We start from the raw sequence: 71,422 nt of genomic DNA, 5'->3' as shown, positions 1-71,422 counted from the left end.
AGCTTCTGAAAAGAGTTCTTTGTTTCTATTTTTATTTTAATTGGCTCTTTATTTTGAATAAGTGACAACGTGTACCTGGCCCGCTTGTAAAGGTGCAAAGGGTAAGAAGTTAAGTCTTCCTCCCACCTGTTACCCAGCCGCTCCCCTCCCTGGAGGTAACCACTCATGGGTGTGTCTAGATATTCAGCGCATAGATAAACATGTTTGTACACACATCGTCTCATGTTCTACAAAAACTAGCAGCTGGACTAGGCACATTGCTCTCACCTAGTTTCACTTAGCAACACATCTTGGCTTGTTCAGGACCGATAATATTCCTTAAGTCCTTTTTTTTTTAAAGCAAATTAATTTTTTAACAAATCAATTTTATTGGTACATATTAATAAAAGCATACAATCCATCCAAAGTGCACAATCAGTGGTATGTGGTATAATCACATAGTTGTGCATTCCTCACTTCAATCATTATTAGAGCATTTAAAGTATTTCAGTAATAATAATAACAAAAAACAAAAGTTCATCACCTCTCAATTTCTCTATGCTTCCCCTGCTGTACATAGCTTCTATTTCTGGCTCTTCCTGCTTATTTATTTATACATATTTATTTTAAAGCAGTTTTATTGAGATATATTCACATACCCATATGATCTATTCGAAGGGTATAATCAGTGGCTTTTATTATAATCACAATGCTGTGCATTCATCACACAAAAAGTTTTAGATCAATTTCATCACTCCAAAAAGAAAAACTTCACAGCCCTTATCTAATTTCATCTTTATAAATTGATTTATATTTACATTTTATATAAATGGAATCATATGTAGTACTTTGTGTCTGGTTTCTTTCACTTAGCATAATGGTTTTTATTTTGTCTTATGTTAACATCTTTTAACATTAACATATATTTGTTCAGTTTCAAAGAAAAAGTCTTGTTTTTACAGTTATTACCCTTATTCATATTTCACATAAGATTTTACTATGCTATATCCCATGATAATATTCCATTATATGGATATAACATGATTTCTTTAGCTCTGTATAGACGGATATTTAGGTCGCCTTGGAATATCTTTGTGTACTTGGAACATACATGAAAGAATATCCATAGCAGCACTGTCCAATACAGTTGTCACCAATACGGTTGTCACCAGCCATTAATAGCTATTTAATTCAAATTAAATAACATTCAGACTTCAGTTCTCAGTCACACTAGCCACACTTCAAGTGCTCCACAGCCACGCGGGGCTGGTGGCCACAGTGTTAGCAGCGTAGCTGGATACCTGCCATCTGGAAGGTACTGACCTAGATGAAAATCCCTAGAGGTGAAGTCATGAAGCCAAAGGGTCTGCGCATCTTAACGTTGACAGATAGTGGCTAGTGCCAGATGTCCCTCTGAAGAGGCTGTTCCGATGTGTATCTTCCCCAGTAAGAGCTAAGGGAGAGCTCGTTTCTTTCAGAACAATTGTACGGAATGTTGGGTAAAAAAGAAACGTTCCCTGCGTACTGATTCCAAGGACATTCTGTCTCTGTTGTCGGTGCCCACCTGTTCGTCAGACGCTGCTGCTCCCAGCTGACAGCGGCCCTGCCTGTCACAGGGCGTCCGCACCGCGGGCGGCCTCCCCCTGAGGCTGGCTTCCTGCCGCAGCCCTGTCTCTCCCCCTGTCTCCTCTCTGGTGGCTGGGCCCCTCCACACCCTGTCTCCTGGCCCACCACATCTCAAGGGAAAGTGCCTTTACCAGAAGACTCAGCATTCTTGGCCGAAGTGTCCATTTCCTTACCACTTTCTCTCCCTCAGGGGAATCCTGACTTCTAGGTTGCCTGGTCTAATGGGCGTTTTCTTTTTTTTTTTTTTTTGTACACTTTCATAAATTTTTTTATTGATTTGTAATAATATTACATTAAATATATATATTAATGGGCGTTTTCAGTCCTCGTCTTGCAGGGCTCTCAGCAGGGCTCCACGCTTCAACTGCTCCTTCTCTTTTGTTTTGTTTTCAGCAGGTACTAGGGATTGAACCCAGGACCTCAGGCATGGGAAGCAGGCACTCAACCACTTGAGCTACATCGGCTCCCTTGCTGCTTCTTTCTTTCTTTTTATTTTTAATAAATAAATATTTATTGAATGTGTCTATGCAAGTACAGAAAATAAGGATGCAACTTTATGTCAGACGTAACTCAGGATTCAACTGACTATATTACTACCTTTATTGAACTTTGATACACACAAAAATTACCTTGCAAATAATCTGCCAGGTCTCTACCATTGCAATACTGACATATGTAAGAGAAAAGGTAGTTAAAATAAGGGTACTGATTCAAGATTAATTCAATCCATTATTAATTTTAATTAAAAATCATTTTTATATAACAGACATATCATCTGAAATAAAAATATTTTAAGAATTATAGAATCAAAATTTAAAATTTAATATTCCATAGAGTAGAATCTAAATCACTAAACTGACTTTATTAATTGAAAATTTCAAATAACAACCTACCATCAATCTTGAAGTACATATTAATCCAAAAAAATGTGAAATAAATTAAACAGAAGCTTATATACTACCTACCTCCATCATCAGAAAAATAGAATTGGGTAGTTCCTGAAAAGCAAACATATTAAATATCATTTATTTACATTAGAGAAAAAAACCCCACAAAATTTGAAAAATAATGATAGTTAAAATATTATACTTGCTCATTATGAAACTAGCAAAATAAAACCACACAATTCATTAAAAAGTGAAATAAAATAGTTCCCAATACAATGATTTAAGCATCTCAGCTTCAAAGCAAAATAAAGGTTTTTTTCTTTTTTAAGGATATACTGGGGACTGAACCTGGAACCTCAACCTCAAACAGGGAAGCAAGAGCTCAACCACTGAGCTAGCTATACCTGCTTCCCCCAAATCAAGCTTTTTTTTTTTTTTTAAGGTACCAGGGGCTGGGAATTGAATCCTGGTCCTCATATGTGGGAAGCTGGAACTCAACCACTGAGCCACACTGGCTCCCCTGAGTTGGTTTTATTGTTTGTTTTGCTTGCTTGTTTGTTTTTAGGAGGCATAGAATGAACCTGGGACCCTCTATGTGGGAAGCAGGAAGCACGCACTCAACTGCTTGAGCCACATCTGCTCTCCCAAATCAAGTTTTGATAACACTAATGTCATCATCAAGAAGTTCAATTCTGTTTATGGAAGGAACTAGAATATTTATCTTTTTGTTAGACTGACCTAAAACAACTAAGAAAAAAACATGATAAATTTATCACTTGTGAAAAAAACCAAATACTTCTTTGGTCCTCAGGGAAGGCTTGTGATTTAGAGTAGCAAACTGAATTGACAATCCACGCAGCAATGCTAAATGAACCATCCAATTACTAGAACACATGACCCAAAATATGCTTAGTATTTTTTTTAACTTTATTTTGTACGTTTAATAATTGAAAATATAAAAATTAAAAACTAAAAACACAGTTGAATAAAAACATACATTTCTCAATTAAATGCACTGGATACCTACACATTTTTTTTTTTAATCATACAATATGTTACACAATAAATTTGGTTCAAAGTAATGCAATCATACAGTATTTGTCCTTTTGTGTCTGGCTTGCTTCACTCAACATAATGTCCTCCAGGTTCATCCATGTTGTCATATGCTTCACAACTTCATTTCTTCTTTTTTAAAGATTTATTTATTTATTTTTATTTTTCTCCCCTTCTCCTCCCCCCACCCAGTTGTCTGCTCTCTGTGTCCATTCGCTGTGTTCTTCTGTGACCACTTCTATCCTTATCAGCGGCACCAGGAGTCTGTGTTTCTTTTTGTTGCATCATCTTGTTGTGTCAGCTCTCTGTGTGTGTGGCACCATTCTTGGGCAGGCTGCACTTTCTTTCCCACTGGGCAGTTCTCCTTACGGGGCACACTCCTTGTGCATGGGGCTCCCCTACGTGGGGGACAGCTCTGCGTGGCACAGCATTCCTTGTTCGCATCAGCACTGAGCATGGGCCAGCTCCACACGGGTCAAGGAGGCCTGGGGTTTGAACTGCGGGCCTCCCATATGGTAGGCGCATGCCCTATCTATTGGGCCAAGTCCGCTTCCCAACTTCATTTCTTCTTACAGCCACATAATGCAATGTTTGAATAGACCACAGTTTGTGTATCCATTCATCTGTTGATGGACACCTGGGTTGTTTCCAACTTTTGGCAATCGTGAATAATGCCACTGTGAACATGAGTGTGTAGGTGTCTGTTTGTGTCACTGCTCTCAGTTCTTCTGGGTATATACCCAGTAATGGTATTGCAGGGTCAAGTGGCAAGTCTATTTTCAACTTTTTTAGGAACTGCCAAACAGTTCTATTCTGCATTCTCACCAACAGTGAGTAAGTGTTCCTGTCTCTCCACATTCTCTCCAACCCTTGTAGTTCTCTATCTTTCTAATAGTGGCCATTCTGATAGGTGTGAAATGATATTGTAGTTTTGATTTGCATTTCCCTGATTATTAGTGATGTTGAGCATTTCTTCATGTATTTTTTTTTTTTGCCATTTATATTTCTTCTTTGGACAAATGTCTATTCAAGCCTTTTGCATTTTTTAATTGGGTCGTTTGTGTTTTTATTGTTGAGTTGTAACATCTCTTTATATATCCTGGATATTAAGCCTTTATTGGACATGTGATTTCCAAATATTTTCTCTCATTGAGTTGGCTGCCATTTTACTCTTTTGACAAAGTCCTATGAAGTGCAAAAGTGTTTAGTTTTGAGGAGTTCCCATTTATCTATTTTTTCTGTTGTTGTACATGCTTTGGGTGTAAGATCCAAGAAACCACCATCTACTACAAGGTCTTGAAGATGTTTCCCAACATTTTCTTCTAGTAGTTTTATGGTCCTGGCTTTTATATTTAGGTCTTTGATCCATTTTGATTCTTATATAGTGAGTGAGATAGGGGTCCTCTTTCATTCTTTTGGTTATAGATACTCAGTTGTCCCAGCACCATTTGTTGAAGAGACTGTTTTGTTCCTTTAACATTAACTTGGTAGGTTTGTCAAAACCAGTTTACTGTATAAGTGAGGATTTATTTCTGGGTTCTCAATTCTATTCCACTGATTGATGTGTCTATCTTTTTTTTTTAATTAATTAATTATTTATTTATTTTAATTACATTATGAAAAATATGAGGTCCCATTCAACCCCACCGCCCCCGCCCCCCACTCCCCCCACAGCAACACTCTCTCCCATCATCATGACACATCCATTGCACCTGGTAAGTTCATCTCTGAGCATCACTGCACCCCATAGTCAATGGTCCACATCATAGCCCAGACTCTCTCACGTTCCATCCAGTGGGCCCTGGGGGGATCTATAATGTCCCGTAATTGTCCGTGAAGCACTATCCAGGACAACTCCACGTCCCGAAAACGCCTCCACATCTCATCTCTTCCTCCCATTCCCCACACCCAGCAGCCACCATGGCTACCGTTCCCACACCCATTCCACATTTTCTCTGTGGACATTGGATTGGTTGTGTCCATTGCACATCTATGTCAAGTGAGGGCTTAGATTCCATATGGGTACTGGATGCACTCCTCCCGCTTCCAGTTGTAGACACTCTAGGCTCCATGTTGTGGTGGTTGACCTTCTTCAACTCCATGTTAGCTGAGTGGAGTAAGTCCAATAAATCAAAGTGTAGGAGCTGAAGTCTGTTGAGGCTCTGGGCCTGGGTGTCATATTATCAGTCCAGAGATTCGAATCCCCTACATATATCTTAAACCCAGCACCGACTACAATTCCAATAAAGTAGCATGCAAGTCTTGTGAAAAGAGATCCCCTCTGAGTCCAATTCCATCACGCAGAAACACCAGCTCCAAGCAGTGAACCCCTTCTGCCATGACCATAGAACCCGTGGGTCTCTTTATCCCTCAAAAGAACCAATACCTGGGGTTGTATCTACCTTATCTGTCTCTTAGACTCTGTTCAGTTGTACATAGGGGTATTCCTTCTGACAACCTCCAGACTCTTTTTTAGAGACTCACAGCCTTATAATCTCATTTCTCCTTTCCATTTCCCCCTTACATTAGGTCAAACAGCTTCCCGAAGTCATGTCCTTATATGTAGACAGGTATATTCTGCTGTTCCGTATTGAATCTTTAATTCAAGGTCATTTTATAGTTGCTTCTTCAGCTGGTATGTGGTAGTGATCCCTCGGTGCCAGGGAGGCTCATCCCCGGGTGTCATGTCCCACGCTGGGGGGAATGCATCGCATCTACATGCTGAGTTTGGCTGTGAGAGTGGCCACATTTGAGTAACATGCAGGCTGTCAGGAGGAAACCCCCAGGCACAATGCTACTCTAGGCCTTGTTCTTATTGCAGGTGTATAGGCTCAAAAGTGTGATGTGTCTATCTTTATGTCAGTACCAGGCTGTTTTGATCACTGTAGCTTTGTTATATGTTTCAAGGTCAGGCAGTGAAATTCTTCCCATATTGCTCTTCTTTTTTAGAATGCTTTGGCTATTCAAGTGCACTTTCCTTTCCAAATGAATTCCATAATTGCCTCTTCTGATTCTGTAAAGTAAGTTTTTAGGATTTTTATTGATATTGCATTGAAACTATAAATCAGTTTGGATAAGACTGACATCTTCATAATATTTATTCTTCCAATCCATGATCACAGGATGTCTTTCCATTTGTTTAGGTCTTTTAAAATTTCTTTTAGCATTGTTTTGTAGTTTTCTGCATATAGGTCCTGTATGTCTTTGGTTAAATTAATTCCTAGATGTTTGAGTCTTTTTGTTGCTCTTTTTTTTTTAAAGATTTATTTTTATTTATTTAATTCCCCTCCTCTCCCCCGGTTGTCTGTTCTCTGTGTCTCTTTTGCTGCGTCTTGTTTCTTTGTCCGCTTCCGCCGTCGTCAGCAGCACGGGAAGTGTGGGCGGCGCCATTCCTCGGCAGGCTGCTCCCTCCTTCGCGCTGGGTGGCTCTCCCTATGGGTGCACTCCTTGCGCTTGGGTTCCCCCACGTGGGGGACACCCCTGTGTGGCAGGGCACTCCCCGCGTGCATCAGCACCGTGCATGGGCCAGCTCCACACGGGTCAAGGAGGCCCGGGGCCCGAACCGCGGGCCTCCCATGTGGCAGACGGATGCCCCAACCACTGGGCCAAAGTCCGTTTCCCTTTTTGTTGCTCTTGAAAATGGAATTTTCCCCCTTATTTCCTTCTCAGATTGTTTAGTACTAGTGTATGAAAACACTGCTGCTTTTTGCATGTTGATCATGTATCCTGTCACTTTGCTCAACTCATAGCTCAAGTAGCTTTGTTGTGGATACTTCAGGACTTTCCAAGTACAGGATCATGTCATCCACAAACAGGAGAGTTTTACTTCCTCTTTTCCTGTTTGGATAACTTTAATTGTTTTTTCTTGTCTAATCGCCCTAGCAAGAACTTCCAATACAATATTGAATAACAATGGTGACAGTAGGCATCCTTGTCTGTCCTGGATCTTAGAGGGAAAGCTTTCAACCTTTCCCTATTTATTGTGATGTTGGCTGTGTTTTTTTCATATATGCCTTTTATCATACTGAGGAATTTTCCTTCAATTCCTATATTTTGAAGTGTTTTTATCAAAAAAGGATTTTGTTGAGTGCCTTTTCTGCGTTGATTGAGATCATCATGTGTTTTTTTCCCCTTCAATTCATTAATGTAGTGTATTATGCTGATTGGTTTTCTTATGTTGAACCATCCTTGCATATCAGAAATAAATCCCACTTGGTCATGATGTATAAGTCTTGTGATATGCTGCTGGATTCGATTTGCAAGTATTTTGTTGAGAATTTTTGCATCTATGTTCATTAGAAAGATTGGTCCATAATTTTCTTTCTTGTAGAATCTTTATCTGGCTTTGTTATTAGGGGATGTTGGCTTCATAGAACGTGTTGGGTAATTTTCCCTCCTCTTCAGTTTTTTGGAAGAGTTTAAACAGGATTGGTGTTAGTTCTTTTCAAATACTTGGTAGAATTCACCTGTAAAGCCATCTGGTCCTGGCTTTTCTTTCTTGGGAGTTTTTTGATGATGGATTCAATCTCCTTAAATGTGATTGGTTTGTTAAGTTCTTGTATTTCTTGAAGTACCAGTGTAGCTCAGTTGTACATTTCTAGGAATTTGTCCATTTCATCTAGGTTGTCTAGTTTGTTGGCATACAGTTTCTCATAATATCCTCTTCTGGTTCTTTTTATTTCTGTGGGGTCCATTGTAACTTTCCCCGTTTCATTTCTGATTGTATTTATTTGCATCTTCTATTTTTTTTGTTAGTCTAGGTAGGGGTTTGTCAATTTTATTGATCGTCTCAAAAAACCAGCTTTTGGTTTTGTTGATTTTCTCTATTGTTTTTTGTTGTTGTTGTTCTCAAATTCACTTATTTCTGCTCTAATCTTTATTATGCCTTTCCATCTGCTTGCTTTGGGATTGGTTTGCTGTTCTTTTTCTAGTTTCTCTATTTATTCAGTTAAATCTTTGAGTTTAGCTCTTTCTTCTTCTTCTTCTTCTTTTTTTTAAAGGTTTAGTTTTTAAAATTTATTTATCCCCGCCCCCCTCCACCGTCTGCTCTCTGTGTCAACTTGCTGTGTGTTTTCTGTGCCTGCTTGCACCCTTAGTGGCACCAGGAAACTGCATCTCTTTTTTGTTAGGTCATCTTGCTTTGTCAGTTCTCTGTGTGTGTTGCACCACTCCTGGGTGGACTGCACTTTTTCCACGTGGGGTGGCTCTCCTTGCAGGGCACACTCCTTGTGTGTGTGACACTTCCATGCAGGGGCGCCCCTGCATGGCACGGCACTCCTTGTGCAGCAGCTCTGTGCATGGGCCAGCTCACCACATGGGTCAGGAGGGCCTGGGGATTGAACTCTGGACCCTCCTGTATGGTAGGAGGACGCTCTATCAGCTGAGCTGCTTCCCTCTTTTTTTTTTAAATATAGGCTTTTAGGGCTATAAATTTCCCTTTCAAGACCTCCTTCCCTGTATCCCATAAGTTTTGATACATTGTGTTCTTGTTTTCATTTGTCTCAATATATTTACTGATTTCATTTGCAATTACTACTTTGACCTGCTGATTATTTAGGAGTGTGTTGTTCAGCTTCCACACATCTGAGAATTTATTTTTTTTCTATCTGTTATTGATTTCCAGTTTCATTCCTTTATGATCTGAGAAGGTGCTTTGTATAATCAGTCTTTTTATATTTATTAAGAGCTTCATTGTGCCCTAACATGTGGTCTATCCTGGAGAAAGATCCATGGGCACTTGAGAAGAAAGTATAACCTGATGAGTGTGGATGCAGTGTTCTGTATATCTCTGTTAGGTCTAACTTGTTTATTGTATTGTTCAAGTTCTTTGTTTCCTTGTTGATCTTCTGCCTAGTTGTTCTATTTAATTATATGAGTAGGGTGTTGAAGTCTCCAATGATTATTGTAGAGATGTCTTTTTCTCTCTTTAGTTTTACCAGAGTTCGTTTCATGTATTTTGGGGCACCCTGGTTAGGTACATAGATATTTATGACAGTTATATCTTCCTGGTGGATTGTCCCTTTTATTAATATATAATGGTCTTCTGTATCTCTTATAACTTTTTTGCAATAAGTCTGTTTTGTCTGATATTAGTATAGCTATTCCTGTTCTTTTCTGTTTATTATTTATGTGGAGTATCTTTTTCCAACCTTTCACTTTTAGCTGGTTTTTATCCCTGGATCTGAGATGAGTTTTTGTAAGCAGCATATGGAGGGCTCATTTTTTTATCCATTCTGTTAGCCTGTATCTTTTGTTTGAGGAGTTTAATCCATTTACATTCAATGATATTACTGTAAATGCATTATTTACTTCTATCATTTTATTCTTTGGTTTTCATATGTCATATCATATTTTTGTCCATCTTTTAATTTTTTTTGGTTATCTTTTCTACTATTCTTTCTTCTATACTCTCCTCCAAGCCTTTCCCTCCTGTCTTTTTCTTTCTGGTTCTAAGGCTTCCTTTAACATTTCCTGAAAAGGTGGATTTTCTTTGCAAACTCTCTTAGTTTCTGTTTGTTTGTGAATATTTTATACTTACCCTCATATTTGAAGGACGATTTTGCTGGATAAAGAATTCTTGGCTGTCAGTTTTTCTCTTTCAGTATCCTAATTGTATCATACCACTGTCTTCTCGCCTCCATGGTTTCTGCATTAAGTCTTACTAGCCATCCCTTGTATGTGATAGTTTGCTTTTCCTTTGCTGCTCTGAGAGTTTTTTCTTTATCTTTGATATTTGACATTCTGAGTTCTATGTGTCTCGGAGTAGGTCTATTTGGATCATTCTGATTGGGTACAGTGTGCTTCTTGGACATGTAAGTTCATTTCTTTGGTGAGAGTGGGGAAATTTTCAGCTATGATTTCCTCAAATACTCTTTCTGTCCCTTTTCCCTTCTCTTTTCCTTCTGGAACTCCCATGACATGTATGTTGTTGCATTTTGTGTTGTTATTCAACTCTCTGAGCCCATGCTTATTTTTTCCATTCTTTTCTTTCATTTCTTCAATTTTAGCTCTTCTGTCTTCAGTGTCACTTATTCTTTCTTCTATCATTTTGAGTCTGCAGTTGCATGCCTCTGACTCTGATGTGTTTTTTTAAAGAATTCACAGATTATTTTTCTTTTTATTTATTTCCCCCCCTCCCCCCCTTACACCCCCCCCCATTGTCTGCTCTCTGTGTCCATTCGCTGTGTGTTCTTCTGTGACCACTTCTATCCTTATCAGTGTGACCAGGAATCTGTGTCTCTTTTTGTTGCATCATCTTGTTGTGTCAGCTCTCCGTGTGTGCAGCGCCATTCTTGGGCAGGCTGGACTTTCTTTTGCGCTGGATGGCTTTCCTCATGGGACACACTCCTTGCGCATGGGGCTCCCCTATGTGGGGACACCCCTATGTGGCACGGCACTCCTTGCACACATCAGCACTGCACATGGACCAGGCTCCACACGGGTCAAGGAGGCCTGGGGTTTGAACCATGGACCTCCCATGTGGTAGGCAGATGCCCTATCCATTGGGCCAAGTCCTCTTCCCTCTAATGTATTTTTTATCTCACCTGTTTTGTCTTTCAATCCCATCAGCTTTGTTACTTTTTCTATTCAGGATTTCAAATTCTTCTTTGCGCTCACTCAGTGTCTCCTTGATGTCATTTATCTCTTTGAACATACTGTCTTTCAGCTCATTAATTTGATTTTGGAAGTTTGTGCACATCTTGCTAAGTTTTCTCAAATTCTGCATCTCTTCTGGGACTTCGATAAATTCCTTTTCTTAGCCCTTGTCCTCTATTTTCTTAGTAAGGCTTGTAATTTTTTGCTGATATCTAGGCATCTGATTAGGATGTAGTTTACTCAGATGCTCAATTTCTTTCTCTTTTGTAGGGATTTCGTGTCAGGAGGCTGCGTATTACCACTGCTCTTTGGTTCTTGGCTCAACCTGGATTGTTAGGATTGTCCCAGCTAATTGCTCAAAACTGGGCACTGGACCCAGTAATTGGTTGTAAAGTCACTTCCTAAGGCCTTGGGGAGGGAGGCTATAGAGGCTGGAAAAAGCCTCTCCTACTTATTTTTAATTTTCTTGCATGCACTTCCTTGGTCTGCCAGCAGATGATGCTCTTTGGCAGCTCTCAGTTCAATGCCTAGTTGGAGTGTATTGTTGTAATACAGACAGGATCAATGTGATAGAACTTCCTGTCTGGAGGCTATGAGCCTTGTAATTCAAACTTTCTCTGAGACAGTTCTCCAGCATTCTCTGGCAACCCCCTCTCTTTTCCCGGGTTGAGGATATTTCCACTCCCCTCAGACTCCTCAATAATCAGTCAGTCCATTAGTAGAGGAGGAGATTGGGAGCCTTGCAGGCTCCAAGGCAAATAATGGCGCAGCCCCATCTGGCCTCAAAGGGCTCCTGGGACACAGACGACCAAATTTGTGGGTCAGAAGCGGAGTCAGCTTTAGGCTGTGTCCCTCTCTCTCCTCTTTCCTGAGGTAGTAGGTCCCTGGAACCCCCTTTGTCTGTAGCCACAGGCCCAGAGACCTGAGAATTCTAAAGTTTCTAGTGTGGGGGATGGTGCTGGCAGCAACTGCTGCAGGTTTCAACTCACAGTTCTGTTGTTACGATTTCCCTTCTTTGTCCCTCTTTCCTCTGGGCGGTGTCCAGCCTTCACCTGGTGTCCTAAACCCTAGCAGATCTTTTTCTAGGCAGTTTCAGTCTGTCCTCTAGCTATTTTTCTGGAGGAGAAGAGAGTTCTGTGTTGTTCTAGTCCACCATAATCCTGGAAGTACCTGCTGCTTCTCTCTTGACATACCAGATCTCTTTGGCTTCCAAGATGTCACGCTGTCTTGGTTTTCCTCCGGTCCCTCTGTCTGCTCCATCTTGTTCTCCTCGCAGCATTTAAAGTCTTCATCTGCTTTTCCTCACTCTGTACTTACTTCCCGAGCAATCTTATCCCCACTTGTGGTTTTGATCAGCATCTCTATATTTAGGGAATGATGGCGATGCATTTTAATTTTCATTTCCTTGATTGCTATTAAGGTACAGCATCTTTTCTTTTTTTTTTGACTTTTGGTATTCTTTCTTTTATAAATGCAGGTTATAAGCAGAGTGACAAGATATTAAACACAGGTTCCAATCAAGATTCTGGTTATGACGTGGCTCTGTCCTCAGCCCGTGCCAGGTACTTCTAGGTCTCTTGTTTCTATACCCTCTTAGCATCTTCATCCTCTTGGTGCCTTCATCCACATTCATGACTCTGGGTATCCCCAGCACACAGCCTGCATTCTTTTCCCGGACTCCTGTCACCCTACCTTTCCTCTAAAGTCCCTAGAACTGCATTCTACTGAGGAGACAGTTTCTTACCACCATCGTTTTCCCAACACTCTTCCCTTTTCCTTGCCTAGCTCTGCACATCTCCTGTCCAGCATGCCCCCAACTTCCCATTCCACTTCTAGGTCATTCTTCTACCACCTCCATTCTACAGTCCTTTTCAAGTTCCTCTTCCTTCATTCCTATACTTCTCTCTGTACTCAGGGCCACTTTGCTTGGTTTAGAGACTTTCAATTTTCCACAGGCTTCGTTTCTAACCCTTTCCCTGATGTCTACTTTGAGTCTTCCACATCAAGCTTTATGAGTTTCTTTATCCACATCTCATAGTTAACTGACTTCAAACTCAGTGGCTTTTATTTCCACTCATTTTCTGCTTCATCTCCTGTAAATGAGCTACCTCAAAAATCTCTAATACCAAACACATTCTTCTGACATAGTCGTCTATATTCCCACCCTCCTGGTTTCCACCACTTCTGCTAAAGCCATCTCCATTCTTGGTGTAACCTTAAGTTTTGTGACCCCTTCCTTTTTCTCTCAATTCTATGGTAAGCCTTTACTTCTATTTGTCAACTAAGCCACAACCAGTAACCTGAGGAACATTGGACCATGCTGTTTTGCCAATTTTCAATCCTGGGGACACCCATTCACCTATTTTGCTGTCTCACATACCACCATGAAACCTTCCTTTCCACCCCTGAAGCAGAGGAGATCCCTGCTTCACTCATACTCATAACATCTATGCCTCTTATTTAGAAAGTGCATTGGAATGGTACAGCCATGCTACCTATCTAGGCTCCTTAGACTTGCACGCTCCAGGAGAGCACTGACAGTGCTGTAGTTCTGTCTAGCCTCTGGGTTTGTAAATAACCCATTGGTTCAATTTAGTTGAAGGAATAATTTCTGCTTTGGTAGTGACTGCTGCATCACTTTGGGCTGATAATATCCAGATTTAAAAAGCGATGTGCTTTTCTAAAGTAGAAAAAGATGAATAAAGAAAAAGAATAAAGGAGGCTTGGGTATACATGTATTTTTGTTTGTGTTGTTATTACCGGGATAATGAAACTACTCTCATAATGACTGACACGATGAATGTACATCTATGAGATTATATGCATTTTTAAAAAATGGACATGTCAGAGCCAGGTTGCAGCAGACACAGATTGGAAAATGGTTTCTCCTAATATGCTGGGTAACATTCTGCCAGTAGCCAGGTATTCTAGTGTTCAGCAGGCTTATCTTGGCAATGACTTTACATCTGTGTCAGGTGATGGCCTTGGCTGAAAGAAGAGAAAACATTGCATCCAGGCTGTGGCAGTTTCAGATTATTTCTGAATTCCAAAAAGAGATATAGATCATGTTTGTAAACTGATCTGTTTCTCGGGGCTTGAAACCCTTTGATTGCATTAGATTTAACTGAGATGCCATTGATTAAATTAGGTTAAGATTAGGGTTTTGATTCAACTACATCATTACGGTGTGCAGGGTTGGTCCCTCACTCCCTTGGTGGGCTATATAAATGGATAATCAATCAAGAAGGCAAGAGAAGTAGATACACAGAATATATACAAAGGATCCTGTGGCCCCAGGAAGAGAGATGAGCCTGAAAGTTTACAGCTGACCTTGTGAAGAGAATAGAGCAGCTAAGCCTGGAAAGAAACAAGCACCAGCGGAAGAGAGACAAGCCCTATGCCAGCCTATAGCTGAGATTGGAAGAAGCTGGAACCATGGAGCCTTAAGAGGAAAGAGGAAGGCTGAACCCTTGCAGACATCGCCTGTCATCTTGCTTCAACACGTGGAAACAGACTTTTGTATGGTTTAGGGCCTTGCAACTGTAAGTTTCTATCCCAATAGATACCCTTTATAAAAGTGAACAGATTTCTGGTACTTTGCATCAGCACCCCTTTTGGCTGACTATTACACAGGCTGAAGGGAAAGAAATTGTATTTGTAGGAAAAGGGTGGGTTTCCTTTATGTAGCCAGGCCTGTGCCACCAGCTTTGAGCTGGTAGAAGTCAAGCTGCAGATACACTCTTAGAAATAATCTGAGGGCCTACTTCTAGGAAACAAGGAAACATGTCACCCTAGCTGATGGCAACACACTGCTCGTGCAAACACTTGGGACTCAAATACTATGTTCTGCCTTGTCTCTCTGCCTTGGGGAAAGTGCATCACTCATCCCACTCATCCCACCAGAGAGATCTGTTTCTGAGAAGGGCCTGTGGCAACAGAGGACAGGACATCCAGCATTTTAGGTAAATAACTGCTGTATTAGTCCACCAAACAGGTGCTGATGCAAAGTACCAGCAATCTTTTGGCTTTCATAAAGGGTATTTATTTGGGGTAAAAGCTTACTGTTACAAGGCCCACCTCTAGGTTCATAGTCTTCTTCCACCTTTTCTAATTGTGTCTAACAGTCTGTTGCCTGGTTGAGGGCATTTGTGGATTAATGATATTGAGTTCAAGCAAATCAGACTGCTTAGCTGGCATGGCACAGAAGTGAAGCCCACAGCCCCTTGCCCATTTTGGTTGCAGGCCCTTCCTGGAGATGCCAGCCTGGAAGGAGTGGTGCTTTGTGGCTGTGCCCAGTCTTCCCACCTTGTGCTGATGCTCCCACCCTGGCTTTCCTTGGTCTGTGGGGACTGTGCCAGGCCTCCATTTCTGGGCCCATGACCCTGGCTCCTCGAGGGCCCTTGGTGTCCTGTCTATGCTTGTAAACTCTCCTCGGCTGCTGTCAGGAGCTTCCTTTTCAAAGCCCTATCGGGAGTAAAAGAACACTTTCTAAAACTAGTTTATGGAGGTCTCTTAGAGGAAACACAGAAACCCTCATTTTATTCTTCTCCATGAACTCCTCTAGAGCCATTCTCTGTCCACTCTGCAGCCTGGGCAGTTGGCCCTTGAGGACCAGAGCACCCAGCTCCCTTGCCTTCTTGCTTCTTGTTGGGTTTGGCCAGTGGGAGAACCAGCAAGCGACCAGAGGGCTGGAGCACTCAGGACACCTATTCCCTCCCCTTCTCTGCCAGGCCTTGGCTGTGGCAGAGGCTGCAGGCCCCTGTGGCTACGGCTCCTGTCAGGCACCCTGTCTCCTTAGTGGCGGTCTTGCCAGGTTAACTGCTCCTTCCCTTACCCCTTCAGGCCCAGAGTGGTGCTGGCATCCTGCTCTTGCTAGTCCTTGACTGCTTCACCATCTTTGCTTAGTCCCTTAACCCTGACCACGTCGGTGAAGAACTGTCATTAAACTCCTCTTAAACCCCTGTGACGTCTGTTACTTGCTCACACCCTGGCTGGTACTCTGTCCAATTGCCCCAGGTCCTCTGCCCGCCCAAATAATGACCAACCCATATCAAGTCACAAAGAGCAATTCTCAAGAGCCTGTGTTTTTGTTTTTTTTTTTTTTCTGAGGTTCCAGGATGGGGATTAAACCACTGAGCCACATTGGCTCCTGAGTTTGCCTTAGTTTGTTTTGCCTGTTTTTTGTTTTTAGGAAGTACCACTGGGAACTGAACCTGGGCCCTCCCATGTGGGAAGAAGGTGCTCAACCATTTAAGCCACATCCGCTCCCCCCAATGTTTTTTTAATCCATTGTGCTTGAATGTAGTTTTATGTGAAATAACAGAACTCCTGCCAGCACTGGCTTCAGTACTCCAGTTGGGTTTCTTTAGTCTCTGGTCTCAAGTTCACTTTCACAGGCTCTTCTAAAGATGAGAGAAAAAGCAATAGGGAGATTTTTCCTTCTAAACTCCCATCTCTAGGTTCAGAGTCTTCCTCCACCTTTTCTAACTGCATCTAACAGTCTGTTGCCTGGTTGAGGGCATTTGTGGATTAACGATATTGAGTTCAAGCAAATCAGACTGCTTAGCTGGCGTGGCACAGAAGTGAAGCCCACAGCCCCTTGCCCATTTTGGTTGCAGGCCCTTCCTGGAGATGCCAGCCTGGAAGGAGTGGTGCTTTGTGGCTGTGCACTGTCTTCCCACCTTGTGCTGATGCTCCCACCCTGGCTTTCCTTGGTCTGTGGAAAAGGGAGTCTTTCCTGTTGGGTCTCTAAAGCCCACACCATTGGCTTCTGCTCCAAAAAGTTGCTGTGAGGTATCCGAGGGCCCTGGAGGCCCCACCAATGAACCGCCAGGTCCTGGGCTGAGCCCAGCTGTGTCAGCACCACCTGGGTTCCACACCAATTCTCTTCTGCTCCTCTTGTAGGTGACTTCCTAAGGCCACCCAGAATGAAGCAGCTATTTGGTATTTGGGCTCTATGCCAGCCCATCCCTCCATCCACTCTACTGTCTAGAAAACCCTTGGTTTTATACCACCCACCCCCTCCCCGCTTTAGGTCACCCAATTTTGGGAACTGGGTCTGTTGAAACCCACTGAGTGTGTTAAAAGACAAATGCCATTTCACCATGGGGACTCTCTTGTGGTCTACTCTTAGAACAGGTGAAGTACAGGCAATTCTGCAATGTCTGAAGTAACTTCAAATACGCTCGCTAACAATACACAATGACATCTTCTAAGCCTAAAAGGCACCAGTAGTAGGAGGTAAAATGCTCTCAATTTGGGCCAAATTATAAGTTGTTAATAAGAAAAGTTGCTATGATAAGCTCTGGTGAAACCTTGGTTTCACAATAACTGAAATCAGAGGAAAGTGTCTGGTAAAGCAACTCCCATTTATATTTTAACCCTTCCACCTAGGGTCTCACTTCAATTCACAATCTGTGTAGCGGGAGGAAGTGGGAATTACTGTATGCAACTCTGAAAGCATAAAACACACATACACTGCAACAGATAAGAGAGATATCCTTTATTGTTTTCTGAGCAGAGGTAGCATTTACTTGCTGTGAGTCCAGGACACAGAGGCCGCTGCAGCCCCAACTCCTGTCCAAGAGCGGCCCAGCCTCACTCCTGGAACATGCCAATCTCGAGTCAAAGGATAAGCAAAGGCTACCCTCTGCTCTCTCCTTGCTGCCTGAGCTGATCTCCAACAAGCCCTCTTCTGGGTGACAGTTCACAGAGTGAGAGGCTTGAGCTGAGGTTCATGTGCAGGCTTCTTTTCCATCACAGTCTCCGAGCCTTCCTGGGCCGGCAGCCATTGTGTGGGATGGGTGTGTTGTCTGTGATTGAGATCACTTCCAGGCCCCCCATGGTCAATCCCTTGATGGCAGACTGGAAGGAGCAGAGAACAGAATGGCCTGATCCCAGGTGTGGAGAGGGGTGGGGGTGGGTTGGGGGACAGGGGGATGAGGGAGTCAAGGAGGCTCGCTGGCTCCAGCACCTACAATCCCAATCCTATTCTCCTCTCACCAAGGTCTTCTACAATGCTGCTTTCCAATCCAGGAACCAAAGCTACCTGTAAACCCTGGCACAGAGTAAGCATCGCCATCTTCCTAGCTTTACCTATGCTGTCTCCTCAGTCTGGAATGTGCTCTCCTCCTCTCGTCCCTGGCTAATACCTTGCTTCTGTGGGGAAGGTCTCTTGACCTCCCTGCTGGCTCAAGACTTCTTGTGTGAGCTCTCATGCACTCTGGGCACATGCTTTAGTGCTGCAACCACTGGTCTACACTGCAGGACCCATCTGTGATGTCTCCAAAGACCATCTTTCCCATCCCAATGCCTGGCACAGAGCAGGTACTCAGTGGGGGTCTGATGAATTGGACTAAGCAGCAATCTGCGTATATAGATTACAGGAACAACACAAAAAGGAAGTTCAAGCCATCACGGAAATACACTACAGGGGCCTTTTCCATTCTCTCCCTTCTCTGTGCTCAAAGCCCATTTCTCTCACTAACTCAAGAAGAAGCACACACACTGAGGAGGATCACGGTCACTTACCAAGCGCCCTGGCCCCAGACCTTTCACCACAACACGGACGTGGGTCACACCCTTCCCTGTAGCTCTCTGGAGAGAAGCAGCAGGTGGTTAGTACCCAGAGAGAGAACCCCTACATCCACATCTCTTGCTGCTGCCACCTGGAGCAGCAGGAAATGGCACCTATATGGACATACATTAACAGGGAGGAGGCAAAGGCAGATGGTCACAGAACTTGAGAAGTCAGAGCATTAAAGCAGACTGGGATCCCTGAGAGTTCACGACAGCACTGCCACCTAATGGAGATTTCTAAATATTGCTCAGATGTTTTCCAGGCGGATAAATGCAGAATTCCAGACCATGAGGGGGATGCCCTGGACGTCAAGGATGAGCCCAAATACCTACTTAAAATGATAAGAGAACGGTGTTCTCTTGCCATTTTTCATCTTCAGTTACAGTTAAAGTTTCCTTTCTTAATTATAAAGGCAATTCCTTATGAGAAGTCTGAAAATACACAGGCCACTCGTAACCCACCATGCAGAAGGCACAGTTAACACTGATACATTTCTTTTTAATTGTAATCTGCCCGCTGTTGTACATTTAGTACATTTCAATTTTTGATCATTGTGAATACATAGTAATGAATGTTTTTGGGCTCTGAGCTTTGTGTGACAGTCAAGGTTTCCCTCAAAAAATACTTTGACATAGTATGAACATTTTTAAGATCTGTACTACAAGACAAAGTGCAGAGGTTTTGGTCCCTGACTGAGCTGGGTTCAGCTGGGCATGGACAGGCTGTGAGGCTCTGAGCAAGTCACAAACTCTCCATTTCAAGCAGCTCCTGGAAACATAGTACCTGAGCTCTTACCGCTCTTAGAATGAACCAAACAAGTGTTTCACATCTAATGCAGTGGCAAGGAAGAGAAAAGAGGAAACTTTTCACGCACACCTCTTCGAACCGCCCCCAATGTCTGGGAATCTAAGCAGGGCCGGCATATACCCCATTGCCTCTGAACGGCTAATTAAAGAGAATCCTTTACAGTGATGACCATGTAGAAAGCGGGACATGCCAGAGTGACCTGGACCGTACACACACTCACCGCAGCTGCAGCTATGCCTGCTGTTTGCGCGGCAACGCCCGTGCCCTTCTTAGCATTCCGGAACCCCTCCGTGCCACAGGAAGCGTGGGAAAGTGGCTGGTTGGTGGCAGAGACAACCTGGATATGTGTGCTGGGAAAGGAAGGGGAGAGAAGTGGGATTTAACAACTGTTCAAGGAAAGAAAAGACAGCGAAACTGTCTTTACCAGCCTGAGTGGGAAAGCAAAAGAAATTCAGTTGCTTTCATATTGAGCTTATCAGGTAAATGTTCTTTGAATTCCTGTGGCATTTCATCCTTGCCATACATTCTAACCTGAGACCACAGTCCTGTGCTGTTCCCTAAACTGCTTCACGGACAGGCTGTGACCAAACCCTGATCCCATCTCCAAGTGGGGGCTGATCTGCAAAGTGGTCACTGTCAGCTTGGCTCCCACTGCCAACACACAGTTGGGAATGCTCTCAGTGCCTGTTTTGAGCCATGCAAGGACACTCATCTCATCAGTGTAAACACATCACTCACTTTTGGCCTTACAAGGCAGAGACCAGAGCAAGTGGCCCAAGTTGAGTCCTTCAAAGGGACAGCATTTGTTTGAAGGTTTACATTCTGGTGAGTTAATAAATCATATATTTTAAAGTCAGCTCTCATCTTACCTACAGATCACCCATCCCCTGTCCCCAGTGCTTAGTACATGGCAATACTGAATAATACTTCCATGATGGGATCATTTGGCCCTAAAATGCACTCTCCAGTTCTTGAGCAGGACCAGGAAAACAAAGGAATCTTATAACTATGATACTTCCAAACTATTTCATATTTGCTTTAAATTGGAATAAACTTTATAAAGGCAGAAGGTGGTTTTCTGAAGCCAGAGTAAGCCTGAGGGATTTCTGCATTAAAACCATCACACAGAACACAGCAGCTGACATCCACCCGACTAGGTATCCAGGGCCAACCTTGACCTCCCTCGTAAAGGGGAAAGACGCCCACCCTAGACCTGCACAGGTGCTTCCCGCTTACTTGTTGTAGGTTGCTTTAATGTGTGCAATTGGGATCTCCTCAAATTTCTTTCCTGCCCACCTCAGAGAGCCCTCCTCTCCTGGAAGTGGAGGGTAAATGCTGCAATTAGAACAAATGTTTTATTTCAAATTGTCCTTGAGAAGAGAATTTAATTCACACTCTCCACCTTTCCTTGTCCCTTCAAGTAAAATCATATCACAATTTTCATGCACTTTATAGGTTACTCTTTTTGTACATTTAAAAATATAGTCATACAGCTATTTCTTGTTTCACCAATTACAGACATTATCTTGACTCCCTACTTTATAGGGAACAAAACAAAATAATTTTAATACTCATAATGTCATTACTATAAAAAAATCCAGTATCCCCTAGAATAAGGATAAGCAGACTTTTTCTTTTTTCTGGAATGGGCCAGAAAGTAAATATTTTAGACTTTGCCAGCCTTATGGATTCTGTTACAACTACTCAACTCCACTACTGAAGTATAAAAATAGCTGTACACAGTTCATGCTTGTACCCCACACAGCCACCTGCAATACAACAAATTCTGTTTTAGAAAACACACCCCTATCTGCCTCCCAGCCCTGCCTGCTTCCCTAAAGGTATTAAAAAACCACAACAATAACACAGAGGCATACAAAACAGAGGCAACAATAACACAGAGTATACAAAATATGCTCTCCTGCCAGGCCTGATCTTTGAGATGATTTAGAACCTCAGCAGGTTGCTGGCTTACCAACCTATAAGCCCAGGTGGAAAGTGGATGAGTCGAGTCTCAGATGACATTCAGATTTAAAATTATCATTCCCCCATTGACAATTTCCCCTATTGGCCTGGGGTCAAAAAACTTAAACCCACTAAAATCTGCACCTAACCAGTATAATGCCTTTTATTTAATATAACAAAGCATTTCAACTAGGAAGGATTTGGGGTTTGAACCATTTAAATGAAGGCACAGAAGAGAACAAGCCTTTAAACCTCCCAGGTCCAATGTATGAAGGAACAAGTAGTTCACCCAAGAAAGCGGAGGGAAAGGAACGACCAAGCTTTCTGCACTGGCCTGCCGCCTCTCCATCCCCATCCTCACACCAGGAAATGGAGACAGAGGCCAGGAAACACTGCACCTCTTCCAGACAGCTGAGGAGGACTGGAAATAGTTGCTCTCTTCTACTGCTGAGGGTCTAAAAAGGAGGGCTGACTGCTGTTCATGCACTTTAAGCATCAGAATTTTCTGAGCTTGGACAAACTGACTGAAACTTGATCCTGACATAAATGTGGCAGATGTCAGAATCTGGAATGGCTAAGCTGTAGTTCTACTTCCAAGTAAAGAAGATTTTGCCTCATGGGGTCTTCAACCCATTTTCTAATTGCTGCTAGAGAAAACTTTTTAAAATGCAACGAATGCAGGAAAATGCAAAGATCATAGCTCCTGGCTCGCTGTCACTTAGCACTACTCCTGCCATAACTGTTGGTGTTACCAGTAAGAGTCGAACCCCTTGGCTGCTGTTTCTTGCCCTCCTTTCCTCTAATGATCCTATGCCCTCTATCCTACCTTACCTACTGACTCTGTGGTCACACCTATCCCTGGTCATTGCCATCACCTGAAAGCCCCTCATAATCTTGCTTTCAAGTAACATACTCTGTGGCCATCACCTTCTGGCACATCCACCCACTCCCTCTACTTCCCTCACTCCAGGTCTCTTCAACCCCATGATTCTACCACCTATTTACTCCCCATCACACCCCTCATAGCCACTTCTCACCTAGAGGAAACTGCAGTCAGTATTAGCATCATGCTCTCGATTCTCTGCCCCTCTTCCTTCACTGTACTCTACTAGGAAACCCTGAACCTGATTAAGGCCAACTCCCCAGCCACTCTGTGCTTGTGCCTGCACAGCTGGCTAGAGAACACAGTCATGCCGACTGGTCTCTAGTGCAGTGTTTCTCAATTCCAGCACCACTGACATTTTGGGCTGGATAATTCTTGGTTGTAGGGGGCTGTCTGTACATTGTGGGGTGTTTAGCAGCACCCCTGGCTTCCACTGATTAGATGCAAGTAGCATCCCCACCCCACTGTGACAACCAAAAAATGTCTGGTCCAGACGTTGCTAAAAGTACTCTGGGGGACAAAACCACCCCTGGTTGAGAACCTCTGCTCTATTTTAATGGCTTTTTTTCCCTATCTGGTTGTGACATTGTCCATGCGGGGGTCTGTGCCTCACCGCAAGCTGTAGGTCTGGGGCACCTTTTTTTTCTTCTTTCTTTTTTATCAGGAGGTCTGGGGGATTGAACCCAGATCCTCCATATGGTAAACAGGAGCTCAATTGCTTGAGCCACAGCTGCTTCTTTAATGACTTCTAATATCAAGTAGGTTCACAGTACTGTCTGGTAATCACACTGCATCTCCCTCATTCATTTATCCTCCCATTCTCCTAGAGAACTATTTTATGCTTTCTTTCTGTCTTCTCAAACCTCTACCTCCTTCCTGCTTTCTCAATGCCAGCTGATGACCTTCACAGAGAAAATAGAAGGAATCAGAATTTCTTCCACTACCAAACATCTGTGCCCACCATTTTTTTGCCTTCTCTCCTCTTACAACTGGTGCTGCCTGTGCTCTGTCGCTCTCAAGGCCATCACTCCAGCAGTTCCCACCCTGACCATCATCATTCTTTCCCCTCTCTACTGCATCGTTCCCACTGGCAAACAGACATGCTTTTATTTCCCATCCTCCAAACAAAACCTCCTCTTGTTAAGCTTCTTCCCTATTTCTTTATTCTCCCTTACAACAAAACCCCTTTAAGGACCTGCCTGTACTTCCGTTCCTCCCTTTCTCTAGTCTTTCTCAGCTCTAATCAGACTTATAGACCCCATCATTCCACCAAAATTGTTTTTGTCAGGGTCACCAACCAATTCTACATTGTTAAATATAATGAGCAATTCTCAGCCAACCTACCAGGCTCATTCGATATAGCTGATCTCTCTCCTCCTTAAAACTATTAAAAATTTCACCTGGCTTTCTTTCTGCTTCTCTGGAGGTTTCTTCCTTGTCTCTTTTGCTAGTTCTCACTCATCTCCTGGATCTCTAAATGTTGGAAATCTTCAGAGTTCAGTCCGTGGACCTCTTCTCTTGATTTACACGTACTGTCTTGATAATCTCATCCAGCCTCATGATATTAAATATCATCTATTTAATGAGGTTTCCCAAATGTATATCTCTAGCCTTGAACTCCATTTCTAATAGCCTACCTTGTATCTCCACTTGGATGTTAATGTTAATTAAGCATCCTGAATTTAACCCAACCAAATCCAAATTCAGAGTCTTCCTTCTCCTCTTTTCTCACATAATCCTTAAATCCCATTGGCTCTAAGTTCACAATGTATTAGTCTGATCGTTTGTACAACATCCACAGCTACCACCCTGGTCTAAGCCACTGTCGTTTCTTGTCTGGATTATTTCAATAATCTTCTGACTGCTTAAGACTTCTCCCAGTTTCTGTCCTTGCTCCTTTAAAGTTTAACACAGCAGCCAAAGGGGCTGTTTTAAGCAACCTATCAACCCTCTACTCCAGGGGTTCTTAACCAGGGGTCACAGATCCATCTTTATTTTCTTTGACCTTTAAATGAAATCTAGCATTTCCTTCACTTAAGAAGGTATGCTGTAAATAAATTACAGTAGTATTCATTTCACCTGACTGGCAAAGGGGTCTGTGGAACAAAAAACGTTAAGAACCACTGCTCTACACAAAACTCCCCAGTGGCTTCCCACCTCACTCAGAGTAGAAGCTGAAGTCCTTACAATTGTGTATGAGGCCCTATGGAATGTGCTGCCTGCTGTGCTCTCTCCGACACCCCCTCCATCTCCTACAGTTTTTGTTTTCCCCTCCCCTTCTACCCCCTCCCCCCAATTGTCTGCTCTCTCTGTCCATTCACTCTGTGTTCTTCTGTGACTGCTTCTATCCTATCCTTATCAGTGGCACGGGGAATCTGTGTTTGTTTCTTTTCTTTTTTTTTTTCTTTGCATCATCTTGCTGCGTCAGCTCTCCATGTGTGCAGCGCCATTCTTGGGCAGGCTGAACTTTCTTTTGCGCTGGGCGGCTCTCCTTACGGAGTGCACTCCTTGCATGTGGGGTTCCCCTACGTGGGTGACACCCGAGTGGCAAGGCACTCCTTGCGCGCATCAGCACTGCGCGTGGGCCAGCTCCACACGGGTCAAGGAGGTCTGGGATTTGAACCGAGGACTTCCCATGTGGTAGGCGGGTGCCTTATCCATTGGGCCAAGTCCGCTTCCCCTCCTACTGTTTTTACCCCTCACTCCACACTGGACTTCTTTCTGTTCCTTATAAACACTAGACAAATGCATATCATCTGCTCTTTTCTGTGTTTTACTTGTTTTCTACCCCTGCTAGATCCTACCCCTGCTAGAATCTAAGTTCTACAAAGGCAGGGCTTTTTGTTTGGTCACTGATGTATTCCCAGTACCTTGAAGAGTGCCTGGTACTGGTGAGTGAATGACTGCAACAGAATCTTGGTTTAAATTCCTTCAGCAGTTCACCACTGTAGGGAACTGTGTGAAAGACAAGGATTCTGATTCCTTCCTGTTTTGCTGGCCTCATCTGCACCAGTGCCCCACTGCTTACTCTGAGAATTACACATAGTTACCAGAAAACATGTTCTTTCAGACCACACACCTTGACCCAGTCTATTAGCTTTGCCTGAAATGACCCCTTTCATCTTGTTCAGGCAAACACCCATTCAATTTCACTCTTAGCTCCTTGCCGTCTTCCCTACAGTTCTGCCTGATTTCCTCAGAAATGAGATACTCATTCTTTCATGTTCCAAATCTCACTTCTTATGTCCACAATACTATTAATCAGATTATGGAATAATCGTTTGCACGTTTGTCTTCCCTGGTAGACTGTGAACTACTTATAGCCAGGAATGATCTTTCCTATTTGTAATCCTAGTGCCTGGCACATAGTAGGTTCTCAGTGTTTGTTAAATAAATGTAAAATACGGCTAGCACATAGAGGTGGTGGTAGTGGTGGGCGGTAAAGTGCTAGTCCCAAGGGTTGAGCACAAAAAGCCACCCTAGACTTTGCATCAACTCTAAGAATTCCACAATAATCTGTTCCAAAGTCTAGCCAAGCTCCACCCCAATCCACCCCAACTCTGTGTCCGAGGTAGGGAAGGCTGTTAGTCTGCCATAATTTTCAACCTAGAAGGAAGGAAAGCTGATACTTATTACAATACACATCCGACATACACTCATTTATTCAACAAATGTTCATTGTGAACCTATTTTATCCCAGGGCGCATCTCATTTAATTCTCACAATAACCTCGTTCGCTATTATCCCCACTTTCAACTGCGGCTCAGATGTTAAGCATATAAGGTCAAATGATGGCAGGTGGCCGGGTTGGGAATTCACCTGTTCTCCTGTCTCAGGAGGGAGGCGGGTCAGAGTCACAGGGTGCTGGTCTCCCAAGTGTTAGCTAAGCGGTCATTACCTGAAGCTACTGCGATTCGGAGCCACCGGCTCCTTTTCAACTTCCTGCTTCGCCGCCGCGTCCTGCAGCTGCTGTGTACCGGTGTGGACAGTCTGGGCCGGAACCCTGCGAAGAAACAGCGCTCGGGGAGGTGGCCTAAGGCCGCCGGTGTCCAGGTGGCTCACGACAAGGGCAGGAGCATAGTCTTGGGAGTGGTTGCAGGCTCGGAAGGGCAATCATTCTTACCTGATAGTTCGTGGGCAAACCCATGATCTTAAAAGACAAGAGCCTGCCTTCCTCACGGCCTGCATGTCAGGAACTGACCCCAGCCGGCTCCCGTCTGGGGGCCAGCATAGATGTAGGGTAGCCAGCACCATAGTGCCTGTGGAGGAGGGGACAGAGTAAAAAATTATCTGACCTCTCCATAAAAAACCACTTAGAGATACTTATTCCCACTTAATTGATATAAAAACTTTCTTTTGAGTTTCGTCTTAGAATTTTTGCCTTTTAAAAAATGTCGTTAACATGATAAAATCTTCGTCCGCCCCTCCATGTTATAATGGTTTGTTCTAATAGCTATGGAGACTGACCGCCCCTCCCTTTCATCCCGCTCCCGCGCTGCCTTGTGGGAACGTGGGGTTGGCCGAGAATCCGGCTGGGAGCCGCGGTATGTTGTGGGAAGGATAGGAAAATGGCGGTGCCCACAAGGAGGGCTCTTTTAAGGGTGGTGCGGGGCTGTCGGCTGTTCAAGGAGTACTCGGCTGATTCCCTGGGTTCACGCAGCCTGGCCTTCGCGGCCGCACCATCGAGCAGCGGGTCCCCTTGGCGTCTGTGGGGCGCGCTGTGCCTGCAGCGGACACCGCTAGTCTCGAAGCCGCTGACCCCGTTGCAGGAGGATGTGGCGGCACTGCTGCAGCAGGTAGGATTCAGGTGCAGGCGGGGGCTTCAGGGGACAGGGGGAAACAGTAAAACGCGCGGGCCAGGGTTCGAGTCTACCTTCAGCACCGACTAGTCTCTGTGCTCTCGGGCAAGTTTTTTCCTTTCTCCGGAGTCAGTAATTTTATCTGTAGAATAGGGGTAATGGTACCTGTTAGAGGAAAAATGGCACTCGCTGGCACGCGGAGACTGAGGATTGCAGGCAGGCAGAAGTTTATTGGGAAGCTCTTCCAGCGAAGAGGGTCTGAAGATTAGACTTCAGCCCCCCACTAGCATGGTGGAGGTCTGAAGAGAGACTTCAGTCAGCTTGTGGAAGGTGCAGATGTGAATTTATACAGTACATCAATAGACGGGAAAACGTTAGTTGGAGGGGAGGGGGTTAGAGTCTGAGTATAGCCTCTGGTTAACAAGGGGCTGTAAAAGTGAGTTCTTCTTGTGCATGGCTTGGGGGTGGTGGGTTTGGAGGTAGGGTATTCTTGGAATGCAGGGGTCTGGAAGGAATGGAGTCACAGCCTTATGTCCTGTTAATCATTGCAACCCTTGTAAGAGGGAAACTGTAACACTAACATTGCTAACGTTTTGGTAAATGTAACTCAAGTTCCTGAATGAATTGGTGTGGTAAATAATAGTCGTTCAACACAATGTAGTTTCCTTATTGTTTTTCTCTGTTGTCACCTTGGGCAACTCCTTGAAGATGATCTTTTCCTTTTTCATTCAACATACTAGGGGATGCAATGGTTAACAAACGGACCCTTTTCTTATAGGGATCTGGAGAGGAGAAAGTCTTTGTGATGGGATGAGTGATAGGAAAAAGGGAGTACACAATGTAGTGGGCACATTATATAAGACGTCTTTGATAAAGCTTACCTTACTTCGCCTCACCAGACTATTTGTGTGAGGAGCAAGTGAGGAATCCTGGGGAAAAAACTGGCTGCAGTGGCTGTGAGGGTCTTCAGTTCTCATAGACAGTGTTTGAAGGGTGTTATGTTTCCCCAAGATCTGAGATGCTTTTGTTTTGGTTACTGAGCAGTAGATTTCTCTTCTATGCTTTTTACTTGGTCTATTCATTCACTTATTCACTTACTCTACAAATATTCATTGAGTACCTACCACATATCAGACGCTAAGTGCTAGGAATGCAGTGGTGAATAAGACAGACATAATTCTGGTTCTCAGGAAACTTCAGTCTACTGAAAGTGGCTACTCAATAACCAGGTTACATAATTGCAGACTCTTGTAAGTGTTGTAAAGGAAAATACACTGGAAGAGTATTTTTTTTTTTTTTTGGTAGAAAAATATTTATAGAATTATAGGGCATGGTTTGAATGATTTTTTTTTTTATTGACTTTGTAATAATATTACATCAAAAATATATATGTGAGGTCCCATTCAACCCCGCTCCCCCACCCCCCCTCTCCCCCCCCAACAACACTCGTTCCCATCATCATGACACATCCATTGGATTTGGTAAGTACATCTTTGGGCACCTCTGCACCTCATAGTCAATGGTCCACATCATGGCCCATACTCTCCCCCATTCCATCCAGTGGGCCCTGTGAGGATTTACAATGTCCGGTAATTGCCTCTGAAGCACCATCCAGGGCAGCTCCATGTCCCAAAGACACCTCCACCTCTCATCTCTTCCTGCCTTTCCCCATACCCATCGTCAACCATGTCCACTTTTCTCAATCCAATACCACCTTTTCTATGTGGACATTGGATTGGTTGTGTCCATTGCACCTCTATGTCAAGAGGAGGCTCAAATTCCACATGGATGCTGGATGCAATCCTCCCATTTTCAGTTGTAATCACTCTAGGCTCCATGGTGTGGTGATTGTCCTTCTTCAACTCCATCTTAGCTGAGTGTGGTAAGTCCAATAAATCAGATTGTAGGTGCTGGAGTCTGTTGAGCTTCAGGACCTGGCTATCACATTGTCAGTCCAGAGATTCAAATCCCCTAAATATATCTTAAATCCCAACGTTAACTGCACCTCCAGCACATTAGCATGAAAGTCTTATGAAGGGAGATCCCATCTGAGTCCAGATTCATCACACATAAACACCATTTCCAAAGAGGGGCCATCTGCCCTGGTAGTTAACCCCATCGGCCATGGCCATAACTCTCATGGGTCTCTTTAGCCTTCAAAGGAACCAATATCTGGGGGTTGTATCTGCTTTATCTGTCTCTCTGACTCTGCTCAGTTGTGCATGAGGGCAATCCTTCTGCCAGCCTCCAGACTCTTTTTTAGAAACTCGTAGCCATATAAACTCATTTCACTGGAAGAGTATTTAACTGGGAAACCTAATTTTGATTTTGTGGGAGGTGTCAAGGAATATCTCTCCAAGAAATTGATATTTAAATTGAGATCTGAAGGATGTGTAGAAATCTAGAAGAATGTGAGGAAAAACATTCTAAGAAGGAACAGCATCTGTAAAGTCCATGAGGGAGGAAAGTCCTTGGCAAGTGAGATTCTGATTAAAGACTGACGTGGCTGGAGCCTGGCAAAGGCAATGACTGGCTCTATTCTTTGTAGCAGGCTTGATCCGCAATCTCGTTCTGCCATTTTGACAAATGTAACTCAAGCCCGAAGAGCAGGTGACCATTTTTTCTTTGCTGTTTTCTCTCTGTGGTGTTTTGATTATATGTCTGGTTATGTTGGGTGGGAAACTTCTAAGCCTTTTGAGTGTGCTATAACTTTTATTTTTTCTGATTTTTTTGTTGTTGTTGTTGTTGTCCTTTTAATTTTTCCAGATTGAGGTAGAGAAAAGTCTATATTCAGACCATGAGCTTCGTGCTTTGGATGAAGCCCAACGACTGGCAAGGAAGAAAGCTGACCTCTATGATGACAGTGATGAACAGGAAGTATTGTTGGTGCAGGATTTGGAAGATATGTGGGAGCAGAAATATCTACAGTTTGAACCTGGAGCTCGCATAACAGGTTTGTGAACCTTTTCAGGCTGGTAAGAGGGAAGGGAAAGACAGGTGTTCTGGTTCCCAAATGAAGGACAGTTGGTCCCTTCTTTGTGTTTTAAATAACAAATATTTTCAAATGATAGAACTTCTTTCACTTGGAGGGAAAGAAGTTCCTTACATCTACCTAATATATTCTTTTAAAGGCCCATGTTATTTATTTTTTTAGTTTTAAAGAGTTTTATTCATCCACTGATCCAGTATTTACAGGGCCAGAAAGGTTAGGTTATGCTCAACCCAGAGAGAAGCAGCTGCCATACCTGCTGACCTCGCTCCCTAATCACTAGATGCAGGTCAGGTGCTTGCTTGGATTACCTTCAAAACCATCTGGCAGAGGCCATGGAGCTGTTTGGGGCCTGTGCTCCAGAGGGAGTGCTGGACCTCAGCACTCAGCATCAGACCTTCTGGAGATATAGGGGCATCAGACCCTCTATGGGTATAGGGGCTCCAAATGGTTGTCTCAATTCTCATCTGTCCCCCACCCTGAGTGCCCTGCAGAGACTAAGGACGCTGGTGTGGTAGGGAGAACTGAGTTGTGCCAGCTTCCTGCCAGCAGCCCTGTCTCTGCTATCTCTAATAAGAGGAAGACATGATAATCCTGAGGGCTTGGACAGAGGCTCTTCTGAGCCCCCAGGTAGGGCTCCCAGATATCAGAAGCCCACAGCAGTCCCATAACCACAGCCACAACAGTGAAAACAAAGCAACCTTAGCCCTGCTGCAACAATTCTCTCTGTTCAAGGCAGGGGACTCCAGCAGGCTGCTTATCTCATCCCCTCTGGGATACCCCAATACCAATCCAGCTCAACAACTGGGTCCCTGAGTTTGGAGCTCTCCCAGGAGGAATGAAGAGAGTAGGCTGGTGGTTGGGGCTAGAGTAGTGGTGCTCAATACCCACCCAGGGCCCTAGCTGGAAATGGGAGGTGAAAGTGTTAGGATAACCTTTCCTCTCTCAAAGTTTATGAATGTTCTCTGAGTTTAACTCCTAATTTGGAACTGAGGTGGGGAGGGGAATTAAGCCATTTCCCACTCATTTCCTGTGTTTTACTGAAGTCTGTCCTAAAGCAGAGCTTGAGTTCTCTTACCTGTGTTTCACAGATGAAGACTGGAGAACAGAGAAAATGGGGGCTGGTCAAGTCAGCAACAGTGTCAAAATCAACACGGTAGTAGTGCTCTATTAGCAAGGACATTGCCTCTTTTCCAAAGGCACAAAGTATGTTTTTTGCTCTTTTAAGGAAAAGTTCAGCTCTTGGTTTCCAATTCCTTTAATTTCTTCAAGATTGTGAAGTGAAACCCCCGAAGAGGTCAGGATTAGAGAGATGGGCCAGGGTTGTAATTTGATTATAATCTCTTTGAGGGTAAGGGCTGTGCCTCTACCATGAAGGAAGACTGTCAAACGCTAAGCTCCTTGATTCTGACAGACCACAGTCTTTTTGCCTCCCCTTACCCTGCTTTCTTCGTAGAAGCCGATGCGAAGAATGACCGAACCTCATTGCATCGGAAGCTAGACAGGAATCTTGTCCTGTTGGTTAAAGAGAAGCTTGGAGACCAGGATGTCTGGGTGCTGCCTCAGGCAGAGTGGCAGCCCGGGGAGACACTCCGAGGAACAGCTGAGCGAACTCTGGCCACACTCTCAGGTGAGTTCTCTGCCTCCTTCTGTACCTACAAGACTCACTTCTGACCACAGTCAGAGAATGGATTTAAGGGGTGGGGGTGGGGGGTCGGGTGGGGGCAGGGGAGGAATTTAATGTGAATTTTGATGGTTATAAAAATTTCAACTATGAAAATCCAAGAAAGGCTTTTCCTTAGGCCAGATGAGAGTCTGTCCCACTCAGATTTTTAAATTTAATACATTCAAAATTGATGTTTTTACCATTTTCTTAGCCTCCTCCTCTTTTTATCTTTCCAACTGTGCTTATTAGTTCCACTATTTATCCGTTCACCCGACTGGAAGCATCAGAGTTACATTTGATCTCATCCTGACAACCCTAGTCCTTGTGTCCTATCTTGTTAAATGCTCTCCACTTTATTCCCACAGCTTTAGCAGTAGTCCCCTCTACTACTCGCTAAGCCAGGGTTTCTCTACCTCAGCAATATTGACATTTGGGGCTGAATTGGGGGGCTGTCCTGAGCATGTCAATATCCTTAGCCTCTTGCCACACTGGATGCGAGTAGCCCTCTGTCCAACCCCCCAAATTGTGACAACCAAAAATATTTCCACCTGGGTGGCAAGATTGCAGTAGTTAAGAACCACTGCACTGGACTGTTGAAGTAGATGCCTGATGAGTTCTCCTTGTCATTGTGTCATATCCTTCAGTGCTGACAGAATGAGCTTCCTAAAACACAATCCCTTGTTACTTCTCTGCATAAAATTTTTGAAAGGCTTCCCACAAGAATTTTTCAAGTATGACCTCCGAATCCTTTTTGCTATGGCCTGATCTCATCAGTCCTGTCTTGCTGCTAATGAATGTATATCCTAAGTTCTGTCCTAGCAAATCTTTTTCATTCCTTGAGAGTTCTTTTTTGCATCTCTGCTCTAGGGCACTCTGGTCCCTGACTGGAACGCTTTACTCCTCAGTGGTCCTACTACTCAGTTTTTTTTTAAACAAATCAATTTTACTGATATGTATTAATAAAGCATACAGTTCATTTAAAGTGTATAATCAGTGGTATTTGTTACAATCACATAGTTGTGCAGTCATTACTTCAGTCATTATTAGTGTATTTTCATTATTTTGGCAGTAATAAAAACAGACAACAGACATAAAATTCTTCATCTCTCTATGCATCTCCTACTGTACATAGCCGCTATTTCTGACTCTTCTTGCACAATTATTTTTTTATTAAGCATTTTTGTTGTGATATATTCACATACCATATGATCTACCCAAAGTGTGTTATCAGTGGCTTTTAGTATACTCACAATATTGTGCGTTCATCACCACAAAAAATTTTAGAACAACTTCATTACTCCAAAAAGAAAAACTCTGCACCCCTTAGCAGTCCTTCCTCACCCCTACGTAACCTAACCATTAATCTAATTTCATCTTTATAAATTGACTTATATTTACATTTTATATAAATGAAATCATACAATATGTAGTACTTTATATCTAGTTTTTTTCACTTATGTGTTTTTTGGTTTGATACTAACATTTGTAGTATTAACATTTGTTCAGTTTCAAAGAAAGATGGTCATATATATGCAATTCTACCCATATTCATATTTCACATGTGGTTTTACTGTGTTATACAGTCCCATGTTACATTTTTTAGTTTTCCTTTTAGTAATATACATGACCTTAGACTTTCCCTTTAAACCACTTTCTTTTTTTTTTTTTTGTGAATAACAGTATTTATTTATTTATTTTTAATTGACTTTGTAATAATATTACATTAAAAATATATATGTGAGGTCCCATTCAACCCCACCCCCCCACCCCCCCTCTCCCCCCCCAACAACATAAACCACTTTCATACCCACAAAATAGTACTGCCAGTTACAGAGGTTATGTTGGGCTTTCACCTTTTCTATTCATTTCCAAAGGTTAACACACATCCTTTTTACCAATTCTGTACTAGTTAACCCTTAGTTTTCCATTTTCTAACCTCGTTCTATTTTATGGTGACCCATATTCAAGTTATTAGCACCATGAGATGACACAATATGCTTAGTTCATAGCTGACTGCTCAGTTTTTAAGACACGCTTATATGTTACCCTTATGTGGGTCCTTCCCTGAACCCCCGTGTAGTGAGAATTGTTCCTCCCACTAGGCTCCCCTAGCACTTTATGTGTGCCCTTATTCACTTTGTTCCACAAATGTTTATACTCTGTTTTGCCATTTGCTGGGTGCTTTCCAGGCATTACAGCTACAGTGATGCCTAGGACATTGCTCCTGTTTTCTAGGGGAGAGCACCCCTTACACTTACTCCATTTCACTGTAAATCTCCCAGCCAGAATGTTCAGTCCCTTGAAGGTATGGACAATTTTTATTCTATTTGTGATCCTCGCTCCTGGCAAAGTACTTAAAAAGGTGCTTGCTGCGTGTTGAGTAATGGATTGGGTGGTATAGGTGTGGTCACTTTACTGTGCCTGCCACGGTCATAAGTACCTGCTAACAAAACCTCATGAGTCAGCATGTGCTCCTTTGGTCCTTTCACTTGAGGGGCCTCTGGATTGCAGTAGAGGTAGCGAGACAGAATGGAGTGTGTGGAGGCTAGCAGCCAGGTTTCTTGCCAGGATCATATGTTGTTCATAAGCTCATCTCCCCTCACGTCAAACAGTTGTGACTGATGCTTGCTCAGCTGCCCCTCCTCTGTGCCATGTGAACCCTTTCACCTCGGCACTACACATCCACCCTTTTAGCGCTCCCATTAAAATAAATAAATGTAAGAGAAAATATATAAAAGATGTTAAAACGATTTGCTTACATATAATAAATGCAAATGAAATACATTGACTTATTGGCTTGTTTTATTAAAATGGCAAGTAATATAGCCTTGTTGCAAAAAATAACCTCAAAAAATGTAAAAGTATGTGAAAGGGCACTCCTTTCCTCACCTCTGCCACCACACTTGCCAAGTGTTTCTGCGGAGTGGAATTCCTAGAGGTGGAATTAATGGTCAAAGGTGTATACACATTGAGGTTTTTGATAGGTACTACCCAGTTGTCCTCCAGAATATATAGAACAATTTACATTTCAGGAGCAGCGTATGGGAATGCCTGTTTGCCTACACCTCGCCAACACATGAAATGATGGTCTCTTTTTAATTTTTGCACTGTCTGGTCAGTTAAAAAAAATGATCTCTTTTGGATTAGCATTTTCCTGATTGCTCATACATCTTTCATATGTTTATTAGCTATTTGTATTTCTTTCATGAACTGCCTCTTTAGATTCTTTGTTCATATTTTAGTTGGGCTATTTTTTTGTTTTATTTTTGAGGGAGTTCTTAGTATTTTTGAACCTATTTCTTTTCAGATTATGGAAAAGTCGTACATATATATTGAATTAAGCTTGGAAATCCAGATAAGTATTAAGAAACATACCAGTGTAATTTTACCACCCACAGATGCCCACCTCCCATAGTTTGTATTGTAGGTGAGCCATATCATATATAAATTCTTCTAATGTTAATAATTTTTTTTCTGTATTGAAAGAAACAGTTCTGATATATGGTGCAAAAATATCAAGTATTTAATAAATGTAATATGGAATAAGAACTAGTTTTCCCTCCTCAGATGGAATCACCGTAACAATTGTTTGCGTATCCTTTCAGAAATCTTCTATGCATATGCAGACATACATATCTCTCTTACACTATTTTTTTTAACACCAGCATACTACTTCGTAACATATATGCACTGTGATTTGTTATCCAGTCTGTTGCTTCTACAAATAAAGCTTCAGTGAACACTCTTGGACACTTACCTTTACTCACATGGGCACATAAATAAATCTGGAAGAAGTTCTAGAAGTGGAGTTGCTAAGTCAAAGGGCGTATCCAGTTCGCATTGATAGCTCTTAGCATACACCTTCACAATGTATACAGGAGCACCAGTTCTTCCTTTATTCCTCACAAGCAGGGTACAGCTAAAACTTTTTGAACTGTATTATTCTGATAGAAGAAAAATGGCCTGTTTTTGTTGTTTAATTTGTATTTCTATAATTATTAACAAGGCAGTATTTTTTAGTGTGTTTATAAGCCATTACTTTTCATATGACTTTAATGTTCATATGCTTGGTTCATTCTTTTTGGTTTGTTAGTTTTTCCTCTTAGATTTCTGAGGGCTTCTTAAACCTTAAGATAGCCCTTTGCTACATGTACTAAAATATTTTTCCTGGTTTGTCATTTTGTCTTTGACTTATTTCATGCTTCATTTTACCTTGCAGAAAGATTGAATTTTTTGAATTTGTTGCCTCAGAAAGGCCTTCTCTCAAAAATGATGCAGAGTGTGCCCTTTCTTTTTCTATTATTCTTAAGTTTCTTTTATTTAATAAAAATTTTTTTAAAATGCAGAAAATATCTAATACCCATGAAATCACCATCCAGAATGAACAAACCTTTTATAGAAATCTTAAATTTCTGTTCTTAAATCTTTGATCCACATAGTATCAGTTTTGATGAGAAGAATGAGATGGAGATCCAGCTTTACTTTTCGCATGTAGCTAGCCAGTTCTCCAAATGCCATTTGTTAATTAATTCATCCTTTTTCCATTCCTTTGTTAGAGGTTGCAAATATTGTCTCCCAATCTCTGTGTTTTAACTTTGTTTATGATGTTTTTACCCTACAGAAGTTTAACGTAGACAAATCTAGGGTCCTTCTTATGCTTTCCATGTGACACCCCTTTAAAATGATTGATGACCTTTGCTTTGTAGATACCAGTGTCCCAGTTCTTTGTCAACATATGGTGAGACAGCTGCATCTAGAATCTAGGTGCTTTGGCTCCCGGATTGGTGTTATTTTACCTGCATAGCTAAATTCCAGTCTAAAATCAGTGAATCTGGGCTCCATGTTTCAGGAAGCATTGGATTGAGAGGGGAGGAGGCTCTTTTCTGAAATGATGCTTTTCCTCCCTCAGCAATTTCTTTTGCCTCACGGGGCAGGAAGCGGCTCTTACATAGAACTTACATGACTTAGGGTCCCATAGTAAGAAAGTGGATTCTCTCCTTCTGTTTTTTTTCTTTTCCTTAGAAAACAACATGGAAGCCAAGTTCCTAGGAAATGCACCTTGTGGCCACTACAAATTCAAGTTCCCCCAGTCAATGCGGAAGGATAATAGCCTCGGGGCAAAAATATTCTTCTTCAAAGCACTGCTGCTAACTGGGGACTTTGCCCAGGCCAGGAAGAAGGGCCATCATGTGTGGGTCAGTAAGGAGGAGCTGGGTGACTATTTGAAACCAGATTACCTGGCCCAGGTTAGGAGATTTCTCTTGAACCTCTGATGGACTGAGTTGCCTTTGGACAATGCAAGACAAGTCTAGGATTGGGGCCTCAAGGACATTGGTGTGGTTGTCCCATCTTTGCAGTGAGTATCAAGCAGCAAACTGAACTCTGAGAAATAAATGAGTTAATCATCATGTTGGCTTCAGTGATTTGCCCTTGGAGGACTACGGGGCTTCTTCCAGTGATGAGAGAGCATCTCTTGGGGTGCCTTTCTGTTTTCCCAGCTGATAATTGAGTACTGTATTACTTTACAGGGACTCACTGGCTTACTGGGCCCAGGGAAGAGAACAGAAGGAAATGATTCAAACTTCTAAAAGCCTTGAGTTCTGCAGAAGATTCTAGGCCCATAAGTTAAAAAACCAGTTCTATATAGCTTCTTAGTCATTTGCCATTTTGTTTTTCCTTCCTTTTCCACTTGATATGAAGGTGTTTTAATCCCACCTAGGATATAATACTCCTTCCATCCTTACTCCTTCCTTTCCTTCCTCTTCTAGCTGTTTTGAGATAATCATGTGAAATAAGCAAGTCTGTTTTACAATTGGAGGAATGATGGCCTGGTTGTGATTTGGCTCAGAGTAATATGGCAAGTCTCTGGTGGTGCTAGAGGAGAATCCCAGTCCCTTGTCCCTGGTTGGGGCTCCTGGCCCTGCAGTGTGTTGCTTGAGTGGCCACTAGTCCCTGGTGCCTGGCACGTGGAAGGCACTCAACAAACATTTTCTGAATGAATGGAAGAGAATGAGGATCTCAGGTGTAACTCTCTGCCCAGAATAGAGGTTCTGGTAGTAAGGTTGCAGTCCTGGATCCGATCAAACTTTTCCTGGTTTCCTCTGAGACAGTATTCTTGGTTAAACAGATTGGCCTGCGTGATGTTAGCTTGTGCAGTGGACTTTCTGTCTCTGAATCCGATGTAGCCTCATATTTTTACCTGTGGCCAGGGAAATTGTTTTCTGCAACCAAAATTGAGGTGCCGTGCTCAATTATTCCCTTCCTTGCCCTGGACTTCTTCATGTGCTCTCCTTCTTCCTTCCTGAGGACAACTCTCCCCTAGCTGAGGCTCACAGTTTGCATGGGCTGTAGAAGAGCGTAAGGGCAGTATAGGCCCAGGAATGTTCTCTCTCTCTCTGGGTTTTTGAGTGAGTTTTGTATGTGAACTGTAGTACATATTCTTAGGGCCTCAGGGACCTCTAACAAAGAAGGGAAGAAATCACCAGGGTGCTTTCATGATCATTCAAGATGGTCCATTTTGGTCCAGCATTTCGTGTATAGTGGGAAATAGGCAATGGCTAAATATGCATTTCCTAAGTAGAGAAATGGTGGCAGGAAGACCCAAACTTAGGTTGATTCCTGTGAAATTTTTCCTAGCATGTTTATGTTGGAAATGATCAGGAACAAGCTTGAATGTCCAAAAAAATTCCATAGGTTTTGAGTGGTCTGCCCCAACTGCTCCCTTTTCCTTGAAACCCTGTTATTTTTGGAGTGTGAATTTGCAAGTTGTTGTTTTTTTCCCCCACCTTATCGTAGCAAGGGCTGTGTTTTTGCTGAGTGTCAACCTGAAACTTCCACTGGCTGCCAGAACTGACCAAAAAATTGTTTCTGGTATATTCTTTGCATGCAGATTGCTAGAAAACAAAGTAGGAGAGGTGATTGTCTCTGTATTTGAGAGGATGGGGGCCTTCAAAGAAAATAGCATGGGAGCGGGTGAGGGTAATTGGAGTAGTAAGAGATTGGGAGTCACAGTTTGAGGTGTTGGTGCACCCTCAAAAGACCAGTGCCCCTCTGCATGTGTGTGTGTGTGTGTGTGTGTGTGTGTGTGACACATGAGACATGCCATCCAGCTCTCTGAAAGGATCCTCCAGAGACTCAGCTCTCCCGTTTGCCTTCTTAATTGATTTCCATTCCTGATTTCCACCTCTGCTTGGTATCACGAGAAAATACTAGTCTTATAAACTCTTCCTGGTAACATCCTCTTCATCAGGGTTCACCTTCTGCTGGACCATTTCTGCCCCTTGTCTGCTTCTACATTTAGCACTTTGTAAGATAGTTGTTGGTTATCTGGCTCCTCTACCTAAGTGAACTTATAAACCCTAGTGCAGAGACTGTCTCAAGGCTGTTCTCTCAAATTATTTGTTAAGTGAATCAACTTTTATCCTCTTGGCACTGAACTTGGAGTCAGAAAATCTGGGTTTGAATTTGTGTTACAACCATAGTGAAATGACTGCTCCCGTCACTACTGACAACATGAGTGAGTCCTTAGTGTCAGGGGCCTTTCCTACAACTCACAGTTTTACTTAAACCAGAGGGCAGATGTTGTTATCCCCGTTTTATAGATGAGAGGATGGGCTCCAAGAGGTAGGTTAACTTGTTTAGGGTTACTCGCCAGAAGTGACAGGACTAGGATTTGAACTCAGATCTGTGTACAAAACTGATTCTTAACATTTTTTAACTTTGCCTTTCTCATCTGCCAAGTGAAGATGATACTATTTCTCAGGTAATGTGATAATTTATGTGAAAGTACTTAGCACCGTGCATAGCTTCTTATAACACTCATCAAATGTTTCCTTCATTCCAGCTTACTTAGGCTCCTACATTCTGCTGCTGAATTCAACAGGATCATCGTTAGCTTTTACAACTCTCATTCTCACCTTTGCCAGATTATACATTGTGACCACTGGGCATTTCTGACCTCTTTGGAAAGCGACATGGATAATTTGGACATTAGTGAGTTCCATCAGCTCATCTCAAAATGGGTGGGTGATGGGTCAGTCCAACCCGTCCAACTGATTGGGTTGTGGTAGTGCCATCCCACCTGGGCAAGGAAATCCAGAGCTGTTTTGAGGCACAGTATTATGGGCACTGAAAACAGAATGACCCTTTTTAGTACCTCGGCAGGGGGAGAAAGGAACACAGCTGAAAGGTCGGCAAACCAATTATCAAGAGCTCACAGATCACTAAGCTGTGAGCACACAACACACGATAAAGCCTGTTTGCCTGGGGCAGCCTCAGCCCCCATGCCCTGCTCTGCTTTATTTCCTGTAAGCCTGTGGAGCCTGTGGTATAGCCATTCACTTCAGGCTGTCAGTCACCTCTCACCTACCTTGGCCTTTCAGTACTTAAGACTCACAGGAAGTGAGGGAGGAAACTGCTCATCTCCCAGCCTTCAGGGGAAGCTCCAGAATTGGTGCTGTGAAGGCTCAGGGATAGGTCCATTCAGGTTATCACGGATGTTGCTGAGGTGCTGGGACCGGGAGCTCCACTGTGGGTTGGGGGTGGGATGGGCAGAGAGGGCATCGCTATCCCGGAGCAGGGAGTGGGTGCCTGAGCTTGGGCACACTGACATCCCTAGGTGGGCCCAAGGAGCCAGCAACAGGTTTTGTTCAAAGAGGATTTGGCAGTACAGCCACACCACTGATGGCTGAACTGTCTGATATCCAGGCTTCATGTTGGAGTGGCTGCTGAGTGACTGAAGACGGCCTCAGGTGAGGGAGAGGGACCTCCCAGATTCTCTTTGGCCTAGGAGGGGAAAAATGGTCCTAATATAGTCAGAGCTCTGAGACTCAGGGCTTTTGGGAGCAAAAGACTGGTAGACGAAGTGGAGGATATCCTGGGACCGTGGGTTTTGGGAGGACACTTTCAAATCTGGGAGCCATGGAGGTAGCTGAGAAGAGGAGAAAGGACGCCCCAGACTAAGAAGCTTTGGGGGGGTGGGGGCGGGGGGTGGGCAGGGCTGCCTGACCCGTGGGGTGGGCTCGTGTGCGTGAGCGCCACAAGGTGGCAGAATTCGCCTGAAAACCACTGTGGATGGAGGGAGAGAATGTCCCTGGCAACCTGTCCCTGCCTGGCCGATGGCCACTGTCATAGACTTTTCGCCTCAGGCCCAGCCAGGTCCCCAGTGGTGGGCTCTCTGGGGCTAAGGGACGGCCCAAAGCTGGCATGCAGGTGGCCTGTGCAGACGTGGGGCATTTCTAGCCATCTTTACTTCTCTAGGCAGCTCCAGTGAGTGCCACAGCCAGAGGCTGTCTCATCAGGGAAGGGTGAGGGGACCGGGACTGCCGTGTTGAGGCCCTCTCTGTGTAGCCTTGTGCTAGGCCTGCCCCTTCACATTGTCTGCCTCGGTTCTTTGGTCAGCCCTGTGTGGCCAGTTTTATTCTCGCCGTTTTTAAGATTGACAAACAAGCTTGGAGGGTGCGGAGGCTCCCTAAGGTCTCAGTCAGTGGGTGTGGAGTCAGATTTGAACCCCAGAGCTCTTTGCCTCTAAAGCCACTTACTGTCCCATGCTGCCTAGATGCTTACCTTTGTGCCATGGAATTCCCACACCGAGATGTAATCTCCTCGGTCCCCTGGGGAGGCCCCCCTGCAATCCAGCAGGACCCCCAGAGAAGCCCACACAGGGCTATTAGGGAGCGCGTGAAGAGGATTTGAAATAGAGAGCAATGAGACGGGAGAGCCTGATGTTACTGAACTTGGAGAAAAGAATGACGAGAGTCGCAGTCTTCAAGTGTGCCCGCTGCTTAGGTTGCTCAGTTCCCTTTGCCTGATTTAGAGGAGGGAAGCTGCAACTGCAGGAGGAGGAATATGGTGAAGTTACAACGTGGGGAGAATTCCTTGACATTTAGGGTTATGGAACATTAAAAAGTGAGTGTCCTGAGACGTTCCAGATACCATTCAACACATGTTTGTGGAGAGGTTGTTCTGCTGCCAGGCACTGGGGATTAAATGGTGATCAAAACACTCCTGGCCAATGTCCTCAGGATAGGTCAGCACTGGGGGTGGAGGTAGGGGTGGGAAACAGACCCGCGATCAAGCAGAGGGAGTGTCCTACAAGCCCCAGCTGGGGCGAGGGACTCAGAAGTCCTCCCAGACAAGCGTGGATAAGCTGCGACCTGAAGAATAAACAGCGTGAGCCAGGGTTGGAAGTGTGTGTGTAAACCTGTAGAGGACAAAAGTTCCATGGACCCGGAAGGTAGCACACGTAGCAATTATTTTATAGTGATGCAGATTCTTGACTGTCCAGGGCAGCATACGAGCAGTTTTGTCTGAAGGGAAGAGCATGAGTTCTGCAGTCTCTGGACTTATGTCTTGCCTGGGGGCTGGATTCTAAAGTTGGTGTGCAAGTCGCAAATCCTCAATAGTCAACGTTACTACTGAAATATCCCTTCAAAAGGTATCACCTGGTGGCTGGCATAGGTCTTCCCAGAAATCCAACACGGGCAGTGCTTTCTCCACTGATGAAACCGATCACGTCTTGTTTGGGCACTAGATTGACTAGTTGGTTGGCTTGTGTATGGGGACCATGCTGTACAAAACACAAGGATTTGTGTACCTGCCACTGACGGCCAATCAGCTGCAGGTCCAGGATCCTTGGAAAGGTAAGGACTGGGGCAGTTTGGAAGAACATGAAGAGGACTTGGAATCGCCTTCAGCATCGTGAGATGCTCCGACAAGGACAGGTCCTCGGAGCCCAAGATCTCACCCAGCTCAGGCTCACTCCAAGGCTGGAGCCCAGGCAGGGACAGTGGATGGAAACGCCTGCACTGTTAATTGCAATCTTTGTTTCTCCTTTAAAAACTCAAGTATATGTTGTTGGAATTCATGGGAGTGAGATATGCATATGATGTAATTCTACTGTGTTCATTTGGTTCCAAGTTGTTTCTGTAGCTCACACTACATTCCAGCGGCACATCAAGCGATGAAGCCTATGTTTTAACCCGGGATACCTGAAGGGGGCCCAGCCTCCAAGGTGACAAATTAGCAGGGTTTTTTGTTTTGTTTTTTAAGGAAAGAGAGTTGCCTTTTGGAAAAGTTTTTAAGTCAAACCAGACAAGGAAGTGATTCAGTAATGGTGTTGGATAATTCTAGCCTCAGTTCAAAAGAATAAGTGTTCTAAGTAACAGTTGTGGACTTTTGGTTTGGTACATAAACTAATTTTGAAAGCAGGTCTGCAAAATTCACTGGGCCATTGCACATCAGTAAAATGAGAAATTAACTTTTGAAGGTACTTACTTTGAAGCAGGTGATCCTCATTTCAATGAAAAAACAACATGTTCACACACACATAGCCAAGAAACTTAAACGTTTCCCATGGTCCCACCTTTTCTGAACACCATCTGTCTTGGGCATTTTGTGGGCAGATGCAAGAAGGAAGTAGAGCATTTTCCACCATGTATCACATAGAGGTCATTTTTGTATACTTCTTTCCCCAATCTCTCACAACAGATACACACACATCCTTAAGCATCATGTCACACAGCTCAGAGCTTTCACAGCACATATCCAGCAGCTTGAACATTCATAGCAGACACACATGCTCACCAAAGCTTTAAATATTCCCACCACACATTCACCTACCCTTGAATGTTCTCATCCCACACAAAACCTTGGCTGTTTGTTCGTATCACACATACACAGATCCTTGAAATTCATCTCCTACCTATTTTGCCTTTGAACAGACACCCCAAAATACACACATGCACGTTTCCACACACCCCTCTGAAACCCATCTCATCTTACACGTGCTTTCTTGAACATTCACGTCGTCTGTAGACTCCTGAATATTCAACACACATGCTACCTAGGGCCATTTGCCTCTTGCTCTCAGATCCATTCCCTGCCCTCCCCTGCCCTGCAGTGTGTGAGTGTGTGTGTGTGTATGTGTGTGTTGGGTGTTGGGAAATTACATTTCCCAAGCCCTCCTGCCAACTGGATTGCAGCTGGGTTTGTCTGATAACGGACACTGGTGAAAGACGGTAAAGGCAGAGGCCTTGCATATCCCCATGCCCTTCGCTAAGGGCACCCCCAGTGTCTCCTCTGGGGTCCCCTTCAGCAGGATTCCAACTCCACCCCTTTCCTGTGTCTCTCACCCTTAGGGGTGGGAGTGGTCTCTACTCTTGCTCATTCCTGGGTTGCCTCACCACTGCCCCACTTTCACTTCTCAGCCTTTCTAACACTTATAACTGGTTCCCTGTATTTAGTTCCTTCTTCTGTGCTACCAGGCCTGGGCTCCTTTTTCTTGACTGGACCCTGAGCCATGCTCAGCCAATACCCACACCGTAGAATATTCTCATCCCTTACCTACAGCTTTTCCTTCTGATTGGCCTGATCTTTGTTGGATCAAATCGTGGGTCAGAGTAAGTGTGCAGTATTTTTTTGAATGAATGAGACAGTAACCCCTTCCCCCTGTCCCGTTCTGGGATTTTTCTGGGATAGGGCTTCTTGCACCCTGAACTGGGGGGCTCAGGGACACCTTCAACCCTCTCCAGATGGATTACACATGACAGCAGGGGCAGCACCCAGCCTCGTGTGGGTCCTGGTCATCTCAGCCAGAGCCCATGAGACAGTGGAGGGTGAAGGCCCTCAGATGAGCCCTGCCCTTGTGGGAACTTTCAAGGGGACTCACGCATAACCAGATCGCACCCTAGAAGGCCAGGTACGATTTCTGAAGCAAGGGGACTGTCACTGCCTGGGAAGATGTGGGGACCAGGGAGAAGTTATTTTCCGTAAAGACTTGAGTGCACTTACGGTCCGAGTGCCTGCTCCCAAATCTAAATTCCTAGCTCCTGAAACTGACTTGGACAAATTATTTTTTGCCTCAGCATTCTTACTTTACAGAATCATGAAGGACAGTTATTCATCATTACTCCTGGTTGCAAAATGCCTACAGAGCTGTTTGATCTTGAACAAGTTCTATGCCCCCAGGTGGGCTTCCGATTCCCCATGTGCAACCCAAGGAAGTTGGGTTCACAGACCAGCCCGGCGGGGGCTGTCCTGGTCCCTGGTTGCTGGATCAGGGCGTGTTGCAGGCAGTACATGTGGTGTCCACAGGGAGGCGCCACACATGTGTACATACCCCAGGCCCCTCCAGGCTAGAAGCTGTGCTGGCCCTGGGGTCAGAAGGCCCTGGCACTCCCTCCGAGAGCCCTCCCTGCATGTCAGTGCTGTCGAGTGGCCATCTGCTTGTTAGAAATTGAGTTAAGGCTTTGAAGGTTGCTGCAAATATGCAACTATATTGTGAGTAAATATGCAACTATATTGCACGGCCGAAGTCCAAGACCAAGTCATTGGCACAAGAGAAGGAGCTAATAGGACTAAGTGGAATCAGGAGAGTGGGGGACTCAAGAAGTTAATTTGTAAAGGGAGACAGAGCCAGGGAAAAAAAGCAACGCCAACACCCACGCATTTTCACACGTATTTGATTCAACTGAATATAGTTGTACTTTAAGCAGCTGACTGCTAGATTCCCCCTGTACTCCAGTGCCCTACACCCGGGTGGTCCGCGCAGTGTAACTGAGGAAAGCAGGGCTGTCTGTGTGTCCTCAGCTCACAGATGGGAGACTGGTTGCTGGAGAAGTGAAGGGCATATCCTGCTGCATCCAGGAAGAGGCTGAGCTGGGAGGAGCATCTTGGCTTCAGGAGCCAGGAGGCCAGGCTCATAGAGGGCATCCAGGGGTACTGGAAGCAGCCAACGGGGTGGGCGCCAGCCTCAGGGTAGCCACGTGGGATCCTGCGTGGCGAGCTGCTGCAGGCACAGGGCAGGGAGCAGTGCCGGCTATGGAGTCACACGTGGAGGTGGTGAGGCCGCGTGGGCTGGTTCCATCTTTTCTCTATACATCTGGGGACTGAGAGGCCAGAGAGGGAGGGTCCCTTTTCTTGGGTGTCACACAGAGCAGGAGGCAAAGGTGAAGACCCCCAGAGTCCTGAGTTCCCTGCTGCCTCCTGGGCGCTCTGTGAGGGCTCTCCCCTCCTGCTCTCAAATGCCAGCCTTCGGAGGAGCCAGCATGGCCCTGGTGACAGCATCTCCTGTGTCCCCGGGCAGGGCTCCTTGGCCTTTGTAAGCCCCTTCCAAGAGAGCAAGGGATTGCCCAGGGGCCTGTGGAGGCAGGCAGAGCCAGCCTCTTTGCTCTGTACTGCTCCTTTCCCGGGGATTACAAGATAATGCATATGAAGAAGCATTAGCTCATTCAAGTTTATGGATTATGTGGAAATCAAATCAAAGTAATCTCCCCAGCCATCTGGTCTTGGCGCCGCCAGCCAGGGCCTCCTCGAGGCCTTCTCTAGCCCCTGTGCAGGGCTGGGGCCCGGGCTGGAGGTGCCTGGGGCCAAGCCAGGATTTTCCAAGGCATGGAAGGCCAGGAGGGTTCCTGGTCCCTGTATCAGGGCAGGACAGGGCAGCTGCAGCCAGGGCAGCGATGTGGAAATCAATTCACTACCAAGATTTTTGCATCTGAATAGTCCACCTATTTTTGTAATGAACACTCAATCTCACATTTTAGGAGGCATTACTAGGCACATTTCTGGGGTGCTAGTGCTACAAGGGGACTTTGTCTCAAGACTAGATGCAAACATCTCTCTTCCTCAAGAAGTGTACCCCGAGGGAAGCAGATGTGGCTCAAGCAGTTGGGTGCCTGCCTATCACATGGGAGGTCCTGAGTTTGATTCCTGGTGCCTTCTAAAGAAGACAAGTAAGACAGTGAACTGATGTGATGGGCTGGCGCAGTGAGCTGATGCAACAAGATGATGGAATGAGATGACACAAGGAGGAAACACAATGGGAGACACAACAGGTGGGGAGTGGAGATGGCTGAAGTGATTGGGCACCTGTCTCCCACATGGAAGACCAGGTTTGGTTCCTGGTGCCTCCAAAAAAAAAAGATGAGCATACAATGAACAGACAGCGGACAGTGAGTGCAAACGATGAGGGGCAGAATAAATAAAATCTTAAAAAAAAAAATGTGTAGCCTGAGCATGGAGTGAAGGGAAATATTCTGAAGGTAGTAATTTGGACTCCGCTTTCCTGGCCTACAGAAAGCCCGTAGCCCATTGAAGCATTTTATGGTGAAAAGAAGAGGAAAGGTACAGTGTCAGGGGTTAAGCACATGGACGCTGCAGCCAGACTGCCTGCCAGGTGTGAACTCAGCTCTGCCACTTAGTAGCTGTGTCATCTTGGACAAGTCACTTGACCTCTGTGAGCCTCAGTTCCTTATCTGTAGCATGCTGATACTAATAGGAAGTACCTTGTGGGGTTGCTGTGAGGATGAAATGAGGTCTATATAAAGCACTTAGAAGATTGCATGGCACCAGTGTTCCGGAGTCCAGGGACTGTCCTGGAGTATGGGATTTTAGCTAATATTTAGTGGGTCGCAGCGTGTGCTGGGAAATAGGCGCTCAGAGGGGGTGGGATGCTGTTTTGTAGCACTGGCTGATATCCATGGTATAAATACTCCCACATGGCTGATTTCAAGCTATCACCATGATGTTGCTGAATACAGAGTTGGGAAGAGAGGTGCACCATCGGTTCTCAAGATTAGGTATGAGCTGGCTCCAGCACAGTCTTGGGCCAGAACCTGCTGCTATGATAAGGCTGGTTAGTAAATATTGAAACATTTTCATGCTGATTGGTAAAGAGCCACTGCCCCAAGCGTTCTGCTCCTGCTCTGTTAACTCTGGCCCCTTCCCTAGTGATCCCCCAGGCCCCCCACTGATCCATTAACTAGAAGAGGTAGGAGGACTGAAAAGGGGCCTCCAGGATCCTGCTCCGGTGATTTGGGCAGTATCAGTTCTGATTGGGTAAGGCTGTGCCTAGTGACTACACTGAATATCATAGGTCAGCAGCCACGAGGGGTCAGGCTGGTAAGCTGAGGGACCTTGGCTTGTGAAATGTACCCAGCTCAGCTCTGTCAGCCACCTGGTGAGGCCCACTCCCGGTAGTGCTCCCCCGCACAGCTGTATGACAAAGGTGGGGCCTGAACCTGCAGGCTGACCTGGAGCAACGGCGTGTGTAGCTCTGTTAAAAGGGAATGTGCACAACATGACCTGTGTCACCAGTTTGGAATGCAAATACATCACATTTCTTTTATTTCCCTAATTGGTTGCTTGAGCAGTCTTCTTTTTTTTTTTTTTTTTTTTTTGGAGGCACTGGGGATTGAACCTGGGACCTCACACGTGGGAAACGGTGAGCTACATCCTCTCCCTGCTTGAACAGTCTTTTTCTTCAGAAGTTCAAGGTCACTGTTTGGAGACCTGCCTCATTGAATTGTCAGTTCAGTATGAAGGAAGCAGAATTTCCAAATGCCAGACAGAACAACCAGAACCTGCTCTGCCTGCTAGCTGGTGGTCTGGTTGTGGCTGCTGTAGTGCCCTGACTCAAGACTCCCAGCCCGACCCAGGAGCCACGGTGGTTGGGTGGGGTGTGGTTTCTTTCTTTAAATGATAATATATTTTTAAATTATTTTTAAAAGATGACACAGATCACATAAAATGTTACATTAATAACTATGGGAGGCTCCCATATACCCCACTCCCCACACCCCCATTCCTCCCACATCAACAACTTTCATTAGTGTAGTACATTCATTGCATTTGATGAGTACATTTCGGAGCACTGCTACATAGCATGGATTATAGTTTATGTTGTAGTTTCCACTCTCCCAGTCCATTCAGAGGGTTATGGCAGGGTATATAATGTCTTGCATCTGTCCCTGCCATATCACTCAGGACAGCTCCAAGTCCTGAAAATGCCCCCATATCACACCTCCTTTTCCCTCTCTCTGCATTCAGCAGCTCCTGTGGCCACTGTCTCCACATTAATGATATAATTTCTTACATTGCTAGAGTCACAATAATTCTATAGTAGAATACCAGTAAGTCCACTCTAACCCATATTTCATTCCTCCATCCTGAGGGCCCTGGGATGGCAGTGCCCACTCCAACTCTCAATTGAGAGGGAGCTTCGATCCTACATGGCTGGATCCTACATTGCTCGTGCCCACAGCTGTAGACTCTCTTGGTGTGGTGGTTGTCCATCCTCACTGCCCTGTCAGCTGACCTGGGTAAGTCCAACGAACTGGAGAGTAGGTGCTGCAACACTGCTGAGGCTCAGGGACCAGCTGGCACATGGACAGCCCAGAGATTCAAGTCTCCTGGGCATACACCAACCCCAGCGCCAACCATAGTTTCAATAAAAGGGACAGAGGAGGCATGTGTAGAGAAGTTACATCTGAGTCCAACTCCCCCGCACTCAGGAGCACAAATTCCAAAGTAGAGCCCACTGGCAAGGCAGTGAACTCCAGAGCCATCTGCCATGACCATAGGACCTGGGTGTCTTCATAGCCCTCAGGAGCACCACTACCTGGGGTAGTAATTTCTTTAGCTGTCTCTGAGATCCTGCTGACACGTGCATAAGTGCAACCCCTCTGATGACCTCCTGACTCCTTTTGGAGTCTCTTAGCCTGCTCCAGGTGTACTCTGTGCCAAATGTCCCCCATCCAACACCCCAAAACAGCAGTCCTTCCTTACTATAATGTCTAAAGAGTTTTCTTAACATAATAGTTTCAACCATGTATCCGTCTATCTCCCATGTTCACCTGCTCCCCACCAGTCTTCCCCCCAATTCCGTGGACCAACTGACCCCTCCTCCCAGCCCTAACCCTGTCAAGCCTGCACAGCCCAACCCAATAGTATCCTTATATCCCTGTCACATCCCTTCACTGCACAACTACTTACCTCCACTTTATCATAGATTTTGCCTGTGTGGACATTGGCTCACAACCTTCCTTTTGCCCACTATTTCCTGTAAGCCTATCTTCCAGACTATAGCTCTCTGAGATGGCTTGATTAGCTTAATTCATATCAGAGAAGTCATGTAGTGTTTGTCCTTCAATGCCTGGAGCCCTTGAGGACATAAGGTCCTCAATATTCATCCATATTATCCCATGTGTTAGTACTGTATTCCTTCTTACAGCTGAGTAATATTCCGTTATATGTGTATACCACATTTTGTTTATCCATTCATCTGTTGATGGGCATTTGGGTTGATTCCAACTTTTGGCAATGGTGAATAATGCAGCTATGAACACTGATGTGCATATCTTAGTTTGTGTCCTTGGTTTCAGTTCTTCTGGGTATATACCCAGCAGTGGAATTGGTGGGTCATATGGCAAATCTATAGCTATCTTTTTGAGGAACCGCCAAACTGTCCTCCACAATGGCTGGATCCTTCTACATTCCTACCAGCAGTGGATGAACATTCCCATATTTCCACATCCTCTCCAACATGTGTACTACTCTGTTTTTTTAATAGCCACCAGTCTAATGGGTATAAGATAGTATCTCATTGTAGTTTTGATTTGCATTTCCCTAATAACTAGTGATGTTGAGCATTTTTTCATGTGCTTTTTAGCTATTGTATTTCTTCTTTGGAGAAGTGTCTATTCAGATCTCTTGCCCATTTTTAAAAAGGTTTTTTTTTTTTTTATTTTGGAGATATAGGATTTCTTTATATATGCTGGATATTAGTTTCCTATCAGAAACCAAATATTTTCTCCCACTGGGTAGGCTGTCTTTTCACTTTCTTGACAAACTCCTTTGAGTTGTAAAAGGTTTTAATTTTGAGGAGGTCCCATTTATCTATTTATTTATTTATTTTATTTTTTTGCTGCTCACGCTTTGGGTGTGAAATTCATGAAGCCATTTCCTATTACAAGGTCCTGTAGATGCTTCCCTACATTGTCTTCCAAGGTCTTTATTGTCTTGGCTTTTATATTTAGATTTTCGATCCATCTTGAGTTGGTTTTTCTGTAAAGTGTGAGATGGTGGTTCCTCTCTCATTCTTTTGCATATGGATATCCAGTTCTCCAAGCACCATTTGTTGAAGAGACCATTCTCTCGCAGTTGAGTGGGCTTTGTGGCCTTGTTGAATATCAGATGACTGTATATACGAGGATCTATATCAGAGCACTCAATATGGTTCCATTGGTCAGTTTGTCTATCCTTGTACCAAAACTATGTAGTTTTGACCACTATAGCTTTGTAGTATGTTTTAAAGCTAGGTAGTGTGATTCCTCTAATTTGATTTTTCTCTTTCAATATGTCTTTGGCTATTTGGGGCCCCTTTCCCTTTCGAATAAATTTCATAGTTTTTCCTGTTCAATAAAAAATGCCGCATTGATTTTTATTAGGATTGCATTAAATCTGTCCATCAGTTTGGGTAGAAATATTAATGGTATTTAGTCTTCATATCCATGAACAGGGAATATTCTTCCATTTATTTAAGTCTTCTTTGATTTCCTTTAACAATGTTGTGTACTGTTTTTGTGTATAAGTCACATCTTCAGTTAAATTTATTCCTAGGTATTTGATTTTTAAATTTACTATTGTAAATGGTATTTTTTCTTGATTTCCTCCTCAGATTGCTCATTGTTGGTGTACAGAAACACTACTGATTTTTGCACATTGATCTTATAGCCTGCAACTTTACTGAACTCATTTATAAGTTCTAGAAGCTTTGTTGTAGATTTCTCCGGTCTTTCTATGTATAGTATCATGTCATCTACAAATAGTGAAATTTTGACTTCTTCCTTTCCAATGTGGATGCCTTTTATATCTGGTTCTTGCCTCAGTGCTTGAGCAAGTACTTCTAACACAATGTTAAATAGGAGGGGTGATAGTGGGCATCCTTCTCTTGTTCCTGAACTCAGAGGGAAAGATTTTAGGATTTCACCATTGTATATGATGTTAGCTGTGGATTTTTCATGTGTACCCTTTATCATGTTCAGAAAATTTCCTTCTATTCACATCTTTTGCAGTGTTTTTATCTGGAAAGGGTGCTTTTTTGTTGAATACTTTTCCTTCGTCTATAGATAAGATTGTGTGATTTTTTTCTCTTTTGATCTGTTTATGTGGTGTATTACATTTATTGATTTTGTTATGTTAAACCATCCTTGCATACCAGGAATGAAACCCACTTGGTCATGGTGTATAATTCATTTGGTGTGTTGTTGAATATGATTAGCAAGTATTTTGTTGAGGATTTTAGCATCTAGGTTCATTAGAGAGATTGGTCTTCAGAAAGCTGTCTGAGTCCCTTTCCCTCAGGCAGGATTGACTCTTTGCAGTTGGATAAACTACTGATTAGGAATCTGTCCTTCCCTGTTTTTATTCTAACTGCTTTTTCTCCCAGGGCAGCAGGACCAGCAATAGCCTGTGTGAGAGTTCCCTTTTGAAATTCAAATGGGACCCTGGTGACTTAACTCACTGCAATAGAAAAAAAAATTAATCTCAGTCACTTTGAGAGCACACACTCCTTGCAGGGAACCCTAAATATGCTCTGGGTAGCTTATTAAGCACTTCCTATTATCCACCTCTCTTAGGGTAGTTGCACAGGCCTAATTTATTGCCTGACTCCACCCCTCTCCCAGGCCAATTTTCCCTATTCAAGGGTGGTTAGGTAAATCATGCTGCCTCAGCAGATTCACCTCTCCCCTCTTGCTGGTTTCTTCTCAAGCAGGCTGGTATGTTCCTTAAAGCTCAAAAAAAAAAAAAAAAAAAAAAGGGTGTGGGGGGTGGTCCAGACAATAGAATCCTCACACGGGAGCTCTCTCTCCCCCCTTCACCAGAACCCTCCCACTCTCAGGGTATGCCTCCACAATCTGGGTGACTAGCCAGAGTTGGGGGATCACTGCAGCTTCCTGCCCTGAGGGTGGGGCTCAGCTGTCCCACAGCTCCAGCCTCAAGCCCCAGAAACTCACGGTTTTACCTTGACAGTCAATCTTTTTGTCTGTAATTTTCCTTTTTTGTGGCATCTTTGTTTGGCTTTGGTATTAGAATAATGTTGGCATCATAGAATGAATTATGCAATGTTCCTTCTACTTCAGTTTTTTGAAAGTGTTTAAGCAAGATTGGTGTTAGTTCTTTCTGGAATGTTTGGTAGAATTCACCTGTGAAGCCATCTGGTCCTGGACTGTTCTTTATTGGGAGGTTTTTGATGACTGATTCTAACTCTTTACTTGTGATTGGTCTCTCGAGATCATCAATTTTTTCTTTTGTCAATGTAGGCTTCTTATGTGTTTCTAGGAATTTGTCCATTTCCTCTAAATTGTCCTTGTTGGCATACAGTTTTTCAAAGTATCTCTTATGATACTCTCTATTTCTGTGGGGTCAGTGGTGATACTCCCTTCCTCATTTCTTATTTTGTGTAATTTGCATCCTCTCTCTTTTTCTCTTTGTTAGTCTGACCTAGGCTGTGTCAATTTTAGTGATATTCTCAAAAGAACTAGCTCTTGGTTTTGTTTATTTTTTCTAGTTCTTTTTTATTTTCCATTTCATTTAATTCTGCTCTGATCTTTGTTATTTCTTTCTTTCTCCTTCCCTTGGGGTTAATTTCTTGTTGGTTTTTTTTTTTTATTGATTCCTTCAAATGTGCAGTTAGATCTTTGATTTTAGCTCTTCTTTTTTGATATATAACTTTATGGCTATGAAATTTCCTCAGTACTACTTTTGCTGTATCCCATACATTTTGATATGTTGTATTGCCATTTTCATTAGTTTCAAGGTTGTTACTGATTTCTTTTGAGAATTCCTCCTTGACCCACTGTTTGCCTAAGAATGTGTTGCTTAACTTCCATATCTTTGTGCCAAATCTGGGTCTCTTGCAGATTTCCAGCTTCATTCCATTGTGGAGAAATCACTTTGTATGACTTCAGTCTTTTAATTTGTATTTCCATGATGAATAATGAAACTGGCCACCTTTATTTATATTTATTGACAATTCATTATCTTCCTGTTTCTTGGTGTGGATTGTAATTTTTGGTTTGGTGTCTTGGCATCTGGTTTACTAGAGTATTTATTCAGGGTGCAGATTTTCTTTTTAGTTTAGTGCTTCCTGCCCTTTTCTCCCTTTTTGGTTGTGCAGTAGGAACCAAGGATGTAGTTGGTGCTATAAGCTGTGGAGGCTCAAGCTGCCCTCATTACCCCAGACTGATGAAGCTTCTCCCAACTTTCTTCTTTGCCAGGGGTAGGGACAGTCACAGCTGTGTGGAATAATCCAAGTCATGTAGGCCTAGACTGTAGTTGTCCAGAGAGACTGATGATGTTTCACATCCCTTTCTCCCCTGCCTGGGGTGGGGATGGGTCTGCAGGTATGGGCAGCAATCTATGCAGTGCGGGTCCAAGATGACTGTGGTTGTCCCGATAGACTTCCTATTATTCCGTCTGTGCCAGCCAAAGTTACCTGCAGTTACCTGGATAGGCTGGTGCAGGGCCCACCAGCTTCCTCCCTACCAGAGGTTGGGCTGAAACCTAGACTAATGCTGCAGGCTGATCTGGGTGAAAGAAACCGTTTCTACTGTCACTGTGACAAATAGACAAACTCTGAGAAACATACTCATCAGATTGTCAAATGCCAAAGACAAAGAGAGAATTCTGACAATAGCAAGAGAAAAGCAATGCATAACATATAAGGGATACCCAATAAGATTTATTTATTTATTTATTTATTTATTTCCCTCCCCCCTGCCCAGTTGTTTGCTCTCTGTGTTCATTCTCTGTGCTCTTCTGTGACTGCTTCTATCCTTATCAAGGGCACCAGGAATCTGTGTTTCTTTTTGTTGTGTCATCTTGTTGTGTCAGTTCTCCGTGTGTGCAGTGCCATTCTTGGGCAGGCTGCAATTTCTTTTGCACTGAGTGGCTCTCCTTACGGGGCTCACTCCTTGCACTTGGGGCTCCCCTATGCGGGAGACACCCCTGCATGGCACGGCACTCCTTGCACGCATCAGCACTGCGCATGGGCCAGCTCCACACGGATCAAGGAGGCCTGGAGTTTGAACTGTGGACCTCCCATGTGGTAGGGGGATGCCCTATCCATTGGGCCAAGTCCGCTTCCCCCCCCAATAAGATTAAGTGCTGATTTCTCACCAGAAACCATGGAGGCAAGAAGATAGTGGTATAATATATTTAAGATACTATGAGAGAAAAACTTCCAGCCAAGAATCTTATATCTGGCAAGATTGTCTATGAAAATTGAGGGCAAGATTAGAATATTCACAGATAAACAGAAACTGAGAGAATTTCTAAACAGGAGACCAGATTTGCAGGAAAAACTAAAGGGTGTGCTAGAGCCTGAAAAGAAAAGACAGGAGAGAGAGCCCCAGAAGACAATCTAGAAATGAAGATTATATCAATAAAAGTAATTAAAAGTGTCAAAAGAGTGGTGAAAGTAAAATATGACATATAAAGCCCAAATAGTCAGTAATAAACTTAGCCAATGATGTAAAGCACTTGTATTCAGAAAACTGCAACGCAGTAATAAAAGAAATAAAAAAAAGACCTAAATAACGAGGAGAACATTCCATGCTCATGCATTGGAAGACTAAATATCATTAAGATGTACATTCTACTCAAATTGATAAATAGATTCAATGCAATTCCACCAGCATTTTTTAAAATTGAAAACATGATTACCAAATTTATTTGGAAAGGTAAGAGGTCCTGAATAGCCAGAAATATCTTAAAAAGGAAAAGCAAACTCTCATCTCCAGAGTTTAAATCATATTACCTAGCTATGGGGGTAAAAACAGCATGGTACTGGCATAAAGACAGACACATAGACAAATGGAACCAAATTGATGGTTCAAGAACAGACCCTCATACGTATGGTCAAGTGATTTTTGACTAGCCTGTCCAACCCGCACTGCTTAGGAAGAACAGTCCATTCAACAAATGGTGCTGAAAGAACTGGATATCCATAGCTAAAAGGGAAGAGGACCCCTATCTCACACCTTATCTAAAAATTAACTCAAAATGGATCAAAAACCTGAAAATAAAAGCAAGAACCATAGAGCTTATAGAATAAATTGTGGGAAAATATCTTCAGGGTCTGGTGGTAGGTGGTAGATTCTTAAAGAAGATAGCAGGGGGACTGAGATGGACTGCTGATGTTTAATGTATGTAGAAGTTTTAATTAACTTTACTGTAAAAGTGTGGAAATGTTGGAGTGGATGGTAACACGTAGTGAGTAACAGCTAATTTATAAATGAAGATGTGGCTGAAAATGGTAGTCTAGGTATATAAATGTCAGTTGACAGAATGCTAGAGAATAATCTAGGAACTGAATACCACAATAAACCAAGAGGTGGGTGAGAATTGTGGTTGATAGTACAGATGCAAGAGTGTCCTTTGTTAGCTAGAGCAAATGTACATTACTATTGCAGGGTGGTGGGAATGTGAAGAAGCATGGGAAAAATACAACTGGAATGACCTATGGACTGTGGTTAGCAGTAATAATATAATATTCTTGCATCTATGCCAAAGATGTACTGCATTGATAATGGGGCAGTATGGAAATGTGTGCCAAATGTACACAATGGATATGGTAACAATTGGATGATATTATTTTATAATCTGTAACAAATGTTCTGCCAGAGTGTGGTGTGTTGATAGAGGGGTGTTGTTTGGGAATTCTGCACATGTGCATGATTGTTATAAGTTTACAATGTTTGTCATAAAAATATATTTAAAAAATAATAATAGGGTGGGTTGGGGAAAAATACACCAAATGTAAGATAAGGACTATAAATTGTAGTAAGTTTTTGACAATATTCTTTCATAATCTGTAACATATGTCTCATGACAATGCAAGGTGTTAGTGGAGGGTTGATATATGGGACCCCTGTATGATGTCATGCATGCTTGCTTTATAAGTTCACAACTTTTACTATACATTTATGGTTTATATATGTTCATATATTGCGGCGGCTTGCTCGGTCGGTAGAGGTGGGGTCTGGCTGCGGACGAGGGGTCGGTCCAGCTCTGGACAAGGGGTCGGTCCAGCTCTGGACGAGCGGTCAGTCCCGCTCGGGACGAGGGGTCGGTCCCACTTGGGACGAGGGGTCGGTCTGGCAGCAGACGAGGGATCGGTCTCACAGGGGTTGCGTGGTTCGGCTGACGGGGTCGCCCGGCGAAGCCGGCGACGAAGGGGTCGCCCGGAGAAGCAGGCGACGAAGGGGTCGCCCAGAGAAGCAGGTGACAAACTGGGGACAAGGGAGGCCAGGCCCTTGTCGGGGGCTCTCAGGACTGGAGGGCGCACGGCAGAAGAACTACCGCGGAGACAAGGTAAACACACAAGTCCACTTTATTGAGGGAGAGGCAACAGTTTTATAGGGGCTGGGGAAGGCGGATTGGTCGAAGCCACGCCCTGTTCTGATTGGTTGCCGGCGAAAGGTCAGTGGGCGGTACTGGATGGGGGAGGGGTGGTGGTTAGGGATTGGCTGTCGCTGTTGCTGGGGGAAGGGGCAGGGTTTAGGGATTGGTGGCTGCTGTTGCTGGGGTGGAGGGCAGACTTGAGTTTCCCGCCCACGCCTGGCTGTTGCTGCTGTCGGGGGAGGGGAAAAGGGCAGACTGGATTTCTCCGCCCACGCCTGGCTGTTGCTGCTGTCGGGGGAGGGGAAAAGGGTAGACTGGATTTTTCCGCCCACACCTGGCTGTTGCTGCTGTCGGGGGAGGGGAAAAGGGCAGACTGGAATTTTCTGCCCTGTGCCTGCGCAGGGAGAAGGAAGAAGAAGGGTGCCGCCCCACAAGGCATCGGGTGGCGCCATCTGGGAGGAGGGGCGGCCGCGGAAGCATGGCTGCCGAGAAGGGGAGACCCGAGGGCACTCTGCGCCCATGCCGAGCTTCCTTCAGGGGTGGCGGTGGGCCCGACCAACCACCCTATTATGGGGGCAGCAGAATTAGGCCTACCGCGGCCGCTCCCCCGCCAGGCCAGCAAACCACACTTCAGCCCGAGGGGTGACCGCAATATATAAATGATATAAAGATAAAAATAATAATGGGGGGTTGGAAGAAAAAACTTTGGTTAGTAGTAATATTCTTTTTCTTTTTTTAAAAAAAGATTTATTTATTTATTTATTTCCCTCCCCTTCCCTCCCCCCCACCCCAGTTGTCTGTTTTCTGTGTCTATTTGCTGCATGTTCTTCTTTGTCCACTTCTGTTGTTGTCAGCAGCACAGGAATCTGTGTTTCTTTTTGTTGCGTCATCTTGTTGTGTCAGCTCTCCGTGTGGGCGGTGCCATTCCTGGGCAGGCTGCACTTTCTCTCGCGCTGGGCGGCTCTCCTTATGGGGTGCACTCCTTGCGTGTGGGCCTCCCCTACTCGGGGGACACCCCTGCATGGCACGGCACTACTTGTGGGCATCAGCACTGTGCGTGGGCCAGCTGCACATGGGTCAAGGAGGCCCGGGGTTTGAACCGTGGACCTCCCATATGGCAGATGGACACCCTAACCACTGGGCCAAGTCCGCTTCCCAGTAGTAATATTCTGACAGTACTCTTTAATCATTAGTTAAAAATGTTTAACCACAATGCAAAGTATTGGTGGTAGGCTGAGGTATGAGAGTCCTGTATGATATTATATATGTTTGTGTTTTCTAAGTTCACAACCATTATTATACACTTATTGTTTATGCATGTTTATGTATGAGTGATATACCTCAATAAATTTTTAAAAAATGGAAAAAAAATATATATGAGGGACTTCCAGGAAGATGGTGGGCTAGAAAGTCATGTGACTCTCTTCTCCTCCAGAAGAATAACTAGAGGACAGGCTAAAACAGCTTAGAAAAATATCTTCTAGGGTTTATGACACCAGGGGAAGGCTGGTGTCAGATGTTGGAGTGAAACAATTAGGACTTGGAGACCAGCGATTGCAGGCAAGGATTTATTGAGAAAATCCAACAGGAAGGGGACTGAAGATAGAAACTTCAGCCCACCCCTGGCAGAGGCAGTCATGAATTTATATAGTATATCTATAGGTGGGAACATGCTTAGCTAGTGGGAGTGGGTTTGGGCTTGGGTGAGACCTGAGGTCCTATAGGGATCGCTAGGGGGTGGTGGGCTAGAGGCGGTGAATTCTAGGGGTGTGTGTGTGGGGAGTTGGCAGGGTCATGTGGCTTCTTTGTCTATTCTTGTGAAGAAATGAACTGTATCTGGACATGTAGGCTCAGGATGGGAGGGCTGTCTATGTCATGGGATGTGGCTCCTTCTGAGTTAGCTGGTTGCTCTTCCACAATGGGGCAGGTTAATAATAAACTTGCAGCTTCTGCATGTTGTGGCTGCTATGGGGACTAGGGATGGGGCTGTCATTCCCAAGTTTTGATTATAATAATAAAAAATAAAGTAAGTCTGGGAGTGGACAGCCAGTCTCACACATGAAGAGTGAAGAAAACTGGGGGTCCACTCATTCTGGCTGCTTCCTGCTGTCAGGGCACATAGGGGGTTTCCTTCTTCTGTGGCTTGGCTGGTGGTTGTTTTGCATTCTGAGGTTGTTATTGATTGTTGTTCTCATAACAGGAAAGTCCCGTTCACATATTCTTGGGTGGGTGTTTGAACAACTCGGTGGATGAATCGGGTGAGGAGCTGCAGGAGACAAGGGTCACACATGAGAAGGAGAAAAATGATTATTAGTGGGGTTATTAGGGGTATTAGTATAGCTTTTAAAGGTGAAGAAAAATGAGAGGAAAGAGGAGAGCCAAGATTGGCTTCCATAATTTTCATCTCTTGCTCTCTGAATACTTTTCACCGTTTTCTTTTAGGACTTTTAGGTTTTCTTCTACTTGTCCAGTTTTATTTATGTAGAAGCAACAGGTTTCATTAATAATAGCACATGTGTCTCTGGCTACAGCAGTAAGAACGTCAAGGGCTCTTCGATTTTGAATGACCACTGAGGCTAGGCTATTGATTTCCATTTGTGGATTATTGATAGCTTGTACTGTGGCATTCCAGGATAGTTGTAGTTGTAAGGAGGTGTTTAAAATAGCTCTTCTAGGAGAGGAATCCCAGCGAACTAGAAAAGGCTCTGGAAGATAGTATGCCCTATTCTGGGTTTTTCTAGAATTGGATTATCATGGGCATGATAATTAAACTCTGGATCACCAAAAAGTGCCTTTTTCTGCATTTGTGTTTTGGGGAAATGAGGTGTCAAGGAAGGAGCCAAGATTGGGGATTGCCATGTTTTGGAGGTGGCCATGTTTTGTGATTGGAGGATTGTAGCATTAGGGGTTATAGATACAATGGTACAGTTCCTGTCCAGACTACTGGCAAAACTAAGTATGCTGAGTTACAACAAAGAAAATAAAATTCTGTTCCTGCCAGGGTTAAAGCAGTGGAGGGACCAGAAGGGATAAATAAGCATTGGGGTGACTAGGAACTTGGAACATTTGCGTATCATCATATACCACATTGACACACAGTAGATAAATAGTATGATTTGAATGGGTTATAAGTGAGACTGGTTTGGCATAAAAGGTTTCTGAATAGGAAGGGCAAGAGGTTTTTGGGTTCTTTTTAGCTTTTGACCAGACAGAGCTACATAGTTGTTGAGACTGAATGCCAATTCCAAATAGTTCTTTCTTTTGTTATGAGCTATAGAAACACAAGATGTCCTTGCTATAGGTTTTTTTTGCTAAACTTAGGTAGTATTTTTCGATTAATATTGCTGTCATTCTATTTTAGTTGTAGAACTGAGGAGTTTTCTAGTGATTTTTGAGTTTGCTAAGTTAAGGAGGTTGTATTGAAAATTATAGTGTGATTACAAAAGTGAGAAGAGATGCATCCCATGTTAGTTGCATAGGATTGAGATGAGATGTATTTAAAGCATAAGAAAGGTTTATCCATGAGAGTAGTGACTATTCCAATAGAATGTCAACGGTCTGCCTTTTGTGAATAGTTTAAAGCCTGTTGGAGAATGAGGATATCTTCATATTCAGGTAAAGATGAAATGGGGGTAGTAACTCAGTGGCCTCCAAAACCAGTGTCATGAGGGAGGATGCATACTAGGGTTTCAGGACTAAGAGGGAAGGCTGATAGGAAGATGGTTTCAGCATAAGTGTGTTCAGGACAAATCCAGCAATTGGAGTGGTTAGTGACTGAAGATTGGATAGTATATGTTAGGGGATGGTAGGGAGTGGTTTGTAAAGTAGATATGGTGAGGCAGTGTATGAGGAAGAAGTATAAAAGATTCATGATTCAGAGAAAAGGAGGGTAGTAGTGAAAAAAGAGAAGAGCAGGATTTCTTCAGGCTCAGAGTCAGAAAAATCTCTCTGCAGCCAGAGATCCCAGATAATATCTAAATATTGGGCAATGGTAATGATCTGTGCAGCATCTAAGTGAGTAAGATGTTCTAACAAAATTCTACAGAAGGTTTCAGTGTCATGTGACATGAGTTTTGGGTTAAGGATTTTTACTTGCAGGTCATCTAAGGGTTCACAGAAAAGCTTATCTGAAGAGTTCAGTTGGTTGGTCTGGTTTGCAACATCAGGGCTGAGGGTGGAGGAATCTGGCAGTGGTGGTGCTGATTTCAATCTCCAACTTTGATGATAACCCTCATTTGAGACTTGCTGATGGAGATGCAGGGCCTCTCTGAACCTGGGACCTGTCACTCTTCTGTTGTTATTCTGAGTTGGTCAGGAAGGGAAGATGATTTAGGTTCAAGGCCAGTAAGGTGTGTTGGAAGGGTTTTCCCAGAAACTGTTTTTTCAGGATAATCTGACTTCCAGTGGCCTTTACGTTGGCACCCTGAACAAGGCCCCAGTAGGGGTCTTGGCTTAGGGCATGCACTTGCCCAGTGTCCTTCCTTCCCACATTTAAACAGAGTCTGGGTGGTGGCTCAGGGAAGAAGAGAGATGGGGTCTTCAAGAATCGACCCTGAGGGTAGCAGTAAGGAGGGAGGCTCTATCTTGATCTCATTTGTGTTTTTCTAATTTGGTTTCCTCCTCTCTATTAAAAATCTTGAATGCTGTTTTAATTAGGTCTTTCTGAGGGGCTTGAGGGCCCTATTCTAATTTCTGCAGTTCTTTTCTGATATCTGGGTATGCTTGAGTGATAAAGTGGGTATGTAAGCATAGTTGTCCAGATTCAGAATCCGGGTCTAAATTAGTATATTTGAAGAGTGATTCAGTTACTCTATTCATAAAGGCAGTGGGTTTTTTTTTCTGATTTTTGGGAAATGTCTTTGATTTTGTCATAATTTACTGCTTTGAGGGCTGCCTTTTTCATGCCTTCTATTATGCAGGTCAGAAAGTGTTCCAGGCAATCTAAATCTCTAGAGCCTGCCTGATATTCCCATGGAGGGGAGGCTGCAGGAACTGCGTCAGTGCCAGGGGCATGTTGGTGAGGGTCCTGTGTGTGTAGGGAATCAGCAAAGGCAGTGGCTGCAACCCAAATGTGGCTTTTTTCCTCAGGGGTGGTAGAAGAAGTTACTGTGACATAGATATCCTGTCATGTGCGAGTGAGGTGTTGGAATTCTTTAATGTATGTAGCAGGATTTTCTGAGAAGGAGCCTAATCTTTCTTCTATCTGACTAAGATTTGAGAGTGAGAAAGGAACATGTACTTGGATGATTCCTTCAGCCCCTACCTCTTCCCTAAGGAGAAGTAGGGGGGCCAGGTGTGGTTCAGCTTGTGGAGTGGAGGGAGGCATTCCACGGGAATGAGTATGAGGGGGAGAAAAGGCGGTAGAAGCAGAGGGAGGGGATGGAGGTGGAGAGCCTGAGTTGGGTGAGGTTGGAGGCTCAGAAGGGGATGCTGAATGGATGATACGGGTGGATCAAAATTGGAAGAGTCTTTAGGTAAGGGCGTCTTATGAGAGGGTTTCTGATTGAGCAATAGGATTTGGTAAGAGGAACATGACTGACAGAGAGAAGGATGATTTTGGAGAAATAGGAAGGCCTGACCGTAAGGGACTGCTAGCCACTTGCCATTGCATTCGAGGAAGTTTACTAGATCTCTAAGAATCTGTATGTCAAAGGTACTGTGTTCCAGCCATTGACTTTCATGTTCCAATTTATTTTGAGGCCAAATTGTAGTGGAGTAATAGATAAATTTCTTGTGTCTGCTATCTCCTTCAGATATAAGGTTTTAAGGTTCTGAAGGAGGCAGCCCAGCAGTGTAGTTTTTGGAGGAGCTGAAGGAGTGTTTCCTATTTTGGAAGCTAGAATGAGGTCAAGGACTCTCTAAGGTTAACTGAGCAGGTCAGGCATCCCCAAGTTAGTCAGAGAACCTTATCAGCAGGAAGTCCACACTCAGGACCCGATGTCTCTGATTCCTGAGGGGCTTTTGGGGAGACAGGTCAGGCACCTGCCATGGTCCCTCAAAATGGAGAGGATCACTGACTTAGCTAGGATTTGTGGAGTTGTCTAAAACAATGGGAGAAAGAACAGGAACCTCCAGAGGAGAATTCCCTTAACTCACCCAGGTGGTAGTCAGAGTCCAGTGTTGGATGGAGCTACAGCAGTGGCAAGGGTTGGTCTCTTACCAATCTGCCAGTCTCAATGCAATCCAAAGTGTCTCTGGGGTTAACTCTGGGGAGTTCTGGGAGAAGGTGAAAAGGAGGGTAGGATGCAGAATTGCATGATCAGGATCGAGGAGTAAGCCTGGGCGAGCTGCCACTGCCCATTACTTCCTTTTTCCAAGATCTGGCAACAAGCTCATCAGCCAGGATCTGGGAGTAAGCCTGAGCAAGCTGCCACTGCTCACTGCTTCCCAGGTTGCAAGGTATGGTGGTGGGGTTCTCTTCTTCCCAGATCCTGGATTTCTGGCACCAAATGTTAGATGTCAGAGTGAGACAATTGGGACATGGAGACCAGTGATTGCAAGCAAGGATTTATTGAGAAAATCCAACAGGAAGGACTGAAGATAGAAGCTTCAGCCTACCCCTAGCAGAGGCAGTCATGAATTTATAAAGTACATCTGTAGGCGGGAACATGCTTAGTTAGTGGCAGTGGGTTTGGGCTTGGGTGAGACCCGAGGGCCTATAGGAATGGCTAAGGGGCAGTGGGCTAGGGGCAGTGAATTCTATGGGTGTGGGAGGGGTTGGTGGGTTCATGTGGCTTCTTTGTCTATTCTTGTGAAGAAATGAACTATATCTGGACATGTAGGCTCAAGATGGGGGGGTTGTTCTATGTCATGGGATGTGGCTCCTTCTGAGTTAGCTGGTTGCCCTTCCACAATGGAGTGGATTAATAATAAACTTGCAGCTTCTGCAAGTTGTGGCTGTTATGGGGCTAAGAATGGGACCTAGTTCTGTCAGCTGGACACTGCCCAGAGGAGAGGAGGACAAAGAAGGGAAATCATCAGGACAGAACTATGAATTGAATCCAGCAGCTGCTGCTGCCAAGACCAGCCCCCACACTAAAGACACTTCAGAATTCTTAGGCCTCTGGGCCTGTGACTAAAGACAAAGTGGGCTCCAGGGATCTACTACCCCAAGAAAGGGGAGAGAGGGGGACACAGCCTAAGACTGACTCAGCTCCTGACCTACAAATTTGGTTTGCTATGTCCCAACAGCCCTTCCAGGCTGGGTGGAACCACACCATGGTTTGCCCTGGAAGCCAGCACAGGAATGGAGAAACCCAACACTCGCAACCTTCCTCTTTTCTAGCTGGAACTGATTGGTGAGGGCGCACCTCCTCAGGAAAGGGGAGAGTGAAGGACACAGCCTAAGGCTGACTCAGCTTTTGACTCACAAATACAACCATCCCAATCTCCTTCTCTACTAACCTGTACTGATTGTTGAGGACTCAGACAGGAGTTGAAACATTTCCTAGCCAGGATAAGGGAGGGGGCTGCCAGAGAAGGCTGGAGAACTCTATCTGAGAAAGTTTGAATTACAAAAGTCTTAGCCTCCAGGCAGGAAGCTGTATCACATTGATCCAGTCTGTGTTGCAACAAATACACTCCAACTTGGCATGGAAGTGAGAGCTGCCCAAGAGCACCATTTGCTGGCAGACCAGGAAGTGTATGCAAAAAAATTAAAAATATGTAGGAGAGGCTTTTTCCCAGCCTCTATAGCCTCCCTCCCCAAGGCCCTAGGAAGTGAGTCCAAAAGCAATTACTGGGTCCAGTGCCCAGTTTATTATTATTATTATTTTTTCAGTTAGACCAGTAGTTTATTAAGAAAATGAGAGAAGAGAAAATATCAGATTATGGGTCCCAGGTATAATTGTAGGCTAGTCCAGGCAGAAAAAAAGAGCAGTGCCCAGTTTTGAACATCTAGCAGGGAAAATCCTAACAATCCATTTCAAGCGAAGAATCAAAGAGCAGTGGTAACACACAGCCTTCTGCCACTAAGTCCCTACAAAAGAGAAAGAAACTGAGTATCTGAGTAAACTATATCCCAGTCAGATGCCTAGACATCAGCAAAAAATTGAGCCATACTAAGAAAATAGAAGACATGACCCAAGAAAAGGAATATATCAAAGCTCCAGAAGAGACACAGGATTTGAGAGAACTAATCAGTGAGATGTGCCCAAATCTCTAAAATTGAATGAGTTAATAGACAATATGATTAAAGAGATAAATGACATCAAGAAGACACTGAACGAGTGCAAAGAAGAATTTGAAATCCTGAACAGAAAAGTAACAGAGCTCATGGGAATGAAAGACAAAATAGGTGAGGTCAAAAACACATTAGATACAAGCATACAACAGTAGGCTTGAAATCATAGAAGAAAGAATAAGTGATACTGAAGACAGAACAGGTAAACTTGAAGAGAGAAAGAAAAGAATGGAAAAAAAATTGAGCAGGGGCTCAGAGAGTTGAATGGCAATATGAAATGCAACAACATACATGGCATGGGAGTTCCAGAAGGAGAAGAGAAGGGAAAAGGAGCATAAAGAGTATTTGAGGAAATAAAAGCTGAAAATTTCCCAACTCTCATGAAAGAAATGAACTTAAATATTCAAGAAGTGCATCATACCCCAATCAGAATAAATCTAAATAGACCTACTCCAAGACACATAACAACTCAGAATGTCAAATGCCAAAGATAAAGAGAAAATTCTCAGCAGAATGGGAGAAGCAAACCATCACATACAAGGAACGTCCAGTAACACTTAGGGCAGATTTCTCTTCAGAAGCCATGAGGTGAGAAGACGGTGGTATGATATAATTAGGTTACTGAAAGAGAAAGACTGCCAGCTGAGAATTTTTTTAGAAGATTTTAAATTTATTTTTCTCCCCTCCCCCCCACCTCCTCCCCAGTTGTCTGCTCTCTGTGTCCATTCACTGTGTGTTCTTCTGTGACTACTTCTCTCCTTATCAGTGGCCCTGGGAATCTGTGTTTCTTTTTTAGTTGCATCATCTTGTTGTGTCAGCTCTCCATGTGTGCAGCGCCATTCTTGGGCAGGCTGCACTTTCTTTCACACTGGGCAGTTCTCCTTATGGGGCGCACTCCTTGCGCATGGGGTTCCCCTACGTGGGGGACACGCCTGCATGACATGGAACTACTTGCGTGCATCAGCACTGTGCATGGGCCAGCTCCACATGGGTCAAGGAGGCCCGGGGTTTGAACCATGGACCTCCCATGTGGTAGGGAGATGCGCTATCCATTGAGCCAAGTCTGCTTCCCTGAGAATTCTTTATCCAGAAAAATTGTCCTTCAAATATGATGGTGAGTATAAAATATTCACAAACAGACAGAAACTAAGAGAGTTTGCAAAAAAGAATCCACCTTTGCAGGAAATATAAAGGAAGCCTTAGAACCAGAAGGAAAAAGATAAGAGAGTGAGGCCTGGAGGAGAGTATGGAAGAAAGTAGCAGAAAGGATAACTAAAAGAATGAAAGACAGACAAAAATATGATATGACATATGAAAACCAAATAATAAAATGGTGGAAGTAAATAGTGCATTTACAGTAATATCATTGTGAATGGATTAAACTCCCCAATCAAAAGACACAGGCTGACAGAATAGATAAAAAAAAAAACATGAGCCCTCCATGGGCTGCTTACAAGAAACTCACCTTAGACCCAGGGATACAAAACAACCAAAGTGAAAGGTTGGAAAAAGATACTCCACGTGAACAGTAACCAAAAAAGAGCAGGTATAGCTATACTAATATCAGACAAAACAGACTTTAAATGCAAAAAAGTTATGAGATGCAGAAGGCCATTATATATTAATAAAAGGGAAATCCACCAGGAAGATATAACAGCCATAAATATCTATGTACCTAACCAGGTTCCCCAAAATACATGAGACAAACTCTGGGAAAACTGAAGGAGAAACAGACTTCTCTACAATAATGTCTGGAGATTTCAACACCCCACTCACATCATTAGATAGAACAACTAGACAGAAGATCAACACTGAAACAGAGAACTTGAACAATATGACAAATGAGTTAGACCTAACAGACATATACAGAACACTGCATCCAAGTTCAGCAGGTTATATATTCTTCTCAAATACCCATGGATCTTTCTCCAGGATAGACCACATGTCAGGGCACAATGCAGCTCTCAATAAATATAAGAAGATTGAAATTATACAAAGCACTTTCTCAGACCATAATGGAATGGAGCAGGAATCAATAAATTCTGAACAACAAAATCCTAAATAATCAGTGGGTGAAAGAAGAAATTGCAAGTGAAATCAGTAAATATATTGAGACAAATGAAAACAAGAACACAACTTATCAAAACTTATGGGATACAGTGAAGGCAGTCTTGAGAGGGAAATTTGTAGCTCTAAAGGTATTAAAAAAGAAGATAGAGCTAAACTCAAAGATTTAACTGAACAACTAGAAAAACTAGAGAAAGAACAGCAAACCAGTCCCAAAGTAAACAGAAGGAAAGAAATTATGAAGAATGGAGCAGAAAAATGAATTTGAGAACCAAAAACAAGAGAAAATTGTCAAAACCAAAAGCTGGTTCTTTGAGAAGATCAATAAAATTGACAAACTCCTAGCTAGACTAATAAAGAAAAAGAGAGAAATTGCAAATAAATACAATCAGAAATGAAAGGGGGGAAGTTAGAATGGACCTCACAGAAATAGAAAGAATCATAAGAGAATATTATGAGAAACTGTATGCCAACAAACTAGGTAACCTAGATGAAATGGACACATTCCTAGAAATGCACACCCAAGCTACAATGACGCTACAAGAAATACAAGAACTTAACAAAGCAATCACATTTAAAGAGATTGAATCTGTCATCAAAAATCTACCAGCAAAGAAAAGCCAGGGCCAGATGGCTTCACAGGTAAATTCTATGAAGCATTATAAAAAGAATTAACACCAATTCTGTTTAAACTGTTCTAAAAAATTGAAGGGGAGAGAAAATTACCTGACACACTTTATTAAACCAACATCACCCTAACACCAAAGCCAGATAAAGATATTACAAGTAAAGAAAATTACAGACCAATCTCTCTAATGAGCATAGATGCAAAAATTCTCAATAAAATACTTGCAAATTGAATTCAATGACAATCAAAAGACATATACATCACAACCAGTGGGATTTATTCCTGGTATGCAATGCTGGTTCAATATAAGAAAATCAATCAATGGATGCTGCGATCAGCTCAGTGATAGGTTGGCTTTAAGGAAAGGCAACACAGAACTTTATGAAATAAAAGAGTGAGACACACAAGAGAGGAAATAAAGACGGGACCAGGGGACTCACAGCTTCTGGAAGTAAGAGCCTCAACCTTAGTTCCTTGCATTTATTGGAAACTACCAAGCAGCTGTTTGCTATTAGAACTGCAACATATAATAGGGAACAACTGCAACATCTACAATAGAACAGGTGTAACATCTACAATAAGGAACAGATAAGCCAGTTTCCCCCAACAAATGTAATACATTACATTAACAAATTGAAGGAAAAAACCACACAGGATAATCTCAAAAATGCAGAAAAGGCAATTGACAAAATCCAGTATCCTTTCTTGATAAAAACACTTCAAAAGATAGGAATAGAAGGAAAATTCCTCAATATAAAAGACATATATGAAAAACTCATAGCCAACATTGTAGTCAGTGGGGAAAGGTTGAAAGCTTTCCCTCTAAGATCTGGAACAAGACAAGGATGCCCACTATCACCATTGTTATTCAATATTGTATTAGAAATTTTAGCTAAGGCATTTAGACAAGAAAAAAAATTAAAGGCATCCAAATTGAAACAGAGGAATTAAAATAACCACTGTTTGCAGATGACATGATCCTGTACTTAGAAAATGCTGAAGTATCCATGACAAAGCTACTTGAGCTAATAAATTCAGCAAAGTGGCAGGATACAAGATCAACAAACAAAAATCAGTAAAGTTTTTGTACACTAGTACTGAACGATCTAAGGAGGAAATCAGGAGAAAAAGTCCATTTTCAATAGCAACAAAAAGACTCAAATACCTAGGAATTAATTTAACCAAAGAAGTATAGGACCTTTATGCAGAAAACTACAAAATGATGCTAAAAGAAATTTAAAAAGACCTAAACAAATGGAAAGACGTTCTGTGATCATGAATTGGAGGAATAAATATCATGAAGATGTCAATCTTATGCAAATTGATTTATAGATTCAATGCAATACCAATCAAAATCCCAACACCTTACTTTATAGAACTAGGAAAGGCAATTACCAAATTGATTTGAAAGGGAAAGTGCACCCAAATAGCCAAAAGCATTCTAAAAAAGGGAAATGGACTTGGCCCAGAGGTTAGGGCATCCGTCTACCACATGGGAGGTCTGCAGTTCAAATCCCAGTCCTCCTTGACCCATGTGGAGCTGGTCCACACGCAGTGCTGATGTGTGCAAGGAGTGCCGTGCCACGCAGGGGTGTCCGTGTGTGGGGGAGCCCCACGTGCAAGGAGTGCGCCCCATAAGGAGAGCCGCCCAGCATGAAAGAAAGTGCAGCCTGCTCAGGAATGGTGCCGCACACATGGAGAGCTGACACAACAAGATGATGCAACAAAAAGAAACACAGATTCCTGTGCTGCTGACAACAACAGAAACGGACAAAGAAGACGCAGCAAATAGACACAGAGAACAGACAACCGGGGGGTGGGGAGAGAAATAAATAAATAAAATAAAATAAAAAAGCATTCTAAAAAAGAAGAGCAACCTAGGAGGAATTTTACTGCTTGACCTTAAAACATATTACAAAGCTACAGTGGTCAAAACAGGATGGTACTGGCATAAGGATAGACACACTGATCAGTGGAATAGAATTGAGAATTCAGAAATAAACCCTCACCTAAACAGTCAACTGATTTTTGACAAACCTATGAAGTTAATGTTAATGGGACAAAACAGTCTCTTTAACAAATTGTGCTGGGACAACTGGATACCTGTAACCAAAAGAATGAAAGAGGACCCCTAACTCACTCCCTATACAAGAATCAACTCAAGGGAAGTGGACTTAGCCCAGTGGTTAGGGTGTCCGCCTACCATATGGGAGGTCTGAGGTTCAAACCCTGGGCCTCCTTGACCCGTGTGGAGCTGGCCCACGCATAGCGCTGATGCACGCAAGGAGTGCCGTGCCATGCAGGGGTGTCCCCTGCATAGGGGAGCCCCAAGTGCAAGGAGTGCACCCCGTAAGGAGAGCCGCCCAGTGCGAAAGAAAGTGTGGCCTGCCCAGGAATGGTGCCACACACACGGAGAGCTGACACAAGATGACATGACAAAAAGAGACACAGATTCCCGTGCCACTGACAACAACAACAGCAGACAAAGAAAAATATGCAGCAAATAGACACAGAACAGACAACTGGGGCAGGGTGGGTCGGCAGGGGGGAAGGGAAGAGAATAAATAAATAAATCTTAAAAAAAAAGAATCAACTAAAAATGGATCAAAGGGCGGTGGACTTGGTCCAGTGGTTAGGGTGTCTGTCTACCACATGGGAGGTCTGCAGTTCAAACCCCGGGCCTCTTTGACCCGTGTGGAGCTGGTCCATGTGCAGTGCTGATGCGTGCAAGGAGTGCCGTGCCATGCAGGGGTGTCCCCCGTGTAGGGGAGCCCCACACACAAGGAGTGCGCCCCATAAGGAGAGCCTCCCAGCACAAAAGAAAGTGCAGCCTGCCCAGGAATGGTGCCACACACACAGAGAGCTGACACAACAAGATGACACAACAAAAAGAAACACAGATTCCCCTGCCGCTGACAACAACAGAAGCAGACAAAGAAGATGTAGCAAATAGACACAGAGAACAGACAACCGGGGTGGGGGTGGGGGACAGGAAGAGAAATAAATAAATAAATCTTAAAAAAAAAATGGATCAAAGACCTAAATCTAAAACTCAGGACCATAATTCTACTAGAAGGAAAAATAGGGAAACTTCTTCAAGTCCTTGTACAAGGTGGTGGTTTCTTGAACCTTATACACAAAGCACATGCAACAAAAGAAAAAATAGATAAATGAAATCCTCAAAATTAAACACTTTCCCCCCCCCATCTATTAATTTTTTTAATAGAGAAGTTGAGGATTTACAGAAAAATCATGCTTTAAATACAGGATTACCATATACCATCCTACTATTTTTCCCCCCTAGTCCTCAATATTTTTTTCCTCTCTTTATATATATTTTTTAATGTTACATTCAAAAAATATAAGAGGTGCCCATATACCCCTCACTCCCCTCACCCCACTCTTCCCACATCAATAACCTCTTTCATCATCATGGTACATTCATTGCATTTGGTGAATACATTTTGGAGCACTGCTGCATCACATGGATAATGGTTTACATTGTAGTTTACACTCTCTCCCAGTCCACCCAGT

General features: G+C 43.7%; 2 protein-coding genes across 3 annotated transcripts; one reads left to right on the top strand and one right to left on the bottom strand.

Annotated features, from left to right (window-relative positions):
* Positions 1–17,628: 17,628 nt before the first annotated feature.
* On the bottom strand, positions 17,629–26,644 carry MRPS11 (mitochondrial ribosomal protein S11). 2 transcript variants are annotated; one of them, XM_058294657.1, is made up of 6 exons: positions 26,499–26,644; positions 26,274–26,378; positions 20,764–20,862; positions 19,748–19,877; positions 18,672–18,737; positions 17,629–18,005 (listed from the first exon to the last, which is right to left on the bottom strand). In XM_058294657.1, exons 1-6 carry the CDS (start codon positions 26,627–26,629, stop codon positions 17,898–17,900), a joined length of 639 nt encoding a protein of 212 aa, XP_058150640.1. In that variant the 5' UTR covers positions 26,630–26,644; the 3' UTR covers positions 17,629–17,897. The 2 variants fall into 2 exon arrangements, with proteins under 2 accessions (XP_058150640.1, XP_058150642.1); XM_058294659.1 differs by lacking the exon at positions 26,274–26,378.
* Positions 26,645–26,867: 223 nt separating this feature from the next.
* On the top strand, positions 26,868–37,237 carry MRPL46 (mitochondrial ribosomal protein L46). Its single transcript, XM_004481075.5, has 4 exons — positions 26,868–27,171; positions 29,941–30,127; positions 31,620–31,793; positions 36,852–37,237. The coding sequence occupies exons 1-4, from the start codon at positions 26,944–26,946 to the stop codon at positions 37,100–37,102; spliced, it is 840 nt and encodes a 279-aa protein (XP_004481132.2). The 5' UTR covers positions 26,868–26,943; the 3' UTR covers positions 37,103–37,237.
* The last annotated feature ends 34,185 nt before the right edge of the window (positions 37,238–71,422 follow it).

The sequence above is a fragment of the Dasypus novemcinctus genome, chromosome 3 (assembly GCF_030445035.2).
Source record: "Dasypus novemcinctus isolate mDasNov1 chromosome 3, mDasNov1.1.hap2, whole genome shotgun sequence".
Taxonomy (NCBI): Eukaryota; Metazoa; Chordata; class Mammalia; order Cingulata; family Dasypodidae; genus Dasypus; species Dasypus novemcinctus.
The sequence above is the reverse complement of the archived record's forward strand: the minus strand, read 5'-3'. Positions and strand labels throughout refer to the sequence as shown.

Bases quoted from the DNA above. Each gene is read 5' to 3' on its own strand.
- MRPL46 (XM_004481075.5), top strand. From the start codon at position 26,944: ATGGCGGTGCCCACAAGGAGGGCTCTTTTAAGGGTGGTGCGGGGCTGT. The intron at 27,172-29,940 runs GTAGGATTCAGG...TAATTTTTCCAG, and splicing joins TGGCGGCACTGCTGCAGCAG to ATTGAGGTAGAGAAAAGTCT. The intron at 31,794-36,851 runs GTGAGTTCTCTG...TCTTTTCCTTAG, and splicing joins AACTCTGGCCACACTCTCAG to AAAACAACATGGAAGCCAAG.
- MRPS11 (XM_058294657.1), bottom strand. From the start codon at position 26,629: ATGGTGCTGGCTACCCTACATCTATGCTGGCCCCCAGACGGGAGCCGG. The intron at 19,878-20,763 runs GTAAGCGGGAAG...TTCCTTTCCCAG, and splicing joins ATTAAAGCAACCTACAACAA to CACACATATCCAGGTTGTCT. The intron at 18,006-18,671 runs GTAAGTGACCGT...TGCTCCTTCCAG, and splicing joins GTCTGGGGCCAGGGCGCTTG to TCTGCCATCAAGGGATTGAC.